We start from the raw sequence: 56923 nt of genomic DNA, 5'->3' as shown, positions 1-56923 counted from the left end.
AGCACATCTGTGAACCTCAGGCAGCACCTCCATAGAGCCTATCGACCCGTTTTCCTTTGTAATTTACGAGCGACCAAGCGTGATTGATCATCTAACTGAATGCGAGTCATTTGCAGCCTTTTGCAAACGCCAAAATATTTGTCCAGTTATGTTTCTCAACCAGGAAACTGATTTATTTGAGGGGCGCGTCTGTACAAGTTTATTTCAAAACTTTGATATTTTTTGCCTTACTACGAATGGTTACATGTCAAAGGCTTTGCCTGATGAGCCCACTGACCATCCAGTTTCTCAAAAATCAGGTCGAGAAAAAAGTCGCTTGCTCCGGTCCACCGATGTGTGCCTTGGTGGGATCGATAATCCTGGATTTATTTCTTAACGTATGTGTACTCTGGGGCCTCTTTACTTTTTTATTCTCATTATATTTCATCCGTAATGGATTTTATCTTCTGTATTTCTTTATGCTGGGAGTGCATGTAGTATATCATCTATTTAAATGTTGAGGAAATGCTAACCCAAACGGATAAGTTCATTTTAAATATTTAAGCGTTGTGTGATAATGTTCGGTGAGGCTAAATAAATGCTCGCTAGGCCAACCATTCATTGTTCATACTGGTTATTTGGCTCGCAGATAGAAATAACAGGCATTATTTTTATTTGCCTAAAATAGCAAATTCCAAAATAAAATGACTTTAAAATTACCTATTTGTTTTTCCATTCTATTAGTGTCGTCTTTTCCAACTGATTTATTTTTCAGTTTTAGTTGAGAAGATACAATTTTTCTACTACCTTACAGGAAAATGCCATCTTAGTTGTGATACAGATGGAGACCTATGAACCTGTTTGGAGTCTTTTTTCCCCTTTAAAATTTCCAGCAAACTTTTCACCTGTTTCATTTAAACCAAAATTAGATTCAATTTCCCATCTACAAACGATTCAAAAGTAATGAGGCAAAGTGTTTTCTGTTAAGACTTTGCTCTTATCGAAGGTCAGCTTGAAATGTTCAGACACTACTCATCTACTTCTTGAACTCTGGCTGCAAATTTTGCGATCGTGTGCCCATATTGGCTGGACATAGTGCACAAACAAAGCCTTGAATATTTCTAGGTGTTGCATTTGTACTTGCTGACACAATGCTTCACCCTCAAATAGGATGATATGCTTATTTGAACTAAGCATACTGCATTTTTAATTCTAGATTCGGTTAACATACCAAGGAATGGTTGCAGAGGCTTGACTATTAAATTGCATTTTTGGCATTTACAGTTACCGGTGATCATACGGAGGAAGCATTGCCGGTTCGTGAGTGGAAGCTTTACAAAGGTAACAGGGCACGTATAAGGGTAAAAATTCAGCAGCTGGTATAGGTGGTGCCGAAACTTGAAAAGAACACTTACACGGAATATTCAAGTGTTAACAACGGATTTTTTAACTCCAGGTCTTTAAGAAAAAGAGACAGTCTTAAAACTGGCCTCTAGTCATCTAAAAATGTGATAGTCCCGAGGGGGGATACTATCGAAGAAAATTTCTTCCTATGGACTTGCTGTGTTTAAAAGGATTTCTTAAAGCGTACTCATCCGAGTTTCAGGAAGTGGCAGTGCACGAATATATGCTGTGCATGAATCATTTAATTCAAAGTATTTTTACATGTAAACAAAAATAATGGTATCTTGTAACTATTTGAAAGTGAGGACACAAGTAGGATTCAGTGAAGAACGTCTCTTGAATAATAAATAAATAAATAATAAATAAATAAAAATGCCTAATTGTTCTAAATGAAACTAATATGGACCAATATATGTACAGTAACGGTGCACTAATTCGCTGCCAGCTGATATAGTAAAAATACGCGTCTCACAATTGAGCCGAGTATAGAATTTAAAAAACAAGCGGCTTAAAATGCGCACTTAATTGAGTTGACGCCTTGGAAAGATTTAGCTCGATATGGAAGTGACAATCCAAATTTTATAAAAATTCCTAAATTAAAGTCATTCTCTTTGGTAGATCTGCGAGCTCTTGTGAGATTTAGAGCGATCTATAAGAGTAATTGGCTAAAGTAATCAACGTGTGAGTTTTAAGCACCGCGCTAAGCCACCTTAGCGACGTAATGAAAGTACACGTTTCCTCGCACGAGGCTCACTTTCCATAAACTCCCTTGCACAAGGATTTATGCAAATAAGCCTCATAGGATTAGGCGCGGATCTGGGACTTGTAATGAATTTAGCCCAGGACGCCACTTAACTTAATCACTTTAACACCGGTTCAACTCGATTAATAGCCACATGAACGTAATGTTGATTTTCTTATGTTCACAGGGTATAAATCAGCCAAAACTTTGGATGTACTTAGAGCTTTTTATTACTGTTATTATAAAATAATTACGGTTTTGAAAAAAATGCTTGGTCTTTAAGTCGTTTCTCTCATTCTAATAGCGTTCATTGGAATAACAAGTGCTTACCCAAGGAAATCACAAACTATCTATTTAACGTTCGCATCCTGAAAGCTTATATAACTGTGCGCAATTCATTGGAAGGTACAGTGCTTAAGTGGTTTGACTTATGGATTAAAAGCCTTTAAACAAGGTAAGCAGAGTCTGCAAAGTTTATTCCCTATGTACCTATTGAATAAAGAGGTTATTAATTCTCTTATGCATGTGATTGGGTGTTTTGATTTGTTTTGAATGAGTTTTCCGAAGTTCTTATGCGGAAATACTCTTTTCCTTGCTCTTTAGAAGATGCAGAATTGCTTTTGACTGTCATTCTTGACTTGTTTTTAAAACGAGGAGGAGTCTCTATGTCCTGCCTTTGATCTTTAGTCAGTAGATCCTGTGAGTACTTCTGTTCACTTTGGTGTATCCACCAATGGTTGATTCTTCTGCATATTTGTGTAAGATACGGGGAAATTCTGGAGCGAATTGTAGTGCATTTGGTAACTCCAATCACGCTAGTAAAAAATCGGATTTACTTCCTCGTCTGCTTTATTCCACTTTCTTTCAGTTTCAACCCTCTAATATTCTACCATTCTTTCACTCTACCATAGCAGAATTATAAGAAAATTTTGATATCAAAAGTTACGAGTGCGGAGGTGAGCGTGAAACTCTGTAGAGCCTTCAGCTTGTAAGTAGGCAGCATCGCGCCTATTTACTGACAAGCTCTGTACGAACCCTTTCGTCGCTAGGCATTGAGCTTCACGGAAAGGTAGCATTACAACAGTTACTGTTATTTACGAGCGTACGATAAGCATTGCGAATAACCCACATTATTATATGGTTCTGTCGCCCTATCATTGTGTGTTGGTTTTGTCTTTTTCTATTTATTAGTCAAATATTAAATGCACCCAACTTTGACTGATTAGGGTGTTGCTTTCCTCTAATGTATCCAAATTATTTAGATCCTGGTCTCATACTACCCTTATTTTTAATAAGTTAAAACCACCCTGATCTCTTTTAAATTTCTTAATTAAACGAATGAAATTCCTGACGAATGTTCTGCAGCCATCGAAGCTCATGTTGCTGTTTTATACCTAACACTCTCATCGCTTTTTAGAGGTTGTTTTAGGTGAACACACTAAAAAACCGAAGCGCCTTTACAAAACAACAATTTTTAACCATCCCTAAAAGCGGCACCTGTACTAATCTTTGACAACCTTAATTTAATGATAGTCGAACATGTTTTTTGTTTTACCTCTCGTCTACTATAGGTAGAAGAATATGCAATACAGAAGCATCCTAAAGTGAAACACCGACCAAAACTGTCAATGAGCAGGCTGCACGAGCTACTTAGCGGGGAGTTATTCTAGCCACTGGAATCTTACTCTAAAGACCCACCTCCCATGGGCATACGGGAAGCAGGTGCAACTTGCCGCCAAAGGCAGAAGCTCAATTTCCACAATAACCGCTGCTGTAGCACCACTTCCATTCGTAGTGTGTAAATAATATGTTGGAAGGACACTGCCGGAGCACTTTTGTCTGTAATTTATAAATCGGACTTGTCTGCTTTCATTAATGTCGAAAACGCATTTGCGGCACGTTGGCCTTTATCACTGAGCCCCAACCCTCACTCGGAGTAACGAACGAAAGTGAAAAATACCAACTATAGCATGTATATTTCGCCATGAATAAAGGGTGATAGTAAAGAAGAATTTGCAGAGAATAAGTTTTAGGGAGTGAGTTTCTAAAAAATGAATGTTGATAAAGAGAACATAAAATTGCCCAATTCAGTGGAATGGTCATTTGTTGAGTTGCTTTAGTTCTTCATAAAAATGACCACTTTAGATGTGAATTTTGAAGTAGACTTTTTACCATTTGAAGCTTTCTGGTCTAAACGCTGCAGACTAAGCTGTTTTAAAATTGGCAAACTGGGTGAACTGTTTACCCCCTCTAGAGGGAACCTTAAAAATGGAAATTTTTTTAATCCTCCATGCAGATGACAATCGAATTCACAAAAGTCATGGTAAATTTTTAAGACTCCGTGTATTTATGTGTATACCATTCATCTGCAACATGAAAGATCGTGTAACATGAGATACAGGAAAATGATTATTCTATTTGTGCTCCTGCGTTGCAACAAAAACTTACTAAATAAAGGTATCACTTGATTTTTTGTGCCTGAACTTAATCCACTTTTATCCTGTTAGGTGTTTTAGAGATCTATTTGAACTGCAACAATATTACATTCTTGTTCCAATTTTGTGAGAAATATGGGAAAAATAACCAGAAGGTTATATTATCTAGGGTGTAGTAAAATAAAAATCTTCTAAGAGAACCTTGTTTACTTTAAGATCCCACTAATTTATAACTCAATAATGACCTAGTTTCAACTCCTTTTCGTTCGTAAAATTATCTACTTGGGTTTTTTAATATCATAACAGTCCTTGGCTTGATTTTGCAAAGAAGAACTTAGAAAATAACGGAGGCAAGTTTTGGGGGAGACCTCTACTTAGTTTTTTTGTTTTTCCGAAAGCATCGCTAGAAGAGGCATTTTCTAATAGCAATTAAATTGTCTAAATTTCAGTTAAAACGACATCTCAGTACGTGTGGGTGGAGCTTCAGCGTGATTCTCTACTTGCACGTATTTCCCTTTATTTGAAAAAGCAAGAATACTAGGGTAAATAATGATAAGATATCCTAGAATTCTCGACATTATGTAAATTATGAGCTAAAATATAAAATGCGCAACTGTAAGATGTCGCGTCAATTTATTTTAGGATCACGTGTTTCGTGCGCATATTTACCTGATGTTTTTGTCTAATTTTCAAATCTACCGTAATTTTTGTCCATTATTATAGTGTGGCTAAACGACACACCACTATATGCCAAATTACAATAATATTTGACAAATAATCCTAGATATCCTTGTCTAATTTTTTAAGCTTTAATAAATAAACCCATGTAGTTCATTTTATCAGTGAACTAACTCTAGCAGTAATTACTTTGTATTTACGGTGTAATTTTGGAGTTAACTAGCACCTACCCATAGCTGTGCACTAAACCACGTATAATCAGTTATTAATACACAGAGCGTTCTGTAATACATCTGATAATATGAAATGTGACACAACATGCCAACCTATCTTTGCCACGTATTTGTATTTTTTACTACACATAGTTGCCGCTAACTCATAAGTCATTTTATTACCAGCTGCAGCCTTTGATTTTACAACTTGTCCCAAATGACTCACAGAAACTCTTCTACGCTCAAAGTATTGGTGCGTATAAATTTCGCAAGTTTACAAACCCTCCCACCCCCTATCCCCTCGTCAATTCAGCTGATGCGGAGATTTAGACATTTGTGTTGTAATTGTGCATTTCATATTTAACTTAAAATAATGTATAATCAAAAACGTTGGCACCGATTACGGCAGTATAATGAGGGGTGTGGAGTAGGATGTGTAAAACTTTCAAATGCATAGTCGTTAATCAGCACAATTGTGTCGAAATACAAACGTACACATTTTGCAATGCCTTCCGCTATCGTATACGTGCAAAGCACTGCATAAAAAGTATTTCGATGCAATAAATGTCACAACGAAAAAAGTAAACACTTTTCTAGTGTATGATTAACTTCATAAAACGGGCGCAAATGGATTCCATTCGGCTAAGTCCATTCAAAAAACCGTCTGTGTCTACACGTTTTCAAGCTGAAAATAAGAGATTTGATGTCAAATCTATTTATTAGTAAAGTCTAGACGAAAGTACTTTTCTATAAGCAGCAAAACTTGCAGAGAGTAATTCCTTAATTTCAAACAAAACATGCTACATTCAAAAGTAGTGATTTTGAATAAAGTTAAATGAAGTTAAGGTGTACTTGAATTATTCTTGACAAGGTTTACATGTCGTTATAGAGCATTTTAAGTTGACAAATGCTACCTGTATGATGCTCGGTCTTTGGTGTCGCGTCGAAAACTGCGACGCAAATTCTTGTTAACTGTCTGCATGTTTTATTTATTAATAGGGTTTTGTAATAGAAAGGCGCATAAAAGTCCATTAACTATAGTAATCCACTTGATAAACTTACTGTTAAAATAGCATATGCCGTTAGAACGGTAGGGAGGAGGTCGTTGTTACTTTTTCATTTCGCAGCAACTCTTGCAATGTGTTGTGACGATTGATGCAACTTCGCCATCAACGACTGCAGGGAATTTTTACGTCGTAAGGACTGGAGACATTTTGTAAGCTTTATAATGAGATTTATTTATCATTTGGCATTAACGCTTTTTCGAGTAGCGTCACGCATAAGAAGCATTCACTATCTGGCCCGTCAAGTTTCCACAGAAACTTCACTTTCAGCAAAATTCAACTTTCCGTCAAAAGGTTATCGCAATCACTTTTTGTGTAGTTTGCTTTTAGTTTTGCAGATCTAAATTTTATTTTTTAAGTTGTAGATTGTAAGCACTCGTGGATTACTGATGCACAAATCTTTAGTTTTGCAGCCCCAAAATTTACCTCACGCTACAGAGGTTAGATAATATAAAAGGCAACCACGAGCGCCTCTCACTTCTAAAACTGCCTAGATAAGTTGGTCTCATATCTATTTGACTTTTTATTGTTTAAAGGAAGGCAATTAATTAATTCTTACAACACAGGAAATTTCCTTTTTTAAAATAATAACAATTCTTACAAAACCAATGGTTATGGAGATGTGTGGAAGAGGTGAAGACCCACTGACTTCAATTTCCGCCATATGTAAACATATTTAATTTGAAGACACTTACTCGGTACGGATATGAATAGGTAATGTGTATTCTCACTAAATCATGAGACGGCTTGTAGTGCAACCTGATATATAGGATCGAGACTTGCTAGAATAGATCTAATTTCTATTCTCTTACTAGAACACGTGCAGCAAATTTAGCTCAATATATTTTTAAATAGCGATTAATTTTAATCGGATTTGCAAATAATGTAGGAACTTGTAAATGAATATCTGAACCATACTATTTAATTGAAACGCCTAGTTGACAAAATATACCACAATGAGTGTTTCATCAAGTCCATAAAAATTAAAGTAGATCGCCCACAGTAAAAGATGTTTGATATTAATATGAAAAATGCCGCTTAATAACAAATTTGGGTCAAACTTTTGGAATATAAAAGCAGTGTATATAGTAGCAATGCCGTGATAATGGGCTTCTTATAATGCATGTTGTGTGCTTCAAATCTGCATTAGGTAAATAAACCATTTTCACCACATGAACTTTCAATAAAGTTTTCAATATTTCAGTCAGGTATCTCTAAATAATACAGTGCCTTGCGTTTTCATTATAAATATTTTTGCAAAAATTAACAGTGGGAATGTCATATAAATGCCTTTATCTTATACAAAACATGCCCAAAAATTGGGAAAAAAACAAATTACTGTGACTCTAATTTTGAGCTCGCAATACTGTAAAACTCGTACTTACTAAACCAAGGCGAGTGGTGGCACCCGAAAGTTACCTTACAAAGTGCTAAAATATGTCGGACGGTGAAAAAATGTCAGCCATTAATCATTACTGTACAGACGGGCGAGTAACAACATCGCATGTACGTTTTCCCCTCAAATTTTACTCTTCTAATCGGCAGCATTTATCCGCTTATTATCTATACATGCGTGGGTACAGAGCGTATGGTTGTGAGTTGATTGTGCCCTGTAAATTCATCCCCTGTTGCGTATATACATGTAATGCGTATTTAAGAGAGTCCCAATAAGTTAGTGTGATTTTTGTATTTCTTTTACTACATAAACAAACCAGAGATACTTAAATTCTAAGAATTTCTAATTTGTTTTAAACTCGTTGGTTGACGAACATTTCTGAGCCAGTGCGTTTAATAATATTTGTACGACCAAATGTATTTATGTAAACAGAGAAGAATTATTCGCCTTCTTAACTGATGAGGCGTACTTGATATATCACTGTGTCCTTAGCTGTATTAATGAGGAACGTAATTAGGCTATTAACTTAGTTCCAGTACTTTCCAAAAACCTAAATTCCCAGATATTCAACACAATTCACAGAGAATAATTAGAAAAAAGTAGGGGCGAACCTCATTCAATTACTTTATTCCTTTAGGGGGAGGGATACGCCGCTCAAAAGGCGATATATTTTAAGCTTTGTTGCATGAAGCTATTATTCATACTGTTATGTAGATAATATGTGTCGAAATGATGTATCAATCGGTAAGAAAAGATTGTGCTCAAGCATTCGGAACATCGAGTAAATGATTGTGTAGGCCAGTGACCTAGCATATTTCCACATAAATTTTAACCTTAAAAAAGGGGTCAAGACTTGTCTTATTTATTCGGTTGTCACCATTCCAACTGACTGTCTATTAATCTTGTGTCCGGTTTTTGCTCAAGTATTCCAGTTTCAATGAGGAATGGATTTATTAAGCTTAACGAAGCGGGTTATGAAACAAAGTCCAAAATGTAGACACTTCAATAGATTAAATGTTAAACTCATTTTTAAGATGTTGAGGCATAGTTCCATGCAGTGCTGACGTAACTTGGAAATGCTAACATAGAGTATGAATTAATATGGGTTCATTTGGATTTGTATGCCAAATAACACTTACTTGTTGCTTGTGGACCAAATTTTATTAGCTCTCTATATCAAACGCTGGTGTAAATACGATAGATATTGTAACGAAAATTTAAAGTCCATGAAGGTTTGAAATTTTGAGCTATCTAGATTTGAAGAACACGCAAACAAACCATTAAAAAGATGCTGTAGCTAGTCAGTAAAAAATCGTATGAGATATCGCCTATACAGAAATGGAATAACTTGAAAACTTTCGTGTCAGGAAAATGTGAAACTGCGTCCTCTTTTTATAACAGTTAGATTGTACGCTATTTTTCTTTGCACTGAAAGGTTGCTGTGGATCTCCCTAATGGAAGATGGAAGATTGAAAATGTTGCCTTCCTAAATGGAGATGCTTAAACTGTTCGTCCTTCGTCACTATTTTTTGGTCGTCCACTTTTTCCTAAAGAAGGCCTTAATCGACAATGTGTCTAGCCATTTCCATTTTATCTATCAGCATATTTTTTTTCATTTCCAGCTACTATTTTGTCAGGGGTGAGAAAATTTCTCTTGCTCGTATCTGATATAGGAACATTTCTTCAGTTATCAAACGACAGTGGAAAAACGGCCCAAGTCCGCAATATTTTCAATGCAATTAGTACTTTATGTTTCGTGGTAAAAAGTGGCGTTAGTATATTAGCGTTTATGGCGTTAGTCCATATCCACTTATGAGAAATTTGCGCAAGCTTGGCGCACGGTGAGATACCTGTTGTCATACCTAGATTTTGGAAGCCTTTGTAAATACAATCCATTCATATTGCTTTAAAATCCTTATTCACGGACTAAGACGCACTTTAATTACTTTTGAAGTATGCACCAGTGGACGCTGAATGCGACCAAAATTAGGAGCATTTCTTGAATAACTGCAATAAATTTATTTCAGAGCCGTATCATACCGAAGGAAATAAAACCCAATTCTAATAACTTAAAATCATCAAAGTCATTATGCATTTTGGCAGGCTGCTCTCCACTTCAATCATGTTACATTTAATGAAGCGCACTTTTAAAATAATTGTGAGTTTGCGCCTCATTTTTAAACAGAGGTTGTTTGAATGTGTGTGATTTATTTTCATCGGCAATTTTTGATGCAACTAGCTGTGAAATGTTTTATGGTGGCATGTTGATTTACTGAAAGTATTTGCATTTCCTTAAACAGCGGACATTTTATTAGTGAAAAATTGCCGAATTCCGTACAAATCTCCCGACAAACGTGAAATGCCGCCTGCATTGACGTGAATACCCGCTCTTTCAAGATCAAAGCCTAAGTTGGCGCGAAACATTAACAAAGATTAACACCATCACTGAGCTCTCTAAAGAAACATGAAGAAATCTAGAGGTATTTGCACTTGTAGGGATAACTATGAGTATTTAGGAAGTTAAAAATTAATTTACAGTCTTTAGCTTATACTTTAACTGCAGTGCACTAAATTAATTATAAGTAGGATAAAATTAGATAATAACCCAAAAATGAAATAATCCTAAGTGAGCTTACTATCGTCAACAACGCTTCGAATCGGTCACTTTGAATAATTTTTTGTTGAGCTGCCAACTATTTCAATCAAGCCAAGAGTAGTAGCAAATCCCTGCAATACGGTAGCCAATTGCTTCGTTAGATACTTCGAAATGCAGTCACCCTACTCATCTTCGGTTTACAAATACGTCCGTTTTTACCATGTGTACTGCTACACTGTAATACCGAAGCGCATGCAAGAAATAGCCATCACACGCAACTGCAGGCGCAATCACAAACTGCTGTTTAGTCTTTTTCCCAGAGAAAGGAGCAACCAGTAGGAATAAATATGCCTCCTCCATTTAAAAACCTCGTTGCTCTAGATGACGACGTTTAGTTTATACAATGAAGGAATAATGGTTTTGGCCTAATCATATGATTTTTGCACAATTTGTAAATGCAAAACATTTTTAGTATCCCACTGTGCCTACCATTAATTTTCAGGACAACAATGAGGTGCGCTTTTAGCCTACTGCGCAGATTCTATCTCCGTACCGTCTTTTGCAAACCGCAAATAAAGGAGGGAGAGGCTTTCTCTGTGACGCATCCAAAAGCGAGCATTCCTGTGATCCAAATACATATATTTACAACGCCAAATCGACAAACATCAGTAGTGCTTGAAAATTAAGTTACCCGGGCAAATATTCCTGTAACCTCATGTGTAAAGCGGGTCTTTTGAAGAAGTCCTTGCTCTAATGAGGCTTTCTACAGTAATAACTTGTATCTAAATGGACAAACGGCCCTACATCAGAAGAGAACCATCGTCTGTCACTAAGTACACTTTGGTCATAGCAATAAGATGAAAAAAAAACAGCATACTTGTTGTACTTCTAATGGCTAACTTAGCCAGTGTCCAATTCCATTTTAACCTTTCTCAAAATCGTACTATTAAAAGGTCCATCAAGAATCTCAATCATTAAAATTTAACCTACCTTAGTAGTTTTGATCTTGCTACTTTAAATGCCCTTAGTTCAAGAGTCTTCTGGACTCTAAATAAATAAATAAATTTTCACTAATAGACAGGGATAATCTATTCTTAGCCAACTTAGCATAAAATAGTCCCGTTAATTTTTTTACATTATAGGTTTTCAATTTGAAGTGAAAGGAGTAGGCATATTTTGTGTCAATAAAAGTAAATGCTGAAATTGGCAGCCGTGAGTGCGAAGACCCAAAAGAACGAACGACATTTGGGGTGCAAGTGCTAGGTGGCCGGCTTTTCGGCGGTAACACTTCAGCCTTTTTATAATCAGGACAACAGTTGACGGCTGAAAATTGAGTAGCTGCAAGCTAATTTAGCACCTAATACTATTAGTAATGGCTTTGGGTGAAATAAATATAATCCAATGAGGCATTGTACTACAAGAACATAGATGTGAATCCATTTTCTTAGTAAACAGACCGCAATCAACGATTCTGTACTTTCTTTCCACTCGCTGTTTAGTTTTTGGATGTGATTGGGATGGGAATTCGGCCATTGGCAGCATGATGAGCGGCAATGTAATGGTTGAATTTCTCCGCTTTCAGGTAGAATTTGTTCATGCAGCGATTGAGTAAGAAGGTGTGTTTTATTTCATGAATACTCTCCTTTTATATAAAAACCATAATTTTTAGGAAAGTTGAGCATCAATAAAAGCATAGATATCAGCGCTTTGAAAAGATCTGCGAGAATCCTGTTTGCAGCGTTGATTTTCATTATTGAGCAGGAAAAAGTAGCCAGCAGTTAAAGTAAATGAGTAGTTTGGAGGGCAAAATAGCAATGGAAATGCTCCCGTAAATATTTGTTGTGTACATTAAGAGAAGGAGTGTGGCTTAGATCATTGCAATGGAAATTTCTAATTACGTAGCAACTTGCGAACATCGTGAAACTCAAAGCAAGTAAATGCCCCATTTCGGAATAACAAGCTCCTGTGTCTGTGCAGACTGTTGCATCGAAATGCCAAGTAGTCAGTAACAGCTATTGTTGCTGGAAGAAATCTTAGTATCATTACTGGCAATCAAAAATCAGCGCCTTAAACGCTCTGAAGTGTGCCAATCCACAATATGTTCTCTTTTTTAATGCATTTTTATTTTGTGTAACTACATCATAAGGCACTACTAGTAGCATGAAATCCGGAACGATTGCATCCAGTTGCCAACTTTTTTACCAGCATCAAAGGTTTTCATGTCTTGTGGGATTTCTTTCAGAGGGCAAACTGCTAAGATGAATAAGAACGGTTAATAGCAGAGGGATGTTTAATGAATGCATATTAAGTCAACGTACAAGCATCTTTAATCAGCAGAAATTTTCCAAATTAAAGCTTAGAACTCATGATTCTCTTGTTGCTAATGCCTTTCATAAGTTCGAACTGTACACAGTTTTAGGCATCTCAATGAAAATGTGATTTGTCAAATTTACTAGTTTGTATATATTTAGTGTGAGTCGCAGTATTATGGTTCAAACTCTAGTAAAGCATCTTGCATCCATGCGTTAATTTTTCTACAATTTCTCTAAACTTTCTATTATTAGAACCAGTTGAAAATAGGTTCGCTGTATTTACCACGCTTTGCACTAAATCACTTCCTCCCTCGTTCACCCATAAATGTGTTTCATGGCATTAAAGTACTGGAGAACTTCAATTTAATTTTAAGCATAAGTCTATGTTTGGTTGGATTTTAGGCTAACAATAACATTCTAGCATAATCGTCAAGACGCTTCTTCAGATATCCCGTGCTGGCATGAATTCCACGTCAAGTTCGCTAGCTAGGTTTTCCCCGCGCCACATGGTCGCATTCTTTGCTAAGATGTTTTGAAGTAAATGTTCTGTGTACATTCATTCGAATGTCATAGCGTGGTGCGATTCACATGCATTTGTGAGAGTTTAACTGCAAAATTTATCACTTTGCAAATGAATCTGGAAATGTGGTGACCCGTGATTAGTCAAAATTACCTCCAATACCTAGACTATAACACTTTTTAAAGAAATGGCCTTACCAGCAATATAACAAGACACTTTCTAATTAAAATCGTTGTAGGTGAGGAGACCATTTGGCCAAGGTGGATTGTACAATCTAATTTGCTGCAAGGTAATCAAATTTCCAGTCGCATGTCGCGTGCTTTCGGCCATCAAATGGCTTATATAAACTAGTTCTAAATGCCTTTTCTTTATCAACGTCTGCGATGTTGGCAAAACTTTCCAATGCAAATTTTTCATTCTGCTGGTTATTGACCCATAAATATATTTACTTGAACAACTTTTGACCTATTCGAGATTTTCATTTGTCGGGCATTAACAGCGGCGATTCTAGATATGCTTTCAAATGAAATGAGCCGGTGGTACCACGCTCACGGGTGTAGATTAAAGCGTTGTAAATTGGCTGCTCAGCGTTTTTGAATTTTACCGAGTTACTCTGCTGCGTAGTATAATGTTAAAGATATTTTTCTCAAAAACTTTTAGATTTGTTATTTGATTAAGAGCCATCCATACTAGGTGTTGCATCTTGTTGTTTTCAACCATGGGATTTGATTTTACCGTGCTACGTGAATGGGCAGACGAAATTCCGTGGTGCAGCATTTGCAATCTGTATCGGTGGACAAAGTATTTGCCATTTGGAACACGATTAATTTAAAAAAGTCCTTAAATTTTAGTACTGATTTGCGTCGATTTAATGTTTCGGAGGCTTTTTCACTTCAGTTCAATTGACTTCGTTTCCTAATAATTATTTTGCACCACTTTACCAATTTTGGGAAATAGTCATCATTTCTTACCTTTTTATGCTTTTAAATTGTTTGCTGAGACTTCACTTAGAATTACCACGAAAGCCACTAATTTGTCACCATTACCGTATTGTTATGGAAACTTGACAGTTAATCAAAGCACTGCAATAGGATGCAACAAACAGTTGTTTGCTTGCTCCAAGGATATTTCCCTACAAACATCTCCCACGTATATGTGGTGGTAATCTAGTTGAATGAGTTTGATTAGAACTTAGTACATTGCTTTTGGGAATAAAACAAGGTGCAAACGGAATCAATGCAGTAAACGAGACGATAGCCGTTGAATCAGACATTTTACATTTCATCCACCTTGAAAGGTTTAACACGGGCAATTCGGCTTCTATGCCCAATGTTTCGAAAAAAGATGAAAGGATTGTCAGCAATGCCGATTTTTAGGATAATTTTGCCCACCCAGGCACATAAAACGCGTTCGTGTGAATAGAAATTCATGTTAAAATTGACAGTGATTTGATCTCAAAATTTGCATAAAGTGATATTTACCACTAATTTATGTCTCCAAGTTTCAACTTTGCCTGAATTTGATCCGATCGCACTGTGCACCTACTTTGCACTGAGTAAATAAGAGGATTTTAGTACAAACTTCCTCAAGATTTACAAATGGTATATGCAATTTATCTTTTGAATCACATAAAAGATAATATTCGCTGTTATTCTGACTACTGTTTACATTTAATGGGCAAATTTTGACGTGTTTGCTTATTTCTGAATTCCCTCAAATTGGACACACTAGTCAGGCCTGTGCTTCGCTCTGCAGCATCAGTTGCTTTTGTGGGGGACTTCTCAACTCTTATTCCATCTCTACTGCATATTTCTAGACCGTCAGTCGCAAAAAGGGTAATTAGGCCACTTGTTGCTGTGTCCTTGGCACATGAGAACTTGAACGGTAAAACAAGTTTAAGAACTTGAAACTGCGCTTCGAGTCAATTTCAAGTAAATTAGCGAAATTATCAAAAACTGCTAAATAAGAGTCTGGCTACCGATTATAAAGGCCTTATCGTTGAAAAAAGTGTATTGTGAACACCACAAATCAGTTTTTCAGTTTAATAAATTCAACCTGGTATTTTGCAAAACCCCTTTTACTTTTCAAGTTGTGGGAAGTTGAGGTATGCTAGTAATACTTGCGTGCTAACGTCACTTTATACCTCAAGTAGTTTATTTTAAGTTTGACCAATGAGTCAGTCAACGCTGAAAATGCGTAGATCAAATAGTACCGATAAAAGAGCTATAAAGCATCAGTGATAGAATCTTCAAAAGTTGCAAATATCTGTAAAACAAACTCAATTAATGAAGCATTTAATGCTGACACTATGTACATTTTTTTTCCATTACTTCTGCTCTTTGAAAAGAAAACTTGTGCAAGTTAAATTAAAGAAACGATAAGGTTTTAAATGTGACTTTTCATTTGGAAATGAGTCATAAATTTAAATTTTATTGTGAGTTGTTAGATGCCCAGTTGCACGCAAAAAATAACCTTTAGGAATCGATTATGAGCTCCCTATCTATTATGCACAATGTGTAAACTTGACCTATTATTTAGTCCTACTTCTCTAGCCTCTCGCAGCTTTGGCTCGCAAAAACCACGCCTACTCAAATTTTCTAAGTAGCGTTTACAATCACACAGTGACTGAACTCCTCTAAAATACGAAAAAGTTCTGAAATTTGCCAATTATCTTCTTATTTCCAAGCGAGATTTATTAAATGTCGAAGTGTATCTCTATCTTAGGAGTTGGTGTAATGCCAACGCATTTTTACTGGCATGAAGCATTGGCGGGATGAATATTGAGGGCTGTGAAACTGTGACAATGAGTCAGTACCTCGGTTTCTGCTATACTTTATCTTTTCTTAATGTCTTAAAATTTACGACGCCAGAGTATGAGGCGGTATTTTTGTCACTATTTCGGATCAACGTGTACAACATAACTATCGATAAACATGTCCGGAGTTTGCTGTTTCAGTCTTGCAAACTTACCAAGGCAATGACTTTTTTAAGCATGAAGGTGCCTTACAAAATTCCCAGTATTAATCAGATAAAATTTTGGCTGTATTTGCGCAACAGATCTTAAAAAACTGAATCTAATCCAATTCGAAATTTGGTAGCAGGCAAACCTTATCAACCAGTTAGAAAGTGAATACAACAGATTTATGCATTTTCAAAAAGTTCTTCAAGAATTCAGTGGTCTTTGAAGTTTGTGATGAAGTTAGCCTTGTTTCCAGAAAAAGTCATGAGTAAGACAGGTTCTAAAACACTTAAAATTGGAAAACTTTTCATGACCATATCTTCTTATTTGGGACGCAAATGGCACTAAGCGAAGGCCTTTTAAACTCACGCATTTTTGTGGGACGTGCGGTGGATGCGACTTCTACTTGAAATGTTTTACTACCTTAGCGTTTGGCAGTTGAGGTGGGATCCGATCAAGTGGAGCTCTAACCATGGAATGTCAGTGACGTAACTATCATTTAGGTCTTAATCAAATTAACGAAAATTATAAATCGTGAAAGTAACGAATTCTTGAAGAGATCTGTGGGTATATCTTATGATTTAACATCCTTGGATTTTGTAACTATATGAACTGTGCAATTTAAGCAAATCAAATTTCTTATTTGCCTATATTTCAGTTATTGTTCTGTACATAGATCCTATGAATGCTCCAATCATCATTTCTAAATGGCAAATTAAATCTCAGGAACAGTTTTGAAAAACTGATTTTCATACAAAATACAATTACCTGTGCTTCCGAAAGGTTGAAATTCCCTCGAATACGTGCTTTATTTAAAAGTTTCACTTATGGATTATGATTTGTTAAAACATGAGCATAATAAACATCACATGACTTTACCTACGCTTTAATAAGTCAGCCAGAAAATTTACTAAGGGAAGAGGTTTAAGGAAGCGCATTTGTGTCCAGCATGCAAGAAGAACCTAAAATAATGGATGGCTGCCCAGAGGCGCTAGAGATCTCGAGGCCGAGGCTCCGGTGGAGCGTAGATGGCGGTGATATTGTGGCGGTCACTTCCGAGATCGTTCTCTACGTAGCACTGGTAGATGCCCTCGTATTTGATGTCGAATCTCCGGATCTGCAGGTGGGAGATTATGCGACGTCCCGGTGGCGCACCACGCAGACTCACACTCATTTCATCAGAGTCCCCTGACAGAAGAAAATTGTTGCTTTCCTGTGCTACTCATTACAAATGATTTCAATAATAGACAATCAGTTTGACCGAAAATGTGCTGGTGAAAGTGAGTTCTTCAGGAAATGCACGTTTCACTTCCTCAATACCTGCAATATGTCACACAAAAAATGTTTAACACCTCAGCGATGTAGAACAGTCTATTTCCTGTTTTTAATTTTGAAAATACCACTGCTAGAATATAGAGCACTTCTAAGCATAAAACTCTATTAGGTTGGCAACGTTTAAGGGCAGTTTTTCTGGTTTGAAGGATAATTTTTCAAATAGATTTTTCGCTTTTTCCCGTGTCTTAATTCACCACTTTCAATACTTTCATCATTACATGTTTAAGGCGGATGCCAACGGTACCTTAATTCATACAAACTGTCGTAATAACCTCAACTGTTGATCCCCTCTAAGGGCATCATTCGGAGGTCCCTTATTGGACGGGCAAGACCACTGATTCGCTAGCTGCCCGTACGCAAGCCCACTTGCTTGCTTGGCTGTCTGCCTAACTGGCCGTTCGCCCACGCCTGTGTGTGGGCAATTTGCGCTGCTCCCAGTGGCACGACTTATCGACCCGCAGGGCAGCGTGCCCTCGCTCCCCGCGACTGCACCTCCTCGCCTGCCTGTGGGATTCACCCCAAAGCCCACCTCGACCTCCTAGTCAACTTCTTAATTTAAGCGAAATGGGAAAGCCGTTCTGCTGCAAAAGTAGCCAAAATTAAAGCCTGCCACTTTCATCCTTCCCCTAACTCAAGAAACAATGTCTTGTAGAACATTTAACAACATAGAAGGAATCGCATTAATTTATAAACAAACCCTATTGTGAAGACCCAAAAGGCACAGCTCTCCGAATAGTTGATGAAGCGGTTTTGTGGGCAAATTTCGCACCTAACTGCGTTATAAGTTAGCAAGTAATGTTTTCCAGTGGCATGTCACTTACATTTAATTTATTTTGCAAACACCTTTTTTTTCTACAGTAAAAGCTTAAGATTCTCAAAATACACATTACTGCCTTCATAGTTTCAACCTTCCATGAGGAAAAAGAAAATGAAGGTCTAGTAGCACCTATGGCCCCACAATCCCAAATAAAACGCCCGCAATTGAACATACGCATTCAAGTAATGTAAATGCAAACATTTACGGGAACTTCAACTGCCTCAATCTGCAAATGCATTTCATTCAAATAACTGCAAAAGTCTCACCTGCCCTGTGATTGGTAAAATTGACAAATTCACAGGAGGTTAAAGCGTTACGTTTTGCTTCATCCCACTCTTTGACTTTAAAAATGTGAAATGATATTCCCTTAAATAATTTGTCACAATTAATCAAAGGTTGTGGTCGTCTGCACTACCATTTAGATACCTTAAACAAATCATGCTAGAGACAAGCAGTCGCTTTTGATTACCTCACTCCTCTTCGACCTCTTTAGCCCACATTTAAAATACATTCATCATCCCCTTTCGCCAACTTTATTAATGCCTTCTGCTACTTCACAAATACCAAATGCTTACGTAATCATTTCTAGGGGGACTTTACTCTTAAAAAATTGGGTGGATTGTCCACTTCCCTACATTTACATTGAATTAATCTTGTATGAAAAAGAAACGCGTTTATGAAAGGCATTACTAACTAAATTTCTCTTTTGATTCTCACTTGCACCCGTAGATGTAAGTGTATTCTTCTCACCACAAATCCATTTGAGGGAGTCTCCTTTTTGTCGAATTAATGCTCTTTTCAAGAGCGTATTAAGCATGAATTTTTTGGATTTTCAATTTGCCCCTAAATCATTGCTTTTGCAGAAACTTTCACAAAAAAATTGATTTCTCTGAGGTAAATCCACTTCATCTCCAGATGTTACCAAAACTGCTTACCGCATTGCATAGGTCCCTCGTCGGGATAACAAAAATCTGCAGTTTAATGAAGGTTTTTGGAAAGCTTAATGAGATGTTCACAGTTCGTCTGCAGCCTCCTTCAAAAGAGGTATTTTCATGATATTACTTAAAATATGGAACTTTTTAAGACCTCATTTATTATAAATCAGATCAGTTATGACCCAATGGCAAATAAAGACCTCATCTGCATTACAAAGTGCAGCCCATATAATTAACTTGTCGTTTCAGTAGGTGACCAATTGATGTTAAAAGAACAAAAAAGTGGGCTTACCCGGGAGTAGAATGGCCTCATATGATCCACCGGGAGCAAAGTAATACCAGGTGACTGTTGGAAGGGGATAACCCTTGATTTCGCACCAGAAGGTTGTCCTGTTTCCTTCGGGAACTCGCTGCGACTCCGATGCGGCTACAATCTTCGGCTCTGCGATAAATGTTAGTGAATACTTAGAAATAGACAGCACCTATTTCGTTGTGGGATTTCAGTTCCTTTAATTCAGTTCATATGGTCCCTCCACTTATTCGTTCAGTCCTGGGGAGGAATTATCAACCTACTATTACCTAAACATATCAATGTGAGAGTTAACTATGAATAAGACTGCTAACGCTTTCAAGTTGCCGAAGCTGCCATCGGGTTAATAAATAATTGCGTTCCCAATTTAGATCTAGTCTTTATTGGCCACATCCGCAGTTAAAAAATGAGGCACTTTGTAGCACTTCAGGGCACGTCTATCAATAGCTTACTCGAACTTAGTTATTAATTGGTGAAAAATGTGACAAATATCGCACATACATTAAGGCAACAGTGGAGTGCCTGCCCAGGTTAGTACTTTAAATAAACCAACATAAACAAAAAAATTGCATTAAATGTTAAGGGAGCCGACCAGTTGATTTATGACCTTGTGGGGAGTGCACTTTAAAATTCCATATTCATCATTACTGTTGTGTGGTGGTGTGTACTTTTTTGTTCATGTATAGTCGAAAACTGGTCTGTAAAGTTTCATTGACTTGAGACCGCATGCGAGCCCCAAGGTCACACAGTTGGGTCCTTTGTAAATTGGCACTGGGCATTAGGTAATGCGGTTGCATTAGCTTAGACTAGTCGTCTACGTTTCATTGATCAAAAGCGAGTGACTGTATGTCAACATTTTTAATGACAATAACATGCAATCGGGCTTTACGTGGTTAATTAAATGTCGTCAATAGCCTATTTTTATCAAAAACGTCACTACCAGCTTGCTATAGAATAGTAATCAACAGTAAAATGCTATCTTATGGAATTTCTAATATCATTCATATAACCGTCAATTTTTTTTTAGTATGTTGCCTCTAACGCTTTTTAAATATTACTAAATAATTTTCTACACTTATGTGCCTTTCAGTACATTGTTTTTCTGTTTGCTTACCTGATTTACAATCGTCATAGGAGATGAGGAATACCTCACCAAACGACTTGGCCTGCACGGCCTCCAACTCACAAGCCGAGTAGGTTTCTCCGTTGCTGGCGCAGAAACGACCGGGCTTGGTGCACACGCAAATGTTCTCCTCACCCAGTGACTGCTCATCAACGTCAGTGCGAGGCTGACATTCAAGGTTCTTGCCGCAGGCGCCGTAGTAGCCGTGACGTCGTCTGCCCGAGAGCATGTCATGTAATTCCTGTCTCGTATTGCATCGATGTCCCTGCTCTAAGCCGCAGACCGAGCAACAGCCACAATAGTCTTTTACCTCTCCCACGGGACACATGGTCACGGGGGGACACTTTGACTCATCGCAGGACGCGCAGACATCCAGCGGTGTTTCACCAGCCTCCTCTGCGTTAGACTCACGACTACTCAGAGCGAAGAGGACGAGGAGGAAGAGGCCAACCATCGACTTGGCGGCTAGCATCGCTGAGAGTGAGAATGGACGCCAGTACTGCTGGAATTGCCTCTAGGCTCGTGTGGGATCGTGGACAGACAGGTGCATGCTGCGTGCGTCCATGCGTGCGTGCAAGGCCAAATATCGACTTTCCTTGGGGGCTGGTTGATGTTTTTGCGCAGTGTGCTTGCGCGTGTGCCCGTTGATGGCCTTTTCGCTTCGCGCTGTGATCCCCTCAGTGCTGTTTATAGAAGCATATCACAACTTCGCTTGCAAAGGTTCGGTCATAAATCATGGTGCCAGATGTGCACACACGGTATTTAAATTCACAATTTAAGTGGGCTAGAACCTCTAACATTACTCTATGAGAACGACCAATACCCCCAATTTTCTGAAGTATATGCTCCGGATCTCACTTCGGAATTCTAACTATGCCCAGTCATATTCAATAAATTGTTTTACTTTAGTTTTCCCCCCACTTATTTTATCATTCCTCACTAACATAAGTTATGCAAAACTAAAATTCTTGTCATGTTGTGATCATTTCATACAACCGTACCCTTTGCATGCAGCAGCATAAACGAATGCTCAAGTCGGTAAAATCCGTCCAAACTTTCTTGCTAAAGTATGCCTACACTAGAAAATATTATCTTGCGTGTTTTCAAATGATGTCGTGTCACCTAATCGGTCAATCGCTCGGGTCATCCAGTGCTAAGTTGATGTGACAGGCGCCTTAAACACCCCTCCCAACACCAAATTAATGTACTTAGGCAACCTTTCACAATAATTTTAATAGTATTCTCAAAAACTAATCATTATATGGGCAAACAAGATTTGTGTGGTTTTATGGAATTCACTGGAACCCTCTATACCGCTCGTTCTTAAGGTACTAATTTGCCTTAGCTTTCCTGATTGCCTCATCGAAAATAGTTACTTTAAGGCGATATATATATGTAATGCGTTGGTTGTTTAACTCTCGCTTTTGGTAAAGGGCCGCTTTTGTGTCTTGCCTATTGCACCTTCGCTGGGTAGGCTGTCCTCTGGGTCATGCCGGTAGCCACAGGCCCCTCTGTACGTCGAATCCACATATTTCGTCCAAGTATTTTATCTTCTTTCGTCTTCATGGAAGTACAGGGCGCTACATAAACATACACATGATGCTTCAAGAAGAGTTTTCTCAATAAACTTATAGAAGCGTGCTGTCACTGGTAAAATAGTCAAAATGTAGTCAAAAAATGTGGTGGTTTTATAGTTCTTTTGACTTTGCGTTGAAAGACGCGGACATGTAAGTCTCCGCGGATTGTGCTTTCGCTCATCGATATGGCCTTCGATTAATGCCAATAGGCTCCAAGCCTGCCTGCACGTCAGTAATACAATGCTTTTAATATTACTATGGATTTTTGTAACTACAAAAAGCCTTAGAGAGTTGCATCAAGTCGCAGTAAAACTGAAAATTAGGGAGCAAACTTTGCATCCAAGGTATATGGGTTTCAAAGTCCTGCTAGTTTCTAACTCCAACTACTAGCAAACATCGGCTTCAAATCACGAATTTATAGTGTTAAATTATTAAACAATAATAAAAGTTGGCTTTAAGTGCACAGACTTAAGGTTATGTTAGTCAATTAATTACACTAAATTTTCTTACTGGAGAGTTGTTTTACTTACCCTCAACACAGGCGGGCCTCTGAACAGTTGCTTGTCTTGCGGTGGCAGTGTTGCTGTGTCCTGGTGTTCGTTTCCGGTATTTCTTAAAGGAATCTTCTATTAAGTGTCAATTTTCATGGGGTTTGTTTTAGAGTGCATGTCTGAAAACTACAATTGGGGGCCTGGTTGAATCTGTTACTGTGTGGTACTGAGGCCTGCCCACCTTAGCAGCATTTTTTCTTATTATTAGGTGTTTGATTATCCTAAGGTGTTTCTGGTCACTGTAGTGGGCCTGATTTTCGGTAGTGAACTAAATTGGACTGTAATTCTCAAGGTTTTCTCCTTGATCAAATGCGGCTGTCTTATCAATCAATAATCAAAAGGACATTTTACATACTCTCTGACAATATTTGCATGAGTCTTTATCACAAATCCTTCGATTTGTTTCGGCTGCAATAAACTTCGCAGATTTTATACACGGCGAAGTTGCTATGATTTGTACCCTTACTGGCTAGGCCCTGTTTACACAGTAGTAACCACAAACTCGTGCAGACTAACTCCGCTTATTTACTAGGCTGTTCTCTTTTCCGCCGTTTGACTTGAATGGCTTGTTGGTACCTTCTACTTAACAAATGTTGCAGGTATGGAATTGTTGTAGGCTTCATTGTTCTTTAGGTCATCTCTACACTTGTTTTCTGCCAGGATTTCTGTATGTAGTGCTTGAATCTATCGTTTCCGTCACTTTAATAATAACTGCGTAATACAAACCGGCTTATCTTTCTTGCATATTTTTGCCCCATTTAATGCCCGCTTAAAATACGTTCTCCTATTCATATTGATTTTTTTACTTTGGCAACAAATATCGGTAACATTACGGCGCATTTCCACTTTACTTTAAGAATTACCCTGCTTGAAACAGTCTGAAAGGAGTCGACTAATTTGCAGCTCGTAGAACAAATGTGTTTTTTGTGTTTCACAACTAAATTTGAGTACTCCAGGAACTGCTTATTTAACTCTAAATGCTCCAATGCCGCATATTAAGGTTTTGCCAGATCATGTTAAAATAATTGGAATAAATGTCTACGTTTCTTTGCTTTGGGGAAGTTAGAATTCATATTTCGTGGTTGAAACGTTTGCTTTGCATCTAAGATTTGCTTAGAATCCGATTTGAGTTTTGTACCTCACTAGTTAGGATGTTTTACTGGCTCTGACCAGGGGTACCTGGTTGAGTTGTGGTATTCTAAGCATTTATCAAAAATGCTGATCCATTGTGGTTGTTGCTGGCCGGCAGATTTGTTCATAACTTTGAGAAAAGTTGTAAAACCAGGTCTCAAGACCCAGGGAAGCGAATTTGAAATGTTTTATTTAGTAGCGGATTACATCTGCATTCCTGCAAAATTTTGTTGATTGCATATTTAAGATTCCGAATCTTCAAACTTCATCTTACCCATCCTCTGGTAATGTCGTTTTTCGCATCTTTTTGATACAAACTTGTGTGCTATAGCAAGAATCCTTTAATTTCAGCATAATATATCCTTTCTGAAATCTGTCAGCATTCCAGAAATGGACTTTTCTTCCTTGTATTTCTTTGCACCAACTGAAATGGAACTTTTACACACGTGGTCTGATAAGGTTTGTTTCGATCCTGCTTAACTGCTCCGCAGACGAACAGATGGATCATTGAGAATTTCGTCTTACTTGGTTCCTTGTGGTCAGATCTTCCAAATCGTCAGTCTTTCATCAAAGTCACTTTTATTTTTAGATCTAAAAAAACGCTTATCTCGATTCACACAAATACTAGTTGATGCTTTAAAATCACTTTCTTTGGCTCAAAGCCCTGAAGCCATATTGGAGAGTCTGGGCAAATTGCTTGAGGTTTGCTTTTCATGCACTTCTTTGTAGCATGCCATAGAACTTAGAGGCAAAGTCATCCCTTGCTCCCAGCATTATTGTGGGATTCTCCATCGTCAATGGCAATATTTCTTCAGATGGGAACATTGAGTTCCCCGTTCTCCAGCTTCTCGCCTCCAAAATATTGGCATGGTCCTTCACTGTTGACACAAGTGTTTTAGACGGATACTAATTTTCATCGACTCTTAAATCTTCTGTCACCGAAACTGACAGTGTTTGCTTTTCAATTAACTCCTCGTGAAGTATGCAAACGGATTCATCTTCCCAAGATTAAAGTCGCCTTGGAGGAAAATCTACGAATTTTGCGAAATACAGACCTGCCCAATGGATTTGTACGCGCAGTGTTCGTAGAATGGACGCGGATCTCACATTGGTTTGCTGCTACGGGACTAGTTGAAAGCATTCTGGATTATTTCGCTACAGGATTTGAGTTTTTGGTACGAGTTAGTTGTGGTAGTTCCCGTTCTGCAAACCTCAGCTTTCGTTTTTTGGTAAGCATCGTTTGTATCTCGTCTTACTCCATTCTATGAGTCTTTACCCCTCTACAATACACTTCGAATGGCCCACTTAGAACTCCACGAGTCTACGCATCTACCCATTAGCCAAGTCTACCAAGGAGATTTGGAAGAAATAATGAATGTATCCCAGTCCATTGCCTCTGCTTTCGGAGAACCAAAGTTGACACCTACTATCGTACGCTTATCTAATGATTTCCTCCTACATTGTGCCTACCTGACAAATCTGTCGGCCCATCGGCTGGCTGAGCTTCTGCATTTATCATACCCTGTAAGGATTCACGTTACTTAATTGAGTTCAGTAGATTGGTTCCCATATAGTGTCCATGAGGGGTCACGTACGCTATTTTAAAACGCGTAATTTCTTCCTTCCAGATGCAAAGTGAGGATTCGGCGAAGAGCTGGTTGAGGTTTTGGCTCGTTGCTGACATTTCTGGGGCTGCATTTTCGGATAGCGTTATGTAGCATTAATAAGTTTGTGGCATTAAACATACCTCTAAAACAATTGGCGATTTTTTCCGCTTTATAGTATTTGTGTGAGTTTCTTCATAATATATTCTTATCCATTACAAATATTTGCATTCAATTTAATTACGTAAATATGCTTTTGTGACGGACAGAGTAGCGATTTGTTTCTGCAGATGCTGCGGTTTGTGCAAGGTTTAAATAATGGCCGGAATTTTCCATGGATATCTAACCGAGAATGGGAAATGGGAGTGGAGTTCTCTTCAGTCGTACCAGGACTTGTTAGATACGGTAAAGGCTTGATCAGCTGCAATACATGCTATGAATAAAAACAGGTTTTGTTCCTCTATCGGGTTTGAAAAATTAAAAGGTCCCCACGTGGTAGTTTCGGTGCATTTTTTAGGTTGGTGTGTGCACAGTGTTACTGTTACTAAGGTCGCCCCAGTAAATTTTCTGCTCGACATGGATTTGCCAAGTAGTATACTTTGTTACCTTATAATGTGAGCGCCATGCACTTCACAAGGATATTGTGATATCTTGGCATCACTGTGAATGTGAAGGCCGATATATCTACTTCTTGCCTTGTATCCTATGTACGAAGTCGAATATTTGACGTCCTGATCACAAGTACAGTACCGCACTTCATAGGACTAGTCTGTTTCATTCATTATATAATCCCTGTGGTCGGTGGTTTCACCCTTAACTCGGACGCGGGCGTATACTGCGTTCGCACAGAGGATGAAATCGTAGGAGGCGCATAAACGTCCCATTGCAACAGCGTGTCATTAACGCAGCAATTCTATTTAACAAAATAAGTCTGGATAAGTTGATGCGTTTAAAAAAAATGCAGTTGTCTAAAATTGCCCCTCTTGTGTTTTAATTCACCTAGTTTTCATTATCAACCTTAGTGATTGTCAAACTCTGTGGCCTCAAACTCCCCGTATTCCCAAGTTTGGGAGTAGTATATGCTGATAACCAGTAAATCAGTCAGTGTTTCCCTTGATTTTTTTAGGTTTATTATTTGGTAGATATGGTTTGAAGCAAGCCTTAACACTAATTTGAGGTTTTGGGTACACTGCCGCTTAATGCTAAGGAGCAACTCTGCTACGCAACCAGGTTGAGCGCCATTCTTCCTCTGTGTGTTTACATCCGGGGCGCCATGTCATCGCACGTCGTCCTTAAACAACCTCAATGCACACGCACACTGCCAAGCGTGCCATCGATAAAGTGGTCACGTAGTCTCTACCACTAACCCCCAATAGCCCACTGGTATGAACGCAATTGGATGCCAAGTAGACCTTTTATAACGGTATTCTCTGTTTGATACGGACAATGAAAGATCGAGTAATCAATACTCTGCTGTTTTTGGCCTCATTCAAGCCATCGTAGTCTTATAGCTTCTTCGACTACCACCAAGCAAATCGATATTTGATTAATTTATCGGATGAAATAAAGTTCGAGTAAAAAGGCGCTCCACCAAGTCCAGTCGTAGGAAAATCTGTCCACCATTACCTTGCGAATTGCTGTCACTGACCGAAGATCCAATAAGCATCAAAGGAATGGCAAGATTAACAATACAGTAAAGAAAGTGGTTCTACATTTATTAAGAGTCAAAGTTGTTATGAAAGAAAACATTGGGATCGAAACTAACTGGGTTTCTGGTAGAGTTATACCAATGGCATGGCGGCGACCCCTTTCACTAGACTCAGCATTCAATGCCTACTTGGCCTTGCCCTGATTTGCCACGCTGCTGATGGCGGCCGCAACAGTAGCATCATCAGCCAGGTAATAGTGTTTCACAGGGCGAAGGTTCTTATCCAATTCATAAACGAGTGGAATCCCTGCAATTAGAACAAATTGGCTACTTTGCTACTAAGTTCTGAAGGAAATGTGCTGAGGTTGTGCACCAAGAAAAAAGAATGTAGCTCATAGAACCGCTCTCCTTCCAAACGTTTCAATGGCACCTCATGTACTGAAAATGTGTCAACACGACTATCCGAGCAAAATTATAGTTGCATACTTAGCCCTATCGTTTTAAGATGAACCGCATAATACCAATTTAAAATCTACTTCCAAAAGGAGACGGGTAGCTTACCGGTGGGTATGTTGAGTTCCACAATGTCCTTATCGGAAACATTGTCCAAAAACTTAACAATGGCGCGAAGACTATTTCCGTGAGCAGTGATCAAAACCCGTTTGCCTTGCTATGAAGGAATATATCGCACCAAGCATAATAACCGCGAACATGAAGTTCGACTTACAACTCAGAGCAAAAACAAGTAGCACAATCAAGTGAGAATACGCAGCAATAATTCCCAACCAAACAACTAGATAAAAGCCCATGTTACGATACTATCCAATGACTGCGTCGATTTCATGCACTTATTAAGTAAAGGTGTCAATTTCGAAGAGACATCAAGCACTGAAAAACATACCTTAATGGCAGGAACAATTGAATCAAACCAGAAAGGAAGAGCACGTTCGACGGTATCTTTTAGACATTCCGTAACCGGAATACACTCAATATCAAGCAGCTGTGAATAGAATTAAAATTAAATCCGATGGAAATACAAACCTTAGTAGTCACAAACACGACTATACCTAATTAGCGAGTTTTGGTTTCAAGACCTTATTTTTAATAAGAAGAACAGATCCAAAAAAACCCACCTTGTACTTCTCCTCGAGACCTGGCCAGCGTTTATCCGAAACCTCCAGAGGAGGAGGCGAGATGTCATAAGCACGACGCCAGACTTTAACTTGATCTTCACCATGCTTTGCAGCTGTTTCGGATTTGTTCAATCCCTGCAAGCCACCGTACATCCGCTCATTCAAACGCCATGACCTGAAGGAATGTTTTACCATGCTCAGCAAACAAATAAACTTCTACACATTACTGATGCGAAAATTCGTGTGCACTCAGTACAAATTCCATACATATATATATATATATTATATGTTAAAAGTTCCAGCAAAGCAACTGATTAACGCTAGTGACCAAAATGGGAACTGAGATACAAAGGCATAGCAAAGTGGTTATGCAAGCGAGTCATTCACAAGCCTTTAATGAGCCACTCTTACTTATAGACTGGAATCCAGTGCAAGTCATTCACTTCAAGCACATGATTGAGAGTTTTTATGGCACGTTTTAGGACACTGGTAAACGCAACATCAAAAGAAAGACCCCTCTCCTTAATCATTTTCCCTGCATTTTGCGCCTCCTGCTCACCCTTAGGAGACAGGTCAGCATCATGCCACCCACAAAATCTGTTCTCCTGATTGTAAACACTCTCTCCATGCCTGATGAAAACAACCTTGTACACAGAAGCCATTGCCAGACCGCAATCACACAACCAGAGTGCAAAAGCAGAAGTGGTTAGTTAAAACAAGCAAAAATTACAACTTAAATTGTTTTCATAGCTCAAAATTACGACAAAGTACGTTCTTGAAAAAGCGCAGTTGCTGTTCGTTCAGGTGCATATTTACATTATACGGTTTGCTACAAAAGATTAAAACTAAAAAACCCATTTTGTGGATTGCATTTTTTACAACCTTCAGAGGCATGCTTAATCAGTTATAATCCGCCATACCTGGTAATAATTTTCGCCTAGGCTGTCGCCTGACATATTCTGAAATTACTTAGACTAAGCTTTAAGCTCTAAACTTTAAACAAATCCCCACTTGCAATAAACTGCGGGGGTTTCAGTAGCGAATTCGCCACCACCATGCGGCGCCTCTGTCAACAATGGTGGTGATTCCACCATTCCCCACCCCAGGGTTCTGAATTGCATTTGAGTCGTATCACCCCGAAGCTTCCACAAAGGTGAAAGAAGGCAAAATACTTTGGGTAGAATGTATGCATTTGGCATTCGAAAGGTACTAGGGCTGCCAGCATGGCAGGGACGCCAGCTCAAGCAGCGTGGTATGATGGCCAGGTCAAAAGTGGCTCCTCGCCAAAATCGAGAGACAAATATTTAATGTATTGCCTAGTAATACTTCTCTTGATGATTCACCGATGCAGCTTTTCGAATTCTTATAAAACTTAAAAGGTGTCACAATATTGTAATAGAAAATATATTGATAATTCAAAGGGGAGGCGAGGGCCTACTGGCAGGTGAGAAAGAATTACTGCTGTGATCCAAAGTAAATTTGAGCGAATAACCAGACCTCTATATTCACAACCAATAAGTAGTCTGATAACGTATTTGACATTGCTATTATTTTTTATTCTCAGATCATTTTGTTGCATTGTTTTAGATTTTTGCAAGCAGTAATTCGTTTATGCTAGTATATTAATATTTCTCAAAGTCAGCTGTCATGAACAAGTGATTGAAATAACAATGGCATTATTACAAAAAAAGTTTTTCGGGAGTTTTTAGATTAACCGCTCAATCAATTTTCATGCGTCGTACAGAAGATCGTCTTCTATTTTCTGATTTCAGAAGGACTATAACACAATGCCCGTCACTACTTGGTAATATAAAACTTTATCCATCAAAATCAGCTGCGTAAAAAACATGAGCTTTCGGTAAAATTGATGTACTGGTAGCTATTACTTCTAGCTTTTAGTTTTAACCTGCTCACAGATTAGTAATGATCAATTACTTGTCACGCGCTCCAATTATATGCACTTTTTGTGCCTTTTTTAAGGCCAACTTTTGTGATAGTCGGAGTACAAAATTTTCGTTGCTTAAAAATTAAGCAATAAACAGTATTCATCGGCGAATGACTGCATTATATTTTGTATGTGCTAATTAGTATTACTATTCTTCATGCCTAGAAACAAATACTGCAATGATAAATTAATTTTTTTTCAGCGCGCAATCCTTCCTGTCTAGAATGATCATAACTTTGCCAGTACTGAACTTGGCTTGCCTATTGCGTGCTTTATCTCTCTGACTTCAATTTCGCGCAGTCCATTTTAATGATGTCCGGTGGATGGAATGATAGATCTTGGTGGCCTGAGCCAGATGGTATGTGAGGAAAAAGGGGTATTTTTTGCTTAGAGGCTGATGTTTCTCTAGCAAGGGAGAATTTGGACCAGATTCTTGTTGCTTACAAGGAAAATCCAGAAAAAGTGTATGTTTTTATGGTCCCGTTATTCAATACTTTAGAAAGGAAAGCTTAAAGTATAAAGATGAGGTAATGAATCGGAAAGAAGTTTTGGAAAAAGAGAAATACAGATCACCCTTATACAAGGTTGGGGGCGGCGAAGTGAAACGCAGGAAACGGGGAATAGCATCGGATGAAGATGACGCACCAAAGGGTAAATTACTTAAAGTTTTGTTATTCTTCTAGAATCATTTGTCATCAAAGTCTTTGAGAGGAGCGTTGACTTTGGACAATTCCCAGAAAACGCCCCACTTTACCCTATGGCTCGGGCTTGGATTCGCAATCTTAGTCAAACCGATAAGTCGTCGTGGAATGACATTCCGAATGCTGACGACGATCGAGAAGTAATCCACATGCATATTTAACCCTAGTTTTAATCATCATCCTAAATCCTCTTAAATTTAGGCCGCTGACCAGCTACCAGACTGTCATTATGCCCTGCCAAAGCCGAATGATGGCCTCACCGATAGTCAAGTGCGTGTTCCACAGCCTCTGCCCTCGTCTGGCCAGCCTTTTGTAATAAACGTTGAGGTACATGTCCATACTCTTCTTGCCTCGGACGTAATGCACGCTGCTATCGGCCTGTCCGCCTTCCGACTCCTCCTGCCAACGTCTAACCGTTACATCGGTCGAATCAAGACGCTTTGATTTTGCTCATTTATGATGTCACGATCTTCGCATTTGATGACATTTATCTAGGCTTAACTCTTGTGAACAATGCTACTGCGGTGTTTTAATACCGTACCGTCGAAAGCTTTAGCTCTCGGTTAGAAAAAGTCCTAACTTAATTTAGTTCAGCTGGACTTTAGTTCGTGGGATTTACTGGGTTAGCGGATGCGTACACTTCTGTCGCTAGTTTTCAGACCCTCCGATATCTCTGAGTAGTTCATTTATTACCACTTTTGCTCACGAACCTCGGTAATGATGTTTTAGAATCCTCCGAAGGAGATGTCTCCAGAAGGCTTACTAGAACAGCACATAACACGCTGGCGTGAAATTCGTCGAAAGTAAGTAAAATGCCTTTCTGATGTCATTAATATCACACTTTGAATCAGCAGAATTAAGGCTGATTATTGTTTTGGTTCTTTTATATAGGAAACAACTAGTATACTAGTTCAGTTACAAAACCTTTTTTCAGGTGGAAAGCGGCCTGCAGAGAAAACGAAGAGCGCTACCGAGACTCTTATATCATTCTGCGGGAAATGTATGACAAATTTTGTAAGGACCTACCGTAGCCAATGCTACTTGTATGCTGCCATCGGCATGCACATATTGTAAAAATCCGTTTCACTTAAGTCTTCTGTATTGCACCACTTCAGCCACCCTTCCCTCCAAAGATACGGCAGGTCGGGTTCTTCGTCAGTGGTGTAGTAATGCGGATCCTGAAAGGCAAATTTGGATGCGATATCGCAGTTGCTATTAATAGTGTTTTAAAAATCCAGTTCTTAGTGTAGTACTAAAATAGGATTGATTTATGGATTTTGTCGAAAATGATGAGATGGAAGACTTGCCAGAATCAGAAGGGATGCGGAATCAGGGTTCTCATTTTTCTTCATTGCGAGAATACATTTGGAGGAGCAGTCTTTTATTCCACCTATGGAATTATTGCAGTTGAAGGATAGCCCACCCATCATTATTGGAGCTCCGGCGCGTTGGAAGTGGTCGCGTATCTTCGCCAAGTGTTCCTTTCCGAATCTACCGTTTGGTACTTGAACGATTCTGTAGTCGGTCTATACCGGATGGTTATGAATGGTGGCGGGCCTACATTCGTCAGATGTTGTACAACGATTCCTGCTTCGACCGAACCTATCCAATCATGAGATTTGTAAAAGGAGCGAGGTTTGTCGCCTGCATCAATTAGGGCCAATTGGATATCATCTATGTCAGGGAAAGTGGACTGAAGGGAGAGGTTCATTTTGAACCAGGAGATAATTGTTTGTAAGGTGCGATAGCCGCATCCCCAACCCTACGATAAAATCGTTACTTTAACAACAGAATTTGGGCACGAGTCAGTTAATGTCTTCGATAGACCTTTAGCCATAGCTTCATCGAAGTAGGCAGTTTGCCGTACTACTATTTGATGTCTTGGTGACAGTTGTACTTTAGTGCCGCAAAATTCGCAGTATTGTTGACCAGTTGCAATCGAGAGCAGTAAGCAGGGCAAATCTTACTCTGTCATCGATCTTCTGGCCTCCATAATGCCAATATTCGACGACTCCTTTGAACGTATAGAGGGTCTCCTTTTCTCTATCTACTCCATTAAGGCAGTCTTGAGAGGTTATTCTCAGCATGGCCTAAAAAACAAGGTTAATGTTATTTAGATTTCATTCCATTGTTATTTTTATTTTTAAAGCGGCATTCAGGTATAATCAAACAGTACATACTAGGACCTTGTTTCGTCATTTGCGCATGCGGCGTCGTACTCACTCAGGACGCTGACGCTCGAATTCCCCAATTCTAAAGTGCTGGGAACCATCTAGTTACCCTGTACGATCACGATCACAATCTTTCTGTCTTCAGTTGAGCTAAATTATGCCAACCTAGCACATCCCATCGAATGAGGTCTCATTCCATTATTGCTCTAATCTACAAACATGTTATGGCGTGGGAAGAAATCTGTCTTAACGAAAATTTACTGAAACATAGGCGTATATATTAACCACTCCTAGATTAATGGTATCTTTTGACAAAAAAAAACTAGGACTGCAAGCATCTGATCCAATTAAGCTCGATTCAAAATATATGCGCTTTACATGACCTCTTCGGTACGGTAAGGAATACGTGGACATAAGCGTAGGACTTTCATAGCATTATGAAAAGCTGTCCAGAATTCTGTCGCCAAAATAAAAAACGTAGTCACCGGTATGATCGGGTGATTAGAGCAAGGCAATCAAAGTTAGAGCACGTCCTTTTGGTTCCGAGAATAAAACGAAAACAAAGAGATCTGCCAGGTAAAAATATGTGCATTTTTAATCGCTAGTAAGGAAAAGTTATCACAAAATTACATCGAGGTGGAGAGAATGAGTCATCAGTGTAGTTAACACTATACACAACACAACAAAGGTCGATGGGAGGAGGGAGGGAGAACGCCTCTGCCTATCTAGCAGGGAATCTGATTCTGGTAGTACTGCAGCATGTCATAAGACTTGGCGCGCCAGTGGTCGACGCAGGCGCGCACGAGGCGGATGTAGGCATTGCCAGCGTCGCGGTCAGAGAGGCTGGGCATGAAGCGCTGGCGCAGCAGTTTAATCGTCTGCCCTCGAAAGCATGGCAGTCCCGAATCCAGCATGGCTGAGACCAGCGCCACTATCGCTTCGCGGTAGGGCCGCAGTGCTAGGAAGGCGCGCACCGAGAGCTGCTCGAACCACTGGAAAGCCGGACTATCAGTCGTTCCGCCCATTATCATCAACATCTCTTTAGTCAACTTAATATCTGGCTCCCATCCCAGGTTCCCGCCCGGGCTGCTCTCGAACATGAAGCCGAAATCTGAAAACCAAAAATCAGTCCTTTGTGCATGCTGTTCACCTTTAATATCCTATATGATGAAAATTGATAATGGAGGGATGTTAAACTGACCCAAGGAGTTGAAACGTCAAAATTCGTTAAACGTACCGATATGAATTATATGGCCTTGTTTATCCAACATAATATTGCCATTGTGACGATCTTTTATTTGCAACAAGTAGCACACTACACTATATGCTGCCATACTAACAACAAAGTTCCTCCGTGCCTGTGAAACAGAAAAAAAGTGTTAATAAATCGTATACGACCCGCGGCTTTTACATACCCATACGAAAACAGAGATTTCGACAGAATCAAACTAATCAGTGGGATTGAAGATTGCAGAGAGTAAAAAGTATTCAAAAATTTCATAAAAGCTGGATGCTGTTTTAAATATAACTCACTCGTTGGAATGCTGGTGTAGTCTCATCGCCGAAAATACTCTGAAAATAGTCGTACATGCCACTGTCTGTCTGACGGCCAATCTGGTCACGTGACTTACTATCGGGAACACATTCAATAACGCCAGACTGCGAAAGGTAGTAGTTAACCGGTGAATTGTTTAAAGAAAATAAGATAAAAATTACAATAACATACACCCGGACCTGTAGCGACCACGCGATAAGGGTAGAGGAATAATTCCAACTCGTACTGGTTGAAAACGTTTTGGAATATTCGGATGACCTGCAGCGCTAGAATATCCTTGCGAAATAAATTTGTTGAAAAACAGCACCGATCAGCATTAATTGCTCACAAAAGTGAAACACATAAATAAGATCTACCTGCCGTACGTCATCTCCCACTTTGAAAATACAGGCTTGCCAGTAAGTGGATGAAGGTTGCTGGTGTAGATTTACTATTTCGCTCTTGGACGTATTTTCACCTCCTTTAGCAATGTTTGGCTGATTCGTTGTGCTTGTTTGTCGGCGAGTCCGAGCACTAGAGAATTAGAATGAATCGAATAAATTCAGCTACACTGCACTATCAAACAGTGAACAACACTCCTTGAGTGCTAAACTGCACGAACCTAAATTCAGGTCTAAATGCTATTGAGGTTAAGCAGCTAGCGTGACAGTTCTAAATAGTAAGGCTGTGTGTAAGATTGATAAATCCCCTCGAAATTAAGAAGTGAATAAACGCGAATTCAGTAACAGGTGGCGGAAAGTAGAGGCCAGTAACACCGCAACTCCAGCGGCAGAACTTACAAGGGACTCCTAAGAGAGAAAATATGGGAATCCTTTCGCGAAGGCGCAGGAGCCTCCGTGGTAGGTCTTTGACTGCCTTTGGACGCTGACACTGCGGCGACAGAGGCCGCCTCTGACGCCGCCTGAATAGCCGTCTTCTCCAACTGAGTAATGCCGCATCTGGAAACCTGTAAATTGGCACGGAATGCAAATATATATTAAGTGGAAAAGATCAGCCAATAGCACCATGAGTTTGCTATCGGTAACAAAGTTTTACAAGGAATGAGGTATTAAAAAGTTTTGTTTTTATTTCCAAATCACAAAACCTTCACGTAAAAATCCATTAAGAATTTTAGCATACTTTAGCTAGCAGGTCTAAAACCTTGGCAACAGGAATCTTCGGTCGGTGATTTTTTCAATAGTATTTGATGGATTTGGAAGATAAGGGAGGCCTTTTTAGGTTTTGCAAAAGCATTCGCGTTGTCATCATCTAATTGCATGTATTTCAAAACTAGAGAAATTGGAAAATCCGCACCTTAAACTTGGCCAGATAAGGCGCCTTGGCAGCAGATTGCATCGGTGTACCCGAATTGTAATCGATTTCGAGAACAATCGCGTCCGGATTTGAGGGCAGGTAGCAGCCTGGCTGAAGCTTTATCTTTTCCAAGGCCTCCAAGCAGGCCTTCTTGCGCTCTGAGCCTTTTGGATACGGTCTAGGAGCGAAATGATCAACACAAACAACGTGCAACACTAACCCAATGTAATAGAATTCGTAGTAAAGCCTACCGGATTTCACCAGATACACCAGTTATCTGATCAAAGAACGTGAACTCGCGTTTGAAGAACTCAAGTGCAGGTCCCGAGAAACGCTTGGTTATTTCTTCGGACATCCACTCCAAGTGCGAACCAATATCGAGATCCTTATCATGACCCTCCTCATCCCGATAGATGTTAGTTTTCATGTTCCATAGTAATTGGTGTGCAAGCAGCGGTGAACGATGTGCAGAGCTCAAAATGAATTCGGACATGTAGCCCAGCTATACAGGAAAACCAATATTAATAATAATGGCAAGCCAAAATCAAAATTGTAAATGATCTGAGTGGCTATTTCACTAAAGGGTGGATCCCCATACGGTTTGTCGATCTACGGATTAATACACAAGTGTACCTTGTCGTATCGAGTGCCTTGGACCAACTGGGGCACGTAGAAGAGCAGGGTCTCGGGCGGGTAAGAGGCAAGAACCCTGACAGCGTACTGGTGTGTGAGAGGGTGCTGAGGATACATGCGTGAAAAGTAGGATATGGCTGTTACTGGAGCCACTGAGGTCCATGAAAGGATATGTGAAAGCTAGATCCAAGGAAAAAAAATACGGGAATGGAATTAGTTTTCTAAGTATTTGAACAATTACATGCAGATGCAAAAAATTGGAAATCCATAAGCAACGCAATGTTACAAAGCTGATGGACCCGAACATAAAGTAATAGGATTTGGTGACGAAGAATAAACTTATAGGAAAAAGAAATAGAAATCTGATAAAACCGAAACCATAAAGAGGAAAAAAAACCTCAGGAATATCGGCCTCGATGTTAGAGGGATTGGCTAAGTACTGGAGAGCCGCGGGAACGTGAGAAACCAGAGTGGGCGATTGGCGAACTAGACGACTCACTTCCTCTCGGACCTGATCTGAACCACGCAACCTGGCAAGAAGAATCGTGATCACTATCCTTAAGCTCTGGAAAGTAACACGCAGACCAAACATCGTGAATGATGTTGCATGACGAATAATTTAACAGATAAACTGAATTGTGAATGTTAATACTCCGTGAGTGCATGGTGAAATACCCGACTCCATACATATCTTCCACTTGGTTTAAGGACAAGTTAGGGTTTAGCTAACTAAAATTTAATAGCGGATGACGGAATATTGCCATTGGTTACAACTTATAAAGGTAAAAAGTAAAACAAACTCAGCATCGCACCATTGCACGAGGCGCTAGTAAATTAAGATATGCCACGTTGACACAAGATGGGAGATAGGAAGGTAACGATCGGAGTTTGTTTTGTCCCTATGCAGCAACATTACACTTAAGCGCGGCATGTGAGTGGGATAAACGAACCGACGCTGGAGGAAAATGGCAGCAGCCGGACAGAATTCCCAGGCCAGTTGGGCCCAGTTGCCGGGATTCTTCTCGCGCAGTAGCTCCTTCCGCAGCCAGACCTCCACATCCGACTCACCCGGTAGAGTGAGTTCTGCACTGCCCTGCGGATTGTACCACACCACCAGACGTTCTATCTCCGTGGCCTATGAAATCACATAGGTTTGCATAAAACTACACGGAATGGATATTACACAGCAATTTAAAATTACCCTACCATGACAGAAACGAGAACCGGATGTCAGTACCATTGGAGTATAATCCTCACGCCCAACAAACAACTAAGGATCTCAGTTTCCAGTCACTGGTAATGTTTGACACTTTTGTGATATTTGGAGCCAGTGGAAACCATAACCAATTTCTTTACAAACACACAGCTAGTTCTCGCGTACAAATAGCAATAAAGAGGCCAGTTACCAGTAAAAGTAGCAAAAGCTCCCGTTTTTGCATGTAGAAGGACTTTATTGCCTCTTCATTGACTGGTGAAGATGCCATTCGTTTACCTGGAGACAAACAGTGACAGGTGGAACAATGTACAAAAAACACGAAAGTATGTCCAACATTAGGGCATCTAGAACCGAGTCGCTAAGTGCATTAGCAGTACACATTGTCTAATTTGCATGAGAGTCGAAGTTATGCGAAGTGAAATTTTAACGCTTTGTCGAAGCAACTTTAAAGTCTAACAGATAGGGCAATGCATAAAAACAAGAAAAATAGACGAAACAAGAAACCAAGTCATTAAGGCTACAATATCTGCTCTTGAAAAGTAAACTCAAAGGATACTTGGTTTTTATCTGCGTAATTCAGCCGTTAGATCAAATAAGCAAAGTAACCACTTTTACAGCCTGTTTATCTAGTCCGATGGAACAAATACCTGATTTCATGGGAGCATACCTAGCGTTGAAGAGCGTTTGGAAAGGAGGGAGACAGTTCCTGCATATGTTGCGTACGATTTTAGTTGACTCAGACTGTTGCCCATTCCCGAGGGGCAGGAGGAAAAAGCATTACCCGGCCCATCGTTGTTAGTATTCGTGGACACATGGGGAGCGGGTCCACTGGAACGATACCTGCCAACAGGAACCGGACTGGTAGAGGCCTGTACAAATTGAGTAAGGGGTGTAGGCGTGTGAAAGCTCGAACACCTAGTGACAACAGCGTGTCCAGCTGGCAGAATAACGCTCGTGGTCGTCATAGTATTTGTGTCGTGGCGATTGAGCGTGGATATCGGAGGGCTCACATCTGAACTTCCGAATGCACCGCCGTGAACCGAGGTCTGCGTTAGAGCTTCGGCCTCTTCACGCATCAAGCGACGACAGGAAAGATAACGACGTTCCATATTAATGGCGCTGCGGATGCCTATCAAAACTTGGATATCGTCTCGAAGATGAATGCCGGTTTGGAGAGGGTACGATGGCTCTGAACTAATGGAAACAAGAGAGGAATTGATGGAGTTGAATGAGAGCAGATAAAATAAGGAATAGTAGCGTTTAAACAAACCTGAAATAGTTTATTAGAGTCGAGTACACTTTTTCCCGGAGTGACAATCTCACAATCGGTGGTAAAGTGAGAGCGGCATGCACAGGAGTCGCTTTCGAAGCTGTCCAGCTCCCACCACCTATTACGGTTGTTGCAGTCCCCATAGAGGAGGCAGCTATTCCTGTTTGTCCCACGCCCACCATAGCAGTGGGGGATACATTTGCTGAAACTACGCCACCGACACCGGTGGTACCACTACCGGTGGATAAATTGTCTGCCACGTCGGATTGATAGGTATATGCAGTTGCAGCACTGTGAAGCAAACCAAGAGCCATCTTCGCAAGGCGAAAACGAACACCCATTGCTGTCATGGAGCGCGATAGACGTGCACGTACCGGATTCGCCACTTTGTTGACATCAGTTCCAACTCCATTGGTCCTACTACGAGCTAAGTAATCGACTTCCCCAGAAAGGCTATACTGAAGAAGGCTAATGTAGAGCTTCACCTCCTCCTGACTTGATGATTGAGCTACATATAAGCGTTCGGAAAGAAACTGAAAAAAAACTAACTCCTACGCGACTTGTAGAAACCAACGTCAAAATAGGAAGGAAAGGAAGGACAACTTACATCAGCCCAGAGGCAATGAGGCAAAGCATAAGTCCTTCCAGATAATGATGTGTCCCAATCGGAGACAATTATGAAAGAACTATCCCTATCTAAGCCGTCTGCCTCATCGGAGAACGCACCCATCCCTTGATCCACCGTATACTTCCACGCGGCATTCATTTCGCTTGTAAACTATGAAAAATTAACCAATTAGTGTCTACTCACTGCTTCCAGAACTAAATCAAACAATAAGAATGCTATTTTAGCGATTTGTCACCCACCATCAATATCATGTACTTCCTGCGTTAGGACATGGGATGAGGGGTGGTATGATTGCAAACTAATTAGAGCAATTAAAAACCCAAAATATACATTCAGACACTTATTTTAGCAATCTCAATATCACTAAAGCAAAGTACTGAAAGGTTTCTCAGAATCACTACCTCACAAATGACCTTAACTGCACTAGCGAAATAAAAGCTAAGTTCAAATAAGCTATGCTGCACTTCCTAATACTGTTTGCCCCTTCAATTAACAAAGATATGAAGAAAATTACCTGTAATTTAAGATGTGTACGAGCCGCTAAAAGCCAGTACCAACAAGAGATGGAGAGTTCAACCATAGCTGGATCGAAGATCTTCAGTGGTGCCCGACAGAGCTGCTGCAGAAGACGCCTCACCATCACACCCTGAATGACAAACGCTTGATTCCGTTGCATTCCGCTGATGAAAGCTGCGGTACAGGAGCACATCCCAGTGTCCGTCCCCGTGACATCATCGCGGCAGTTGGCTTTAGAGGACGGTGGCTGTTCCTCACGCGCCACCAGGAGAGCAGTGATCGTAAAAAGGCTCGCTTCTATAGCCTCGAATTCAGTGCTTTTAGAGTTCAACGTGTCACCATGTTCCTTAGCTAAGATGACAAAAAGAGCATGCATCGGAGGTAAAAGCAGTAAAGGAGAAGGCAATTACAAAAGAAAGAATGGATACCTTTGTTGCAGGCATCCTCAAATTCCTGAATGGCATCTGTAGCAATACGATCTAAATCAAATTTTTTTTTCAACAATCCATTGATCTAAAATGCAAAAGAGCATCCACGAAAACAGTAATTTTATTTAGTCTTTTTGAAAAACACCAAAACTAACCTGACCAAGGAATTTGCTTCGCAAAGTTAAATTGCACACGAAGTTTGAGTAGTCGTATCTTGCGTAGTTAGATCGTTTTTCTAGCACTCCAAGCTGAAAAATCAGACAACCAAAACACATTTATTGGTACAAAAAGAGGATTTGTGATTTAAATGAAAGACAATCATTTCAAATTTTTGTGACAAGCATTGAAGTTCTTTTATAATGAACAAGTAACCTTAAAAAATGACAACGACCATCACAAGCCAATTCCGTTACAAATAAGCCACCATGAATATCGAAAATCGCAGTAGTAATAAGCTGATACCTGCGTTGTTAATAATAATCGCTATCCAAAAGAGGGATAAGATACGTACAGAAGAGCAGATAAGAAAGTAGACTAAACGGCTGACCATAAAGTGATGAATGACACGACTAGGAGGCCCGTTGAAATTAAAAACTATTTCGGATGCGAGAGCGAGGCCGGTGTGGCGCTGAAGACCCTGCCAGGAGTGCTCCCGCTGCAAAGCGTACTCGGCGAGGTGCGATCGCACCAATCCGGGGGCCCACTTGAGACCTTCCTCAATGACCGAGGTGCAGCGCTTTACGAAATCGGAGAGGATTTGTTGCCGATCCTGACGCGTCTCCATAACAGAGAGGACGAAGTTGGTGTCGGGAACGGTGTACACAGGTGGCACTTGGTTCATACCCTGGCGCATAGGAGTAAGCACTCTTTTAAGCAAGCTCAAAGATAAAATGGTCAGTCTCTACATCGATTTCTTTACGACTGATGAGATCGTTCATGTAAATATGATAAATGATACGGGTTAGGTCGGCTATTGCAGTTCAACCGTTATTGACACTCGATTAAACATACATATTTCTATGTTTGCAGGTATTTGTAATGTAGGCCGCACCAATCTCCACAGATTGGAAAATATTAAAATGATCCTAAGATGGTAATATTGCAATGAAAACTTGATAAAGTAGCAACACTTTGGATTTCAGCAAAAAGTACTTTTGCTCCATTGAGACTAGATTAAAATGTCTCCGGTGTAAAAATGTAACAAAATGTCACCGATTTGATGCGTTTATTTCGATTAGTAAAAAAGGAATATAGCCTTATTACAAAGAATACGTTTGTGGAGAAATTAGAAGCTAAATTTCGGAAGATGAAAATTAGCTAATCATTTCAGATGAGAAATTTGACTTACGATTTCCAGGGATTGAGCCAATAGCTCGATAATATCAAGCATGGTGAACAAAACACTTCCGCTCCACATAACGTGGGGAAATCTGGAATTTTACAGAGGCATCATCAAGTCCATGAATTAAAAAGTCAACTTCTTACATCTACGAAATTGCAAAAAGGTATCCTTATAGCATTGATGAGTACTAAATTTGGCTTATTTTACGGAAACCAGATTACACGAATCAGCACCAAATGTGAATAAAATGAACGAGGAGGTGACTTGTCACTAACTGGTATGTCCACCACGACCACTTTGCTGTCAACACTATTTTCATCACCGACTGACATACTACATGCCTTTCGAAAAGTGTATTACTTGGGTCGATCGTTGCCAGTTTGTTGATACATCACTCTTCGGCGTAAGCTTACAAAAAATGAACTCAAATATTTCACGTTAACTTTAATTCAGATATTTAGCACCAGTACATAATGGCGTAAACGTTTGACGATGCGGTACAGTAAACTTCCTCAAAAAGCAAACATGTTGGCAAAATGACTACGAGAGAGATAAAATACCATTGACGAGATGGGTGTTCAGAGGCCACGAAGCAAATGACGTGTAACATCAACGAGCACAATCAAACGCGCTCAAGGTTGGGTTTGTGTGCACGCATTGCGATTTTGTAGTATACATAGGCATTTAAATCACTTTACCCCAAAAAAATGGTTAAATTTAGTCTCACGTAAAATGATGCAAAGTGTTTATTTCAAAAGGGAATTACTGATTAGACAGTAGAATTGGATACCGGTTTGAAAACCAGACTTACGCTCTTGCCAGATCACTCAAAAACTGATCAGCAACAATGCGGACACCCTTCTGAATATGGTTGAATTTTACCAGGAGAAACTGGGCATGCATATCGACAATCGCCTCCCGTTTGACGTCCATTGGCTATGTCCAATTAAAAAAGCAACATTTTGAAATGATGTCTCAAAGGAATTCCTCGAATCGGTGTGAAAGAAGACATCACATATACTGAGACAATAAAACACTGGAAGTAATCGAGCTAAGCGATGCCTACTGGTCGAATCGAATGGGCACAGGAAAAACATGCTGGGAATTAAGGGTAGATAAGTGAAAAATTGGCTATCATTTAAAACGGGACTACAAGCCTGTCTAGTTAGCTATCACATAAATACATGATTTGGTCCATGATTAAAAAGGCTAACACAGATTTGCTAGAGGCAGTACGAAACTCTATGAAACAAGCTCACTGTATTCTGAGGTCAAACGATTTGATGATCACACTATGAAGAAGCCGCTGAGCTCAAAAGGATTAGATGAAAAGGGCTAGAAATAAAGCTGATACTTAAATAGGGAAATGAATTAAAGATATTGAGTTAATTAGGATTCGGGTGGTAACTCCATGAATGATTTTGTTTGACAATAACTAGGAGATATCTTGATGAAAAACTAGAACACCAAGGAGGAGCAAACCAAAGCATTCGGTGGAGTAAAAAACTGACAATCTACCCATACCATATTGCTTAAGCGTTGGAGCAGACGTTGAAAGATCCGCACAGCCACTTGCATAATACAAGCCCACATATCTGAAAAGCAAATGCAGTCAACCTACAAGTATTATGCAATTAATCAAAGCAAAACAAACACTTCGAAATATGATACTAAACCTAAGAGTAAGTACAAGGGATTAAACCTAATTCAGCCTGACCTAAAAAGGAATGGCAGGAATGACCTGCTTACTACAAGGATGTGGTAAATTTATCATAAAATTTGGCAGCAACTGAACACACCTTGCAAAACTGCTCAGACATGATGAGAATAACAAAAATTGTCCCAATGAACGATCTAAAAACCGAAAAACTAACCCGGAATATCGCATGAAATTCCCCGTATTCAGGCTCAGGATGCCAGCAATACTGGAAAACAATCTGCACTAAAAACACCCACGCAAATCCCACAAAACACCCATAAGGCTATGTACTACCCTAAAAGGACCTTGCTAGCAAATGGTATTCATTACCTGATTTATCCGCTCGAATTGTGCTGTCTTCGAGGTACTGGAACATTTTGTGGAAGGCATCTAAGTCACTGGAATGTTCAATTCTAAAGAAGTAAAAGAAGCCGTATTAAAGTTTTCACTGGCATAAGAAATAAAAGTAGGAATTGCTGAAAAGGGAATACATAACCCCAGTCGTATGGATCAGTCTAGGGTAAATAGTTTCCATGCTACATAAACGACTGAATCTTGATCTGATATGGTAGAAAAATAATAAATTGGGGGATTTGTACTGGTGACTGCCTTTGAGGCTTGAATATTAGTGAGCATAGATATCGACTTAACAATGGCCGGTCAGAAATTGACACCAGTGAGCCCACTAGTAAGAACAGAGTCTGAAAACGAACCGAAGCGACTCCAACTGGTAGACAGACATCAGGTAGGCAGACTGGGTGATGCTCATCAGTTTAATACTGGTGGCGGTAGGTCTGTCCGAACCCCCAGACTTCGCGGTTGGAGCGAGAATGGCGCAGAGTTGGTCCCTTAAATTTTGCTGAGTTGCCTAAAACTCGTGTGACAAGATAATAAATACCCCGCAATGTCTCTTTTAAGAAGACGAGGGAACAATATTAGGGAAACTCAACTGGAAGAAAGTCAAAGCAGTAACGTTAGATCTACGGATAAAAATTGACCGATGTGTACGTTCACAAGTGCATTCCAATTCTCTATTTGGGCAAACCGCACACCGCAGCGCCACAATGTTGCTGCACTGCCAGCGCGCAACAACAGACCACAACGCACATCAAATCTTGCAACAAATCAACGCTGGCGAAAGGTACTGCTTTAAACTCGCTAAAAATGGCAATGCCAACAAAAATTATGCAAAGTTCAATAAGTTAGCTATTGAGTGAGAAGAGTAATCGTACACTTCACCGAAGGAAGCCAAAACAAACCACGATGATATTTCATTAGAAATGCAAAGAGAACTGTAGGGGGTCAAGGCGAAAAATAGGCAAATAAAACAACACGATGATGTTTGCATCGACAGTACTGAGAAAACATTTGCGAAACAGCATTTCAGGGCGGTGAGAGCGTGAGAGAGCACTCGATTGTCAAGATACCAACAGATAAACCAACAAATAGGCCGCATAAACGGGGGGGCTTGCGGGTGCTGAGGTCAGAACACTTACGTCTCCCTCTTCAATCCACTCGAGCAACGACTCATACATTCCGTAAAAATCAAACGAAGTCCACTGCATGCACACCCATCATGAGGAAGGATGGTTTAGTAAATACGAAAATCGTGAATGTTAGAGATTTGTAGTACCTTCGTGAGCAAATGTTTAGGTGCATCCGGGGCATCAAAAGACGGATATTTAGAGTTAGCGACATAGTTAGGTCGAAACAGTTGATTGGCTTAAACTAATGAGGATGAAATGTATCCTACTAGAGAAGCCAAATTTCAGTCGGGTTACCAATTTTGGGGAGCATCTGATAGGCAATCATGAAAATATAAGAGCATGAAAAAGTGACTATAAAGCACGAGAGATGATCAGTTTTCATAAAGTAAAGCCAATTCATGCACAAATTCTGCAAGAGCAAAGTAAAACAAATAAGAAAACCATTAGGGTGTTTTAAAACTTCACAAACAAACCTGATTCATGACTTTAGACTCGGCGTACTGTAAATCGGAACGAAGAGGTTCCCTGCTGAGTAGCGTTGGGGATTTGGCGGCTATCTCACGAAAACTCAAATCCAAATTCCGGGCGCCTGTGGAATGTTAGACATTTAAGGTAAGAAAAAAAGGTGCAATAAGGATTGTTGGAATATGCAAAAATAATGAAATTTTGTCCACTACTTCCCGTGTGGAAATTACTAAGAATTACTAGATCAAGTACATGATTGAATATCTCTACGATTATAAATGAAATACGCGATCAGCTTCCATTCCCACCTTACGTAATGTAAAAGTAGGACCTATATCAATGTAAGCCAGATCCAAATGCACTGACTGATCATCTTAGAAATCCAAAGAAGTAAAATAAATAGGCCACGTTCAAATTTACCATCACGCGTTACAAGTGCAGAATTTTCCAAAAATAAAGAGGATTTAGTGAAATAATGTAATAGCTAGCTCATAGGCTTGATTGTGTTATTTTATAACAAATACTATTGTTGTATGAACAAAATCATGGGGGGCAACCAATCCACCTAGTATGCGTAAGCTACTTGAAAACAATAAATTGCGTTATATTAATGTGCACACATTCTTGTGAATATGGAAATGACTTACTGGAATTCGATTGGATGATATCACGCCCTACACTGTAAAACCAAAAGTCCCGAAAAAGTTTCCTCAGACGAACCTTCGGGTTGGTTATCGGTGGCAACCGATAGAGGAGCTGTGTAGGTATAAATAGCCATTTCTTCAAGCAGTAGATGAAATCAAAGTGTAAAAGCATTATAAAGGTTGAATAAAATTTCACACAAAGCCATAACACTTGCCTTACAATGGATAGTTGTAAATTCACTTACCACGGCGATAACTGGAATGAGATAGTCTGTGCAGTAAGATGTAGAGACCTTCAACCAAAAAAAGGATTGTGGAAATCCAGACCCTTGTGTTTAGATCTAACCATAATGCTGGAATCAGAGAATTAACACATTACAAGCTTAAGGTAGTGAGGCAGGTAGCCAACTTACAGTCTCCCTATTCTTTAGATCTATTCGTAGCTCTACGTCGAGCTGAACAAAGTGCTCCAGTAGACGACCGAGTAAATCGAGCAGTTCCGCCTCACCCTGAATCCAGGCGGCCATGTTAGCCAGTCCATTGATGACGCTAACAAACATACGTCTACAAGGAAACCGGTACAAAGAAAATATTGCTTATCATAATAAGCACCGACCCAATCTCACAAATAAATTTCAAGCTCGAGATGCATCGCCAGGGAAGACTGAAGAAAAAAACTCGGCCAACACCTAAAAGGTTGATTGAAATCAGCTAAAACCCATAAAAATTATTCGATACGTCTGTGTAACAAAATTACACAGAAGAGAAACTTCTTCAACTGGCTAGTGGCATCTGGAAACCGGAGTCTTACGAAAAGCATGAAAACGCTCCGTTAAGAGATAAACAGCCTGCGAGGCGCACAAATAACCGAAGCGGAGGGTCAAAACCTTGCCCTTGAACGAGTTTACAAAATTTGTGAATGATTGTAAAACCACAAATAACTTCGGTGGCACATCGTGAAAGGTTAGAATAAGCAAAAACGGTAAGGAGCAGAAAACCTATTTCAATTCTTCTAATAAAAAGTGCACAATTAGGATCAAAACGTGAATGAAAAGCAAAGGGTAATGCGTGACCCTGAAACAAAAAGACTTTTCAAGTGTCACTAGAAAAGCATCTGAAAGGTGTTGACACGATTATCAATCGCACAGTGCACATTAATCAATAAATTTTACGAAAATTTGAATTAAAAATTTCCCAACGAAAAAGTAAAGTAGTAGATGAGACATCAACAATTAAGAACAAGCATGTCACCGATTTTGCTTTGTCAATTGCACTTCACCGATGCCGAGATCGTAAACAGCCTAAATAAAGTCGAGCTCAGAGTGAAATTAGGAATTCATCGCTACTTACTCATTCTCAGGGTCAGGAATGGGACCAGAGGAGAGGCAGAGTTTGGCCGATTTGACACTGCGATCCATGAAGAGCGCCATGATCTGGTGGTAGACGGTAGGCTGGACACAAGAAGGTAACGAAGGTGTAAACTGTGCCCCAAAATCTAGTACGACAGTGGTGACATGCAACCCAGTATTAAGCAGGTTGTGAGAAGCAACGTTCATAATAACTTGTACACGTAGAGGGACAGAACTACGACAAGTAGGAGCAAATTGATAAATGTGAACGTGTGAGGCCGATCAACGCATCAGGAAGCTAAGCAGGAGTTTATTTCTTCACATAATGTGCACACGAAAGACGGACAGTTAAGCTTAACGTTGCCTCTGATTTACCGCGCTTTGCATATTAAAAGATAAAAAATAACGATGAATTCGGCCAAAAAACGGTAAATGTGCTAAAAACACCAACCCAGAAACAAAGTCGACCAGGTCTGATATGAAACGGTGTGCTCAAAATTACCAAATAAAATAACCTTTAGGGTGCTTAAATTTTGGTGGTTAGGAATGCAGCGGAATAAAGTCAGTACGAAGCATACATCTCCCATGTTTTAAATTGATGTAGCCCGTTGTCGGTGCATGGAACATAGTGATATTTGTTAAAAAGACTTGGTGAAAGTGAATGCATAATCGTGATGCGAATGTGTAGGTTTTTCCCACTTACAGTGTTTTTATGCACTGACTCACGGGGCTAGAAAATGTAACAAAGTAAATTGAACTGAATCACTTCTATCGACTACTTAGAAACAATGCCGCGGCTCAGCGACAACGACCGAATCCGTAGGCCAACATCAACTACACCGGCTAATTCGGGTGAAATCTGTAGGCAAAATATCACTCATTTAAACCACTGTTATAGGGCTTGTAGCAAAAAATCGAAGAATATCGTTTTAAACAAGACGACAAACTAATGTATCAGGGAAATTAAAGAATAACTTATGCTATCAGAGCACAATCATGGGTAGTGTTCACACAAGAAAATGTATGACACCTAAGGATGCAAAAGAGCACCACCAGATGCACACGTCATCTGCCAACTGAAATTTCATGATGGCATACAAGGTTATCTAGATGACGCTTATAATCACTATGATAACAGAGCTAATACACAAAAGTTCAATATGTAGTGGGTTAAAGCAGGAGTTAAGCCGCACTAATGCAAACATTTAAAGGAGACCAGATGGTCTTAATCCTCCTGCATTTGCCTTAATACCATTCGGTCAAAAAAGTACAAAAACCATAGCTTGGAAGCACAAACAGCATAACGACGACGGTCGAAGGCGTAAGTCGCCAGAAAATTAGTATTTTTACCAAAGGAATGAGATTAAAGAGCCACCAAAAGGTTAGTGAGCAAACTTACACATCCAGCAATTACCATACAACTACACTGATCAGTAATTTTTTCAGTGAGCTCGAGAGAAACACTTGAAATTTCAAGACACTGTTGAATGAGTTGCAGAACTTGGTCCTGCGTGTTAGGAACATTGGCCAACTCTACACCCATCCAACCGAGGGTGAGGATTACATTTTGGTAGATTAAATCCGTGTCCCTGTGAAAATGGAAAGGGAAATTTCAATAATGCAAGAACGCTATTCCATACTGCCAAAACGCACAGCTAGTACGAAAGAATGAAAAAATAATATTCGTGTAGTCACGTTGCAGGCCGCCTCTCACAAGCGTTCAATCGATTTCAATGAGATGTGATGACACGAGTGTTCATGCCTGACGTGACAGTGGCGTCTGGCCATTAAGATGGCTGCTTATAATTTGAACTTCATTTAAAACATTTAAAAATAAATAGGTGTTCTAAGCAGTACGCTTAACCGTAAAGATGGTCTTTGCCAACTTCCCAAATTTTCCTAAACACAAAAATACTTGATCCACTGAAAAGAATGTCCATTGGTAATCATCAACAGCATGAATCAAACTATAGGTGTAAACGTTTACCTATCACTTTCAGTGGTAGCGTTGTATAACTTCCGTGAAAGCTCCGCCAAGAGACTATCCACATAGCTCTGGTTTGTAAGCAACACTCTAAAACGTGAAACCCATTATAGAGGTTCATTATCAGAAAATACAATAAGTGGTTTCGCATGTTTTAGGAAATAACATAACCAAAGCGAATTACACACAATCCTCGATTGCATCATTGCTTATGAAAAAGAGAGACAAGTAACATCTTTTAAGAAAGTAAAATCAATTCACGTGTTTTACAGACCAGCCGGCAATTAGATAAAAGCTAGCATTTTTGCATTTGCATAATTTCCCGTTAAGCCTTGGAAGTGGAAAGGATGTTGGGTGTTTTTTTGCACAGAATAGCACAGATCACCGATAAGTTAATAAAAAGTACGTCATGGATTACCGGCAAAGACTCTGAATTGCTGTCCCGCGAATTTTATCCAGGAGTCTTTGGGCTCGATGAGGACGTCTGCTGTGTCCAGTCTGTTCCAAAGTTGCAGTTCTGGTCTGCATGCAAGTAAAATAAGTGAATTCTCGTAGCACAAATTAGGTCGTATTAGGGACGCCTGTAAAAAACGAACAAGTATCGCAGTAGCTGATGTCGAACTCATGCATGAGTTAACAGTTGCCGCAAATCATGTAGGCAAACCACGTTCAGCATGGGGACATGTGATCCATTGCGATGGTTGTTCAAATTTGGGGAACAAATTGTAATTTGCCCCATACGAACGAAAATGCAGTTCAATTGAATGTACATAATGAATTCATGTAACAAATTGTAAAATGTCAGCATATGCCATTCTGATCAATATGTGAAGTCTTGCGGAAAGTACAATCGTACCTTGATGCTGGCAGACGCATTTGACCTTCGACTACTTATGTTACGATATACGCTGCGGTTGAGTTTGCTCAGAGTGGGACTTGGATAGAGGAGGAATTCACTAAGGCAGTCTAGTGCAGTTTTGGAGAGGTAGGGAGTGTGCTGGGGCAGTCGGCCCACACATTCAAGCACCACGACGAGTAGACCAGCGTGCGCGTTCGACTGCTGCTGGCGGTAGGCGCGGTAATGATTGCTCAACTCGCCATGCAGAGTGCCACCATTTCGAACTGTTTCGTACGGCGAGGGTGAGAAAGACCCCGGAGTCGTCGGCGTTAATACTGCAGCTGGTGGATCGATCGCCGATTTCATTCGCTCTGTTAGACGGTTCAGCAGACTTTCCGCATCTAAGAAATGGCAAAAGTGGCATGATGCAAACACAGTCAAACATGACCAAATTGTTCAAAAGGAGTTCCCCAAAGGAGGGATGAGAAAATAATTTGAAGAGGCATGATGGTTAATTAGACTGGCTCAAAGTCGGATTAAATGCACAAACCCTTGTATTCAGTGGCAATTTGAGTAAGTATTTGAAGGCAGGCCGCAAGAGAAGCAGTGACCAGCTCAAAGTCAAACATTTTTGCAGCCACCATATCCGGATCGAGGCGCAGAGGAGTGGATGACTGTTGCAGACGAACGGTCGGGAGAAGCACGTCCTTGGTGCCGTCAGTGGAATAATATTCAGGCAGGAAGAAGCTCCGCCTGATATCTCTCCGCGACTGGTAGGCAGCTTCGCCAGTCTACAGGGAACCCAAAACAACAAAACCATTAATAAACAAGCGTAAAACTTAACATCAAATGAAATTTCATTTTATAAATTCGCTCGCCGGGTTTTCCCCCCTTCAGAATTACTTTATAGAAATATAAACAAGAATTATAGGTTTTAGCAACATATAGGTTAACACCACGTTGCTAATATTCCCTTTGTGAAATGATCTTTCGAAAAGATTTAGACTAGTAAACCTATGATCTATGATAAAACAGAACCTGTTTTCAAGCTTTTCCAAAAAGCATTTACTCATGAAGCATTTAGAAATGTAGGACTAGGAAAAATGCTATGAAACATCACATAAAAGTAAGGTCACGACATTTCAAGTGACTGAAGCAGTTTAAGGTCAAAGAAAGCCTAGGTAAAAGCTATTTAAAGATCTCATAGTGATCATGAGAACAGACGCATAAAACTCAATGGGCTTTCCTTACAACTGATAAAACTCACTACTTGTTCGCACAATTCACTATAATTATGAAAAAACATGTATGCTAAATCACTATGGGAAATAATAAACATTGGAGATACAGAAAGGTTGAATTTTTTATTTTTTGGACATCGTGATACCAAGCGTACTACCTGTGATGAAACGAGGTAGCATATCGGTTGCTAAACTTAAAACACACACAGTTTATTATTTATCTCTAGTTGAAAGAACTTTATTTCTTGGTATTTCACAAGGGAAAGCCCGAGGTGCTGCAGTCGCATACGCGACTATGAAGGAAAAAGTAATCTCGAACTCGCTCAGGTACTCACATCTGTTCACAACAGCATCTTGATAAAACAAGCCTGTTTCCAATAATGGATTGATCACCTAAACTTCAGCACACCGAACCGCGGTACAATTAGTAAACTGAACTAAGTTCCCGAGGACACACATGAGAAAATCAAACCAAGTGGAATTAATTACATTATGTCGTAAAGCAAGTTTAATTAAATCGCCATTGACGCACATCACCACTGGGTAAAATTAAATGGGCTCGCCAATGGTAAAAATCATTGACAAATCAAAAAAATGTCCCATTATAATATGTTTCTTCTGACTTCGAACACCGGCACATTACCGATATTACGTGTGTCAAAGTGGTCGCCTAGATACTTCTATAATATCCTGGATTCACTTCCGGCCTGTCTGGTAGACACTGCATGATGAAGTAACGAAGTCAATATGTCTAAAAGCGTAGCAACTTTTGGAAACCAGCAACGGAGCAGGAGCACGCGGACACAGCGCCTATTCTTCTGACGGGAGTAAAATCAGAAGATCGGTACGTTCTTCGAATAGATTGCGTACGGAGAAAAAAAACCGAGAAACATATAGCCTACATTGCTAAATCCTTAAGCCGTGCTGGAAAACTGACAGTGTAAGGTCACTAAAGTGACAGAAAGCGTGCGATAACATCAAACGAATAGGCGTGGTGATTGAAATGATTACACATCGTTTAATTCATTTGCATCACAACAAGATTACAGGCTTATTTATATCAATGCATACAGAATCGTGCATAATGAAAAATGAAAATCAGAGCCGACGTCTCCATTCGATTTGCATTAAAATGGCTAACCATGAGTTCACAATTGGAGTCTAAAAATAAAGAGCTCGAATCAAGTTCTGTGCGTAGAACAAAAGGCACGTCACTACTACTTGTCAGACAGATTCGGAATCCATGATAAACGAGAGGAAGGAGTGAAGTCACAAACCTCATTATTGCTTGGTTGCTTGTGACTGCAACCATCATCTATGAGAGTCTGATCATTGCGCGGAAAGGAGGAGTCGAGTATCGCTAAAGTGCTCTCGTCAACTCCCTCATCCGTACCAGGTGATAGTGGGTGCCGAGTACCTAATGAGGCCTTAAGAGAACCTTCGGGACCCCATCCCCGATATATATCCCGAGGATGGGCCAAGGTTGCTGAACGTCGAGCCACTTGGGATGCTATTTCAGCAGGCAAATTTACCTGCTCAACGTAGCACGTGGAGTAAATATCCTCAATTATCGATTGAACAGTAGACACTAATTTTTCGGTAAATTCTACGAAAGAAATAAAAAGCACTCTATTTAATAGAAAAAGGCAGAAAAGTGATGTACTAATTAGCTGAAAGCTTACTTTGTTTCTTATTTCGTAAAATATCACGGAAAAGAAGGAGGTAGCAGAGCCGAAAACAACTGCTAAAAGAGCGATAGGGATAAGCGCTTCCTCGCTGGCGATGCTACAAAGGAATATTTAGGAACTTAAGGCATTGATGTCATGGTAACTTATATCCTTTCGTTTAATGTCAACGAAACTAAGTAGCCGTAATCTCAATAAGGCGTTTGCACTTAAGTAGGGATTTAAGAGAACAAACGTATTTGCTCCAGTCTAAAACTGCAGTTTGACATCCATAAACACTTTTAGAATTGCATGACTTCTAAGCGTTTGAAAAAAATAATTTCATCCTTTTGACCGACGATAATGTTTACGCTACATGAAAATCGCAGCCATGAATTTAAATTCACATTTCCGTCGTAATTAAAACCATCGACATCAACTATTCACCACTGATTGCATGCGCAATTAACAATAGCCAAACTCTTTGAGGTCCGCAAGTTTTCTCTAAGTGAATGCTATTTACTTACCTGCCAGAAAAGGGCTGCTAATGCGTCAAGCCATTTAATAAGACGTTCTTGAAGAAAAACCGTGGCCTGAAGTGCAAAATTAATGAAATTGACTAGTCTAAGCAGTAGCAGGCATTTGCAGTACAATCAGTGCTTCATTCAGTAATTACTTACCATCTTCAGAATGGCTTTCATATGACTAGTCGAAAAAGTAACCATATCGAGATCTGCACAGTCGTCCTCCTCATCAGGATTGAGGACAGCTCGGTGAGGCAATCGACTACCGTAGACGGAACCGATACTGCACAGCAGATATTCACTGCCCTTACAACTTAACCAGCAACGACCGCTCCCCACACAGGATGCAGCACCATTCCTGTGGGTGAAGGAACACCGCTTTCCGGCCGAACAAACGGTCTCCGAGATTGATGCCTCTTCTTCCAGAGCATCCCCCTCTTCTGTTGGTCGAAGCTTACCACAGGCCTCGCAGGTTGATTGAGGATTGCTTAGGACTTATAGGAGATATATACACAATTTTCAGTAATCGCTTACAAGCAAGCAAGAATTTACCACACTTGTTGTAAGTGATAAGAGAGGTACAGCACTTTTTAGAGGCTGCGTAATTAATCAAACTGGAATCGATAACAGGCATTCGCGTATTTATAAAATTTGGACAATCCATTAAGGAATCCAGCTAAAAGGTAGGCATGACTGAAAACTGTGTTTAGTAAAAACGAATAAGCGGCGTTAACAAATGAAAATACCTTTTAACAATTGATAATAGAAGACCAACCAAAATAAGTATCGCAATTACTCAATCACAGAAAAAGTTTGATTTGGGTCAACTAAAACACATGCAAAGGGCAATGAAGTGAATATGACGGAAAAAATGAGCCTAGATATTAGCTCACATTCGTGGTTAGTTTTGTTCCGTCCCAACTTATTAGCAAGCGACTGTGGAATTATTGACCGAAAATCCGGAAAAAATCTCCTAATTTGGTCGAAATTTGGCTGATTCATTATGTTACCACATCGTCTTGGGCTACCCGATGTGGATGGGAAGAGAGCCGAGACAATACTGGGATAACAACTGCTAGGATTGAATGCCCGGCCAAGTCCGCGCAAAAGACCCAACAGAGAAGGCGCCAGGAACAGACACACGCGATCAATGCAAGCCCATTGAGCGCTATTCAACAAAGAAGATTCAGGCGTTGGCACAGGAGAAACGCCACCGATTTTTTGAAGAATCAAATTCGTCAAAGTTTGGAAAGGTTCAATTAACTGTTGATAGTTGTCTTCGAGAGCTGAGATTAAACTTTGAGCGGATTCCAAAATTGTCGTTATAATCTAAAGGCAGCACGATGTACAGTAAAGCAAGTTATTTGAAACCGAGATATTTGCCACCACATGATAAATGACAAGATCCAGCCAAACTGGGTTCCTACATAATGCCGACGCAAAAATATTAGTTATGCTAGTAAAAATAAGGGCATCAGATCCATAAATTAGCGTGCGCATGTCTTCTTAGTGAAAAAAAAAACGAGTGTATGTGATAAACACTTCTAAAAACAGTTGAAAGGGGCTCGATTGGGCATACAGTAAAACCATAGGCTGGGTTGATAGAATAGTTTCTCGAGCTGGTGGTATAAGATAGCCATGAAAGAATAACCTTATCAAAAGATGGTGGGTAACGGACGGCCACCTGCGTAAGTGTACTTGATAGGCAAAATGCAAAGCACTCCGCATCGGGCAAACCTAAATAGGGGAAGATTAAACATCAGATGACTTACGCTCAGATTTTTTTGACTGAATCTCTGTGGAAGGCATAGAACACTTTACAAGCACCTTTTGAGCACTCAATAATAACGGCAAAATCTTATCAATGAACTAGTGGTAGGTAAGACAGTCTAATCACACATTACGTTGAGATCTGACTCAATAAGATATATCCCTAGACTGACAAGAGCACATTGTCGATCACCATCAAGGATGAAACCTGTCTTAAAATCATTTGGCAAGCACAGGGCGCATAAGCGCGAGATCTAAAAAATGATAAAATCATATCAAGTACACTCCATGATTATTGATTTGGTTTGTACACAGTGTGGGGTGTGCCACTTGGAATACATACCTGAATCCAATCATTACATCCAACCAAATTCCTGGCCAGACTTAAGTAAGATGTCTGAGGAAGTGATTCAAGGCTATTTGACATTTTCACGAAAGTAACCCACCGAAGCACGAGAAACGGGAACTCGAACCACCCGCCTCGCAGTTGACTCGTTAAAAGCACACTTATCATAAATATGCGGATAAATTAACGCGTAAAGAATAATAAACTGTATTTAATTTTTTTACTTGTAATATTAATTGCTTGCTATTTACATCTTACAGCTTATTAAATCTCCCCAAATATGAGCATGGATAAAAAGACTACTGGATAGATTAATTACCCGTGTTCATGCACAATTTGTTAACAAAAAAACAAGTCAGATTATGCTAAAGGGTATATTTGCAAAGTTAAGGGCTGTGAGATTACTATAAAACAACTTTATCAGTATATTTACCCTAGATGGATATTAACACAGTATTGTAATACGATAGTGGTTTATCCTTCGGTTTTGGTGAGGCGCGACTTTTGTACTTTGAATTAGCCCCCTCGTACCCGGCTGGGTGAGCTGGCCTTTTGGGCCATGCCAATAGCCCGGACACCTTCTCCGTGCTGAATATATATATTCTGCCCGAGTATTTCGTCTTCTTTCGTCTTCAGGGAGTCTCAGGACGCTACAGTATCGTAGGTCCCTGTGATTCCCCTGTAGACAAAAGAAGACAATACTTGGACTGTATATATATATATATATATATATATATATATATATATATATAT

At 39.7% G+C, this 56923-nt stretch overlaps 6 protein-coding genes across 6 annotated transcripts in view; 3 read left to right on the top strand and 3 right to left on the bottom strand. All coding sequences in view use genetic code 11, as the record gives it.

Annotated features, from left to right (window-relative positions):
- Positions 1-1364, top strand: part of EGR_00143 (hypothetical protein) — a gene marked incomplete at both ends in the record, with an annotated part of 2407 nt that extends 1043 nt beyond the window's left edge. Inside the window, 2 exons of the mRNA XM_024489392.1 lie at positions 21-344; positions 1264-1364. Coding sequence (XP_024356070.1) covers positions 21-344; positions 1264-1364 — 425 coding nt within the window. The remainder of the gene's footprint in view (positions 1-20; positions 345-1263) is intronic.
- A 7667-nt stretch (positions 1365-9031) lies between these two features.
- On the top strand, positions 9032-13220 carry EGR_00142 (hypothetical protein; the record flags this gene model as incomplete). Its single annotated transcript, XM_024489391.1, has 5 exons — positions 9032-9142; positions 9938-10034; positions 11649-11696; positions 12006-12088; positions 13071-13220. The coding sequence occupies 5 exons, from the start codon at positions 9032-9034 to the stop codon at positions 13218-13220; spliced, it is 489 nt and encodes a 162-aa protein (XP_024356069.1).
- A 4068-nt stretch (positions 13221-17288) lies between these two features.
- EGR_00141 (Kazal-type serine protease inhibitor domain-containing protein) lies at positions 17289-21289 on the bottom strand (the record flags this gene model as incomplete). Its single annotated transcript, XM_024489390.1, has 3 exons — positions 17289-17485; positions 19677-19826; positions 20809-21289. The coding sequence occupies 3 exons, from the start codon at positions 21287-21289 to the stop codon at positions 17289-17291; spliced, it is 828 nt and encodes a 275-aa protein (XP_024356068.1).
- A 6224-nt stretch (positions 21290-27513) lies between these two features.
- On the bottom strand, positions 27514-29123 carry EGR_00140 (putative phosphoglycerate mutase; the record flags this gene model as incomplete). Its single annotated transcript, XM_024489389.1, has 5 exons — positions 27514-27635; positions 27890-27998; positions 28230-28328; positions 28462-28636; positions 28873-29123. The coding sequence occupies 5 exons, from the start codon at positions 29121-29123 to the stop codon at positions 27514-27516; spliced, it is 756 nt and encodes a 251-aa protein (XP_024356067.1).
- A 1592-nt stretch (positions 29124-30715) lies between these two features.
- EGR_00139 (hypothetical protein) lies at positions 30716-32138 on the top strand (the record flags this gene model as incomplete). The annotated part of the gene is made up of 7 exons (XM_024489388.1): positions 30716-30764; positions 30798-30870; positions 30906-31057; positions 31090-31247; positions 31309-31434; positions 31837-31910; positions 32042-32138. 7 exons carry the CDS (start codon positions 30716-30718, stop codon positions 32136-32138), a joined length of 729 nt encoding a protein of 242 aa, XP_024356066.1.
- A 1865-nt stretch (positions 32139-34003) lies between these two features.
- Positions 34004-56251, bottom strand: EGR_00138 (Phosphatidylinositol 4-kinase alpha; the record flags this gene model as incomplete). The annotated part of the gene is made up of 43 exons (XM_024489387.1): positions 34004-34389; positions 34516-34636; positions 34812-34937; positions 35005-35109; positions 35190-35346; positions 35613-35779; positions 36127-36304; positions 36378-36628; positions 36760-36939; positions 37157-37289; positions 37710-37894; positions 38166-38251; positions 38643-39169; positions 39246-39778; positions 39853-40023; positions 40388-40740; positions 40818-40902; positions 40973-41065; positions 41329-41661; positions 42166-42247; positions 42971-43095; positions 43684-43754; positions 44189-44271; positions 44572-44726; positions 45819-45934; positions 46458-46566; positions 46700-46747; positions 46868-47018; positions 47805-47905; positions 49203-49392; positions 49791-49877; positions 50206-50309; positions 50644-51026; positions 51176-51416; positions 53144-53472; positions 53549-53651; positions 54058-54123; positions 54211-54548; positions 55083-55383; positions 55706-55791; positions 55827-55923; positions 55998-56078; positions 56168-56251. 43 exons carry the CDS (start codon positions 56249-56251, stop codon positions 34004-34006), a joined length of 7701 nt encoding a protein of 2566 aa, XP_024356065.1.
- Between the last annotated feature and the right edge of the window lie 672 nt (positions 56252-56923).

The sequence above is a fragment of the Echinococcus granulosus genome, assembly GCF_000524195.1.
Source record: "Echinococcus granulosus chromosome Unknown EG_S00001, whole genome shotgun sequence".
NCBI lineage: Eukaryota > Metazoa > Platyhelminthes > Cestoda > Cyclophyllidea > Taeniidae > Echinococcus > Echinococcus granulosus.
This window is presented reverse-complemented; position numbering and strand designations above follow the sequence as displayed.